At 43.9% G+C, this 72,089-nt stretch overlaps 1 long non-coding RNA gene across 1 annotated transcript; it reads right to left on the bottom strand.

Moving 5' to 3' along the window:
• Window positions 1–45,420: 45,420 nt before the first annotated feature.
• Window positions 45,421–48,861, bottom strand: LOC132342428 (uncharacterized). The gene is made up of 3 exons (XR_009490794.1): window positions 48,080–48,861; window positions 47,669–47,822; window positions 45,421–45,555 (listed from the first exon to the last, which is right to left on the bottom strand). It is a non-coding gene; the product is annotated as an uncharacterized lncRNA (long non-coding RNA).
• Between the last annotated feature and the right edge of the window lie 23,228 nt (window positions 48,862–72,089).

Below are 72,089 nucleotides of genomic sequence, written 5' to 3' on the forward strand. Positions count from 1 at the left end.
AGGTTATCATACTGAGTGGAGTGAGTCAGCCAGAGAAAGACAAATGCCATATGGTATCTCTTACATGTGCAATCTAAAAAAAAAAAAAGGATACAAATGCACCTGTCTACAAAACAAACTCACAGACACAGAAAACAAACTGCTAGTCACCAAAGGTGCAGGGGGAGTGATAAACCAGGAGTTGGGGATTAACAGATACACACCAGTATGCATAAAACAGATAACCAACAAGGAACCACTGAACATCACAGGGAGCTCTATCCAGTATTCTGTAAAACCTTTAAGGGAAAGGAATCTAAAAGCAAAACCGTTGTCGTTTAGTCGCTAAGTCATGTCTGACTCTCTTGGGACCCCCTGGACTGTAGCCAGCCAGGCTTTTCTGACCATGGGATTCTCCAGGCCAGAATACTGGAGTGGGGTGCCATTCCCTTCTCCAGGGGATCTTCCCCACCCAGAGATCGAACCCAGGTCTTCCGCATTGCAGGCAGTTTCTTTACCATTTGAGACCTGGGAAGCTGCCATATATATGCACACATATATGTAACTGAATCGCCTTGCTGTAATTAGCCCTGAAAGTAGCCCAATGCTGTAAATCAACTCTGCTTCCCTTAAAAGAGAAGCCTGGCATGACCCACTGCTCCAGCCCCACTGACCTCTTTGCTGTTCTTTGAACACCCAGGGGGCCGCCCCCTCAGAACTTGGCACCTGCTGCCCCCTCTGCTGGCCACACTGCCTCAGACAGGCCCCTCACTGCACCCCCCGCCCAGCTGGCCCGTCCTCCTCTCCTTGGGGCCCTGCTCCGAGGTCTCCCTCTCAGGGAGGTCTTCCCTGGCTGCCCTATTCATCCTGATGCTCTTCACCCTCATTGGCATTCCAAATCCTCTTCCTTGCTGCAGTACAGGCATTTAATCACTTTCTCTGGGATGATATAGTCAAACTTTTGGGGGGTTGTTGTTTATCCTCTCAAAGAAGCAGAAGTTCCATGAAAGTGGGGATATTATCTGGTTCTTTTTTTTTTTTTTTGTAAATTGAAGTCATGTCATGGCCAAGGCACCATCCGTCCAGGGGAAGCGGGGTCTTATTTCTAAGGGAGCAGCTTTGCACAAGGCTGCCGTCAGCGATAAGGAGGCTTCCTTCCTTCCTTCCCTCCTTCCGCCACCCTTGCTCCGTGACGGGCCACTATCTGTCTAGGTGTTAGACAGGCAGTGGTGACCGAGGGTTTCCACCCTCGTAAATCTTACAGTGTGGTGGGAAAACGAGTAAAGGCCAACACCAGGCGGGAGCTTGTACGTATTATAAATATTAAGTAACAGAGTAATTCACTCAACCCAAAGAGAGAGAGGACAGTGGGCAGAAGAATCCATCTGAAGCTGGGTCTGAAGCGTCAGTTAGTTTGCCGAATGGTCATGGGGATGAAAAGCGGGGAGAAGAAACACGGAGGGGGAGAGGTGTGCGCCGCCAGTGCAAGGCACTTCTGCCTCAGCGCAGAGGAGTTCTCTCCGTCCCCCTCGGCCCCAAAGTGCGGCCACAGACTAAAACCGTTTTCAATAAAGATTCTAAAGCTATATGATTTTCCACATCCAGGGAAAATGTCATTCATGTACCATCAACAAGGTACATTTTCATCTAGAATCTATCGATACATCAACAGACACAAAACGACAAGGCATTATAATTTGCTCATAATCTAAAACCAAGCAGGGGTCCGGCAAAAAAAAAAAAAAAAAAGAGGATGAAATTTCATTTCTAAGCAGGGTCACAGCGACTTCCCTGGCTGTCCCGCAGTTAAGACTCCACGCTTCCAATGCAGGGGTGCAGGTTTGACTGCTGGCTGGAGACGTAAGATCCCACATGCCTTGCAGCCAAAAAACCAAAACATAAAACAGAAGTAGTACTGTAACAAGGTAACAAGTCCAATAAAGACTCAAAAATGGTTCACATTAAAAAAAAATTTTTTTTAAGCAGAGAAACAGCAGAAGGAAAAAACAAATCATTTAAATTGAAAAAAAGAAAAAACAGATCCTTCCCTTCCACTTCTCCCTCAGTCTGAACCCTAACAACCCAGATGATGACTCCAGGCCTTCCTGCTCCCCTGTTGTGTGGGGACTGCTATCCCAAGCAGACCTCCAAGCGTCTTAGCAAAGTGTGGGTGGAGGCTACAGACCGCACTTGCTCATGCATCCCTCCAACACTCATGGGAAACGCTTGCTTAGAGCAGAGCTGGGGTGCAGCCAGCACAAGAGCTCAGCCACGCATCTCTTCCTACCGTGGGCTGGACCTCTCAAAGTCTGAGGTCGCCTGTGGGCCACCAGAGAGGATGAATGCGTGGCTGGTTTTATGAGGGCTGCTGTGAGATAAGAAGTAGGCTGCAGCTCAACTGCCACAAGGTCAAATTCTTGACCACAAGTGAAAACAAAAATCAAGTTAACAGAGTATTGCCAACAACAGCAGAAAGAAAAAAGAGAAAGAGGGCGAATGAGAGGAGCTCTTAGTATTACATACAGGACGCTCTGGACACAGTCATGTTAAGGCACTCTGAATCTGAGTGTGCTTTCTATCCTGCCTTTTTATGATCATCTCAAGTAACTAAGTACATATGGCATGTTTGTAAGTAAAGCAGTCGATGAAGTTGGTTACACCTCTGCATTTATGACCATGCCCCTGAGTATTATTAACTTTTACACTCCCCATAAAATATAATTTATCACTTAAATAATTTGCTTTGTGTCAGGGTTCAGTGTGCTCCAGTGCTTTCCTGCTCATTAAATGAGATATTTTTACTTAATGAGCCAAGGATGTCCTTTGTATTTAACATTTGAATTGATTTCTAACACTTCATTTATATAATAGTTTGGTGTGTAATTCCAAAAAAAAAAAGTGGGTTTCATTTCACTGTGTCAAAGGCCAACAGTTCAGAAAACTATTAAATACATGTGGTGTTTCCAGTGAGGAACGGGCGTATCCTTACTAGCCAGCAAGATAGAGTGTACAAAAATCATGAAATTATGCCATCGTAAAATGATCACTTCTTTACACCAGCAAATCATGGAATTTGAGAGCTGAAAGATGTATGGAGTATTCAGAGCAAAATTCTAAGCTGCTCAGGAAAAAAAAAAGGTAGGATGTGACGGGAAACAAAGCATTAAGTCACAGCCGCTCTGGTTACCTGAGGCCTGGGATTCTTCTCAACAGGTGCAACCACACCGTTTCGACTGAGGACGGTCTGCGTAACAGATGACCAGCCCCATGTACCTTTCTGCCCATTCAACAGACCAGATCTTGAGAACTGAAATACGCTGACTCCTCAACCACTTTCCACTCCTGTAGTTTTCAGAACAAGTGAGGATGCTCATTGTCGCTTTGCCACAAGGCAGGGGAAGAAGAGAAGTTCTCGGATCTGAGGACTACTAACGAAGTGCTACGTAAATCCAAACTACTTACAACCCACAATATGTGAGTTTACAATTCACAACTCACATGTGGACTTTTATGTATCCATCTCTTAATGCAGAGTTCAAGTCTGAGTAACAGCACACAGGGTGTATCATTTATTAAGCATTTATTATTATCCTTTAAATAGATACAGCTGAGCCTACCATTGCAGTACACTGCAGAATTATTAAGGAAAGCAGGACTTAAAGGATTTGAGAATAAAACAGTCCAGTGCCAGGACCTCCCTGGCAGTCCAGTGGTTAAGACTCTGCCTTTCAATGCAAGGAGAGTGGGCTCCATCCCTGGTTAGGGAACTAAGACCCCAAATGTCCCACGGTGTGACAAAACAAAAACAATAAACAACAGAAAAAAAGCAGTCCGGTGCCCGTTTTCCACTTTGCAGCTCGTAGAGACTGGCTGCCTTGCACTTGTTTCACGCAGAACCCTCCCATTTCCCTGGCGGGACAAGCTTGGGAAGTTACGCCCCTCCTGGGCCCCATTCACAGACTCAAAATGCAAATGAGCATTTTTATCTTATTTTATTTTTTTAATTTTTATCTTTTTTATTTTTTTAATTTGTTTTTTAATTTTATTTTATTTTTAAACTTTACAATATTGTATTGGTTTTGCCAAATATTGAAATGAATCCACCACAGGTATACATGTGCTCCCCATCCTGAACCCTCCTCCCTCCTCCCTCCCCATATCATCCTTCTGGGTCGTCCCAGTGCACCAGCCCCAAGCATCCAGTATCGTGCATTGAACCTGGACTGGCGACTCGTTCCATATATGATATTATACGTATTTCAATGCCATTCTCCCAAATCATCCCACCCTCTCCCTCTCCCACAGAGTCCAAAAGACTGTTCTATACATCAGTGTCTCTTTTCTTGCCTCATATACACGGTTATTGTTACCATCTTTCTAAATTCCATATATATGCGTTAGTATACTGTATTGGTGTTTTTCCTTCTGGCTTACTTCACTCTGTATAATAGGCTCCAGTTTCATCCACCTCATTAGAACTGATTCAAATGTATTCTTTTTAACGGCTGAGTAATACTCCATTGTGTATATGTACCACAGCTTTCTTATCCATTCATCTGCTGATGGACATCTAGGTTGCTTCCATGTCCTGGCTATTATAAACAGTGCTGTGATGAACATTGGGGTACACGTGTCTCTTTCAATTCCAAATGAGCATTTTTAAAAACCGTGGGAAAAACCTGATTGTCCCAGAGTTTCTCAAAGTTTTTAGACTACAGAAATTGGGTCCCAAAACACCTCTGAACCTCCCTTGGAACCAGAGTTTCCTCTAAAGATTTTAAATTTAATAACCAGCTGATTCAGTGAGAGTATCTTTTAGAAAAATGTCTTTCCCAGGCCCCACCTCCCAGACACAGGGCAGACACTGTGCACAGCCCCAAGGATCACTGCCTTTCAGATTGTATTTACGTGGATGGCGCCCCCTGGAGTTGCCCCACTTAGGACCTGAGTGCTGTGCCCCCTCACCCCAAATGTGAATTTCCTAAACCGTGGGGTCTATAGCATACAGACGAGATTTGTTCTACATACAATACAAAAATCAATTTATTTAAATACTTCATTAGAGAAAAAAAGTATTAATAGATGCAAAGTTAAATTGAACCCAGAGAAAAGTTAAAATTATGAAATATTTCAAAGAAATGCAAATGTATTGATTTGAAAGACTATAGTTTATATCTTTGAGATTCATGCCCTGGATGATCCAACTTTAATAAATGGAATACTGATTATTTTAATTAGTTCAGTTCAATTCAGTCGCTTAGTCGTATCTAACTCTTTGCAACCCCATGGACCACAGCACACCAGGCCTCCCTGTCCATCACCAACTCCCGGAGTTTACTCAAATTCATATCGATTGAGTTGGTAATGCCATCCAACCATTTCATCCTCTGTCGTCCCTTCTCCTCCTGCCCCCAATCTTTCCCAGCATCAGGGTCTTTTCCAGTGACACAGCTCTTCACATCAGGTGGCCAAAGTATTGGAGTTTCAGCTGCAACATCAGTCCTTCCAGTGAACACTCAGGACTGATCTCCTTTAGGATGGGCTGGTTGGATCTCCTTGCAGTCCAAGGAGCTCTCAAGAGTCTTCTCCAACACCACAGTTGAAAAGCATCAATTCTATGGCACTGAGCTTTCTTTATAGTCCAAATTTCACATCCATACATGACTACTGAAAAACCATAGCCTTGATGAGACAGACCTTTGTTGGCAAAGTAATGTCTCTGCTTTTTTATACGCTGTCTAGGTTGGTCATAACTTTCCTTCCAAGGAGTAGTTGCTGTTGCTTTACTAAGTCGCTTCAGTCATGTCTGACTCTGCACAACCCCATAGGCGGCAGCTCACCAGGCTCTCCCATCCCTGGGATTCTCCAGGCAAGAACACTGAAGTGGGTTGCCATTGCCTTCTCCAATGCATGAAAGTAAAAAGTGAAAGTGAAGTCACTCAGTCATGTCCAACCCTTAGCAACCCCATGGACTGCAGCTGACCAGGCTTCCCCGTCCACAGGATTTTCCAGGCGAGAGTACTGGAGTGGGGTGCCATTGCCTTCTCCGAGGAGTAAGCGTCTTTTAATTTCATGGCTGCAGTCACCATCTGCAGTGATTTGGGAGCCCAGAAAAATAAAGTCAGTCACTCTTTCCACTGTTTCCCCATCTATTTGCCATGAAATGCTGGGACTGGATGCCATGATCTTAGCTTTCTGAATGTTAAGTTTTAAGACAACTTTTTCACTCTCCTCTTTCATTTTCATCAAGAGGCTCTTTAGTTCTTCTTCACTTTCTGCCATAAGGGTGGTGTCATCTGCATATCTGAGGTTATTGATATTTCTCCTGGCAATCTTGATTCCAGCTTGTGCTTCTTCCAGCCCAGCGTTTCTCATGATGTACTCTGCATAGAAGTTAAATAAGCAGGGTGACAATATACAGCCTTGACGTACTCCTTTTCCTATTTGGAACCAGTCTGTTGTCCCATGTCCAGTTCTAACTGTTGCTTCCTGACCTGCATACAGATTTCTCAAGAGGCAGGTCAGGTGGTCTGGTATTCCCATCTCTTTCAAAATTTTTCACAGTTTATTGTGATCCACACAGTCAAAGGCTTTGGTGTACTCAATAAAGCTGAAGAAGATGTTTTCCTGGAACTCTCTTGCTTCTTTGATGATCCAGTGGATGTTGGCAATTTGATCTCTGGTTTCCTCTGCCTTTTCTAAAACCAACTTGAACATCTGGAAGTTCACGGTTCACGTATTGCTGAAGCCTGGCTTGGAGAATTTTGAGCATTACTTTACTAGCATGTGAGATGAGTGCAATTGTGCGGTAGTTTGAGCATTCTTTGGCATTGCCTTTCTTTGGGATTGGAATAAAAACTGACCTTTTCCAGTCCTGTGGCCACTGCTGAGTTTTCCACATTTGCTGGCATATTGAGTACAGCACTTTCACAGCATCATCTTTTAGGATTTGAAATAGCTCAACTGGAATTCCATCACCTCCACTAGCTTTGTTCATAGTGATGCTTCCTAAGGTCCACTTGACTTCACATTCCAGGATGTCTGGATCTAGGTTGGTGATCACACCACTGTGATTATCTGGGTTGTGAAGATCTTTTTTGTACAGTTCTTCTGTGTATTCTTGCCACCTCTTCTTAATATCTTCTGCTTCTGTTAGGTCCATACCATTTTTGTCCTTTATTGAGCCCATCTTTGCATGAAATGTTCCCTTGGTACCTCCAATTTTCTTGAAGAGATCTCTAGTCTTTCCCATTCTATTGTTTTCCTCTATTTCTTTGCACTGATCACCGAGGAAGGCTTTCTTATTTCTCCTTGGTATTCTTTGGAACCCTGCATTCAAATGGGTATATCTTTCCTTTTCTCCTTTGCTTTTCACTTCTCTTCTTTTCACAGCTATTTGTAAAGTCCTCCTCAGACAGCCATTCTGCTTTTTTGCATTTCTTTTTCTTGGGGATGGTCTTGATCCCTGTCTCCTATACAGTGTCCATGGTTCATCAAGCACTCTGTCTATCAGATCTAGTTCCTTAATTTTTAATTAGTACATAATCTGTTTTCAATTAATTTATTATTAACATGATTATTCATTTAAAAAATTACCCCAAGTCCTAATGCCATATTCCAAGTTAACATAGTCCAAAATAATAAAAAAATTTTTAAGTCCTGACATCTTGGGTCAAAATGTACATCAAAGAAAAACAGGGCATTCATTATAAATAACTTCACTTGTTAAAAATTGATACACACAATTTAGCTTCTTTGAATCACTGACAAATCACTTTTTAAATACAAACAAAGACAGTGAATGAGACTTTAAACAGAACTACAGTAATGTAGTTCTGGAAAATGAAGGTTGGCAACGCCTAATTTTTCAGCTCCTAACACATTTGAAATCCAATCCTATCAAGTGACTGTAACTTTTTCCTTTCATTTTTGTGGGTATATAATCTTCAAAGGGTATTCACGTTTTAGTTTTAGGCCTAGAAAATTACACTGAATGGGTGTCACTGGAAAAGCCCTTGCATGTGCGATGCCCTAGCCCACCAAGGACTGCGTTGCTCCTGACTCTCCTTGTCATCCAGCAAAACCAGAACTCCTGGGAGCTCCCTGGTTCAGCGACTGACACCTCACCTTCCAGGGAAGGGGCTCCTGATTCAGTCCCTGGTCAGCCCGCCAAGATCCCACACGCCTCTTGACAGAAAACCAAAACATAAAACAGAAGCAATATTGTAACAAATTCAAGACTTTAAAATATGGTCCACATCAAAAAACAAAAAACCCACACAAAACCAATAGGCCTCTAGGAAGCCTTTCTTGATCAGCGCCTCCTGCTCCATGCTGGTTCAGGCTCAGTCTCTAACACTCAGAAATATCTCATGCATATCTCTTCTATTTTACTTCCTACAATTTGTCATAATTATCCCTTCATTGGTTCACCTGTGGAAGCCCAAAAAATGGTGCCTGAATGAAGGGTTGAACAAAAGGCAAAACTCTTAGAAATAAAGTCACCGTGCAATAGTCTAGGTTTGGGTAAGTTGATCAGAGGAACCCAGTGCTGATGACACTTGATGCAGTAGAATGGAAAGTGTTATTGTTTCTCTGGAGGTTTTGGCTTTCTTTATTTGCTTTTATTTTCAAGTAAGTAAGTGCTATCCTCTTTTTCCCCTCCAGAATGGTTCCTATTAAGTCGTACTTTAAGCGAAGGCATGAGTTTGGTCAAATTCTCAACCTTCTAGAAGAGTATAAAACACTGCCGCCTGCCTTCACAGCCTCTCAGCATTTCACAGACTCTTGCTCCCCCATAATATAAGGAGGGAATCCTGATGTTGGAGAAGGCAATGGCAACCCACTCCAGTACTCTTGCCTGGAAAATCCCATGGGTGGAGGAGCCTGGTGGGCTGCAGTCCATGGGGTCGCTAAGAGTAGAAAACCACTGACTGACTTCACCTTCACTTTTCACTTTCATGCATTGGAGAAGGAAATGGCAACCCACTCCAGTGTTCTTGCCTGGAGAATCCCAGGGACGGGGAGCCTGGTGGGCTGCCGTCTATGGGGTCGCACAGAGTCAGACACGACTGAAGCGACTTAGCAGCAATCCTGATGTACATTCTCTGCATTGTCCTTAAAATTGAGTCCAAATGTAATACTCTTTACTGACTACTGATTTTTTCAACTAGCTCCCAGGAGCTCTCAGCAGCATTATCTACATCTGCTCATGAGGAGATCTGGCATATTCAGTATCTCGAACTGAAAAGGAGAATTATCCACAAACTTGGATAAGTGGGGGGAGTGTAAGCGAGTGAGGCCCTTAGAGAAGAAGGAGGTTAGAAAGCAAAACAAATCACATCATCTTTCTTTGTTCCCACGTTCCTTCCTTCCTAGAGACAACCCCTTTCCAAGCCTCAGTGACGCAGTAGTGGGTGCGGAACCAAGGATTACAAATTCAGCAATGGTATCTTTCCATAAGTCCTTATTTCAATGGATGCAAAAAAAAAAAAAGGATATTCTTAGCCATCATCAATCATCAAAGGCCTCCAATTAAAATTAGAACTTTGATATTGCCAGATATTTCCTCTGGTGTTTCATTAAAAAAAAAAAAAAAAAAACTGAGTCTCTGTGGTATCTCTTATTTATGTATAGAAGATGCAGTTTGCACAGCTCCACAGCTGGGAAAGGGTCAAGGCATTTTATTGAATCAGAGCAAATATCCATTTTAAAGAGTGAGTGAAAGAAGCTTCAACTTGCAGCTGTCAGCAAGTTCTCGCCCTCTATCTGCATCTGGCTTTCAGGTGAGGATGCACTGACGGAGGTGGCTGGGCTGGTCCTTCTAGTTTCCAGGTGAAGGTGCATCATGGACATGGACGAGGCCCGTCCTTGCATGGCATCCTCCACACAACACAACTTTGATGCTGTCGCCTCTAGCACAACAGCTCAACGTAAAAGCACAGTTCTCCAACAAAAGTGAATGTGGCAGAAGGATGTCATTCACAAGGGAAGTGGGAAGGTATCGGTATTACCATGGAAAAGCTAGACAGTGTTGCACAGCCACCTGATCCTGTGCATTTACTTCCCAAACTGCAGTGCTCAACTCTGCAGGAAGAGTGGCTGTGAAATATGCAAGGCTTAGGAAAGTATATAACTCAGGTCTTACAGAACTTCGCAGTCTTTAAAAAAATTATATTGGAATACATATGAGAATTGGACTATAAAGAAGGCTGAGCACCAAAGAATGGATGCTTTCGAACTGTGGTGTTGGGGAAGACTCCTGAAAGACCCTTGAACAGCAAGGAGATCAAACCAGTCAATCCTAAAGGAAATCAGTCCTGAATATTCATTGGAAGGACTGATGCTGAAACTCCAATACTTAGGCCACCTGATGCAAAGAACTGACTCACCGGAAAAGACACTGATGCTGGGAAAGATTGAGGGCAGGAGGAGTAGGGGACAACAGAGGATGAGATGGTTGGATGGCATCACCAACTCAATGGACATGAGGTTGAGCAAACTCAGGGAGATAGTGAAGGACAGGGAAGCCTGGTGTGCTGCAGTGCATGGGGTCGCAAAGAGTAGGACATGACTTAGTGATTGAACAACAACACAGTTACTTTACAATGTTGTGTGAGTTTCTTCTGTATAGCAAAGTGAATCAGCTATGCGTATACATACATCCCCCTTGTTTGGATTTCCTTCCCATTTAGGTCACCACAGAGCACTGAGGAAAGTTCCCTGAGCTGCACAGTAGGTTCTCATCAGTTACCTATTTTATACGTAGTATCAACAGTGTGTATATGCCATTCCCAATCTCCCAATCTTTAGTCTTTCATTCTAAGCATAGTCAAAATTGAAGCAAACAACACCCCAAAAATGAAATTTACAAATCAAATAGATTTTGCCAAACAGATTTGATTTGATTTTTCTTCACAATAGCCTGTCTTGTGATTTCATTAACAAAAGGGATATGTTAGCTCAAATCTGATATTTTGCATCATTAAAACATCCACAAGCAAATTTGTTTAACATAACAGTTGAGTAATCCTGCAAAGACAGCCAGCCCAGGGGAACAGAAAGTGAAAATACAGTCTTAGCAGCATGATTTAAATTAATTAAACAAGCGTTAATACCTTCAAGCACACTATTGCGTCAGTCTTTGGTGGGAAAAAGCTATAATTTATGTGTGCAATCATTTTAATACTTTGTATGAATTAGATATCTACAGAAGCTGTGTTAGCTGATGCTGTAAACAAAGGATACCGCTGAGGACACATGCTATAATAATTAAACTGCCATCATGCTGACACCATCTTTCTTCTAGGATCCTGTAACATCTGTATTGACTGCGATAAGCATTGATTATCTGGAGTGATATAAATATTTGGGGAGTTAATAACAATGAGGAATTCAGAGCATGCTGAGACACCAAAGATAAATCACAGGAAATTCAGATCAAAGTAGGTTTGTGAATAAGCTTGTTTTTACAGTTAATGACTAACTATAAAGTGCATATACACATTTCTTTTCTCCGATGAAAAGCACAAGGAAATGTCATAAAGAAACATCCCGTTCGTTCTGCGTGGCATTTCTGTACATCTGTCGAATTTCCATATGTGGAGAGGAGGACGTCAACCCAGAGCTACTTCAACTACAAAGAGGGAATTGATCCATCCATCAAGTACTTAACATGCACTTTTCAAATCATTAAAAAGTTCTTTGAATTATTAAGACCTTTTTTCAAAAGAGAAAAAAAAAGCCCACAACTTATAAATCTTGCATTTCCTGAGAGGTTAATTTAAGGATGCTGGGGTCAGCAGTTATCCAGTTTCAGCAGAGATTCTGAAATTTCCCTTCAAGTATAGCCCAATAACTAAGTTGTGAGTTTATTTTTTTAAAGAAAATCTCATGCAGCCTCATCAGTTGGACATCTTACACTCAAGGGCACCCTATTTTGAAAAGTGAACCCACCAAACTGGGGACTTTTTCAGTTTATCCAAATTAGTACAGAAGTAACTGGTGGTCTACGACCCACTCCCCACATACACACATGTAAATACACTGAAGCTTTACAGAATAGAAAGTAACTGCAAAATGAATCTAAAACCCCACCACGATCTATCACCTCCCTCTCTCTAGCCTCACCCATGACCACTGAGCTTTTTTTAAAACAATTCACTATCTCCCGACCCGACACCTCATGGAAGCCCCTCTGCATACTGCAGGCTTCCCTCTATGGCCTGCTGTTTAACTGCTCCTGGGTTCACCATAACATATCTCAGTCTTCACATCCTCGTCTTGAGTCAAGTGCATTTCCACGCTCCTAAGACACAGCACCCTGTGCGTATGTGTATGCACTTACCACATTGCAGTGAAATGGCCATTCATCCCAGCCCGCTGTCCACAGGCCTACGAACTCTTTAAAGTCAAGCTTTATTCACTTTCATATTCCCAAGGACAGCACAGAGAATCCACCCAGTGAAGAGGAAAACTAGCCAATGACACATTCATCCTCATGATATCATTTGACTTTGAGAAAGACCATCCAGAGGTGCTGCAAACTCTGAACAGAATTCGTATTTACTCTAAGCAAGTTTCAGGGATCCAGAGTGGAACCAGAATGGCTGGTCCTTGCCCTTTAGAGACAATCTAGATCCTTGTGAGTTCTAAAAGCGAAGTGAGAAGGAGCCACGAGAAAAAGGAACATCCGTCTAGATTTGCACCCTAGAGCAAAGCTGGTAGGTAATCAACACGACAACCAATATTTTCCAAAGATAACATGAGCTAGTACAATGCTTCCCAAGTCTGAGTGCCTACTCCAGAGGCAGGGGGTGGGAGGAGGGAGCAGAGGAGCAGGGAACATGTCCGCAAGAAGACAGATCAGGAATGTTACAGCAGCTGTGTTCAGAGCAGCCAGGAACTGGAGACAGCCCAGTGCTCCTCCAGAGGAGAGCGGCTAAAGATTCTGTGGCATCTTCACGTTATGAAACGCCACTCAGCAATAAAAGCCAACCAACGACTGATACAGCCAACAGCAGAATCAATCTCAAAACACTACGCTGAGCGAAGAAGTCCTACACAAAAGAATACACACTGCGTGATTCAACGTCTATGAAGTTCTAGAACAGACAAAACTAACCAGTGGTGACAAAGAAAAAAAGAACGGTAGTCCCTCTTCTGGAACAGGGAAGGAGACATTTCAACTGAAAGCGAAAGCGCCTCGCGTCTCACACAGACGTAAGTGACACAGGACTGTGTGCTTATATTTGTGTATTTATATTTATATTACGGGTGTATGTCTGTCAAAATATACCAAAGGGTATATTTAACAGTTGTGCATCCACTGAATATAAGTTTAACTTAAAGTCATAAAGAAATAAGTTCTAGTTGGTGATATACTTGCTGAAATGTTTAGGAGTGAAGTGAACTAACGTTCACTTGCTTTGAAATTCATCAACAATAAGATGGGTTGATGAATAGATAAAAGAATGAAAAGATGAATAACAGCAAAATGTTCACCAGACACTCTGGGCCATAGGTATCTGGGTAATCACTATAGTTCTTTTGACTTTGCTGTATTCAAAATTTGTATACTACAATACTGCAGGTAACTTAAATGTTCTGAGTCTTCCATTCCAGAGTTACTGGGGTGGCAATGGGGGATTGAGGTACAAACCCGCCATTTATCTATGTTTTGTTGTTTTCCAAGTGATGTTTTATATGGCCACCAGCTACCAGTTTATAGGGTTTAATATTTAGGACCTACCAAAATTTGGTCCAATGTAATAGTATCTGGGGGGCTTCCCTGGTGGCTCAGCTGGTAAAGAATCTGCATACAATGAGGGAGACCTGGGTTCGATCCCTGGGTTGGGAAGATCCCCTGGAGAACGGAATGGCTACCCACTCCAGTATTCTGGCCTGGAGAATTCCATGGACTGTATAGTGCATGGGGTCGCAAAGAGTCGGACACGACTGAGTGATTTTCACTTCACTTCACTTCAGTAATGTTTTGAGAACCTACACTCCAGCCTCACATTTTTTCCCTCCCATCTGTCATAAATTGGTGCTTAGAATTTTACCAACATAGATTCACTCCACAAAGGTAAAACAAATAGCCAGTGAATCAGCAATTTACCCACAATGGCAAAATGATATCATCATTATCTGGATGTATATTGTCATGGCAAGACCTAGAATGGAAAAATCAGAGGGAAACAGAGCACGTGAAAATACCTGGGACAATCTTGCCTTCTTGTTTCCTGCTCCTGGAAGCTGCTGTCAGTGAGATAACTGAGCGTAGCAATGCACGGGGTTATTGAAGAAAAACTACTTTATCACAAGCGTCGTCATTACTCTGACTGTGAAAGAGAGATCGTCTTTCCTGTTCACCATAATGGTTCCAGGAGAAAATGCAGGATGCTTGGTGAAATTTGAATTTTGCATGAGTAGTGAATATTTTTTAGTATAATTGTATCCCTACTCTTAATGGTACATACTTACATTTAAATTTAAAAAAAGGATTTCCCTGGAATTCAAATTTAAGCGGGCACCTACTTTGTTATGGTTGTTTGTCCCCTTTCACAGCATCTGGCAACCCTGCTCTGAGGGGAGGCACACGTTACAGCCGTGGCCCAGAGTCACCGCTATTCTGATGAGAGATGCCTCTTGACTGGGCAGCCAGAGACACATTTGGAAAAATTTAATTACTGTGTGTGCAGAAGATTTTGATGTCTGATGCAGACGGCATTTCAAGCCACAGATCACTCAAACGAGGCCTCCTGGCTCTCCTGAAGACCACGACTGGATCCTTCAGAGGCCTTACGACCCTCAGCCCACAAGCAGCAGTGGGCTGAGTGCTATTCCATTGCATATATGTGCCACATCTTCCGGAGAAGGCAATGGCCCCCCACTCCAGTACTCTTGCCTGGAAAATCCCATGGACGGAGAAGCCTGGTGGGCTACAGTCCATGGGGTTGCTGAGAGTCCGACACGACTGAGGAACTTCACTTTCACTTTTCACTTTCATGCATTGGAGAAGGAAATGGCAACCCACTCCAGTGTTCTTGCCTGGAGAATCCCAGGGACGGGGGAGCCTGGTGGGCTGCCATCTATGGGGTCGCACAGGGTCGGACACGACTGAAGCGACTTAGCAGCAGCAGCAGCCACATCTTCATTCATTCTTCTGTTGATGGACATTAGGAGAAAAAGTATCGCATATTAATACATATATGTGGCATCTAGAAAAAAATGAGACAGATGAGCGTGTTTGCAGGGCAGGAGTGGACAGGCAGACATGGAGATGGGCGTGTGGACACAGACGGGGAGGGTGGGTGAGCTGGGAGAGCGGCGCTGGCACGCACCCTGCCGTGTGGAAACGGATGGTGGCTGGGAAGCTGCCGCGCCGCACAGGGAACCCAGCCCGGCGCTCCGCGATGACCCGGCGGCGGGCTGGCAGGCTCAGGAGGGAGGGGTACATGTTTGCATGTAGCGGATTCTCTTCGTTGTACAGCAGAAGCTTACACGACACTGTAAAGCAACTATACCCCAGTAAAAGTTTTTTTTAATTTAAGAAATAGCGGTAGCGGGTGCTTCTCTGCAGAGAGGGAAGCAAAGACATGCTCCAGGATAGGGTGATCCAGGCAGATGTCCCGTGGGTAAAACTTGTCACAGAACTGGTGAGGGTGAGGGGCAGCACTCGACTTGAATCAGTCCGTCTGCTTCATGCCTTGCGGAGAAGGATCTTGGTAACTGAGCCCAGCTCCAACTAAACGCCTTTACCCCGACTGCATGCAGGAGCAGGAAGTTGCTTCTTACTTGTCTGAAGTCACAATGAGTTCAAATGACCGTCGATCTTAAATTCCCACCAGAAATCTGGAAGAGGTCACTGGGGCTAACTGGATACTCCATTGTTGTACTTTTAAAATCTGATGTGAAATGATGACCACGTGGATTTAAAAAAAAAAAAAAGAAATTTTTCTAAAACGCTGTTGGAATCTGTTTTGGGAGGAAGGGCTGGGATACAGAGGCAGTTGAAATCTCTGCTGCAGCATTCAACACGAGTGGGGACCCTAACCATTTCACATTACAAATCTGAGGCCAAATTTAGAGCCTCTGGGGTAGGTGTCAGCTTCAGAAATGTCTTCTTTATTCTTGTTTATTCTCATAAATATAGGTCATCGTGAAAGAAGTTTGGAAAGAGTTGAAAGGAATATAGAAGTGACCACGAGATGAAAGCTGACCATCAGAGGGGACACCATCAGATCCTTCCAGGCTCCTCGCCCCTTTAAGTGGTGGGTGAGGGGTGTGTGACGTGTTCCTGCAGCTTTTGAAATCTTGCCTTCACACAAGCTGACTTCACGCCCAGAGAAATAAAAGTGTTTACCCAAATGCAATCTTGTCTTCACATATACATCAACACAAATTTTATTCCCTATGTTCTAGAAACGTTTTCAGTTCCCTTTCCCTGTTTTTAGAATATACTGTGTTGTCTTGGCTATTTAATTTCTCAGCTGCTATTCATTCTGCCAGTGTATGCTCTGACTGCGCGTGAACCTCTATTTCTGTAACCTCTGTGCAGCTTTTCTTTTGCTGGTGGTAACAGTTTGTACTATGCGGAGGCATCAGAATTAATTGTGTCTCCAGTTATTATCTTGTCCTTGTTTTTTTTTTCAGTCTTGAAGCCTCTGAAATGTTTCAAAATAGCTCACGGCCTAAAAAGACATCATCTTCACAATAGCATAAACGAATGCTCGGTAGACCCAACAACGGCTGTTTATTGCACCTTACAAAAGCGACTTTAATTACCTTCAGATTACTGGTTTTACTCAAATAGATTCATTCTCATCTGAGAGCGCCTGTGGACATTTACAAAAAAAAAAAGTCTTTACAATGCAATGCTCTATGAAGAACAATTGTAATATTCTCCCCCTGGCTCATATTTTTTTAAAAAATGAAAGAAGGAAATAGATTTGTATTAAATTAGAAAAAAAAAAAACAACTCTAGGTATTAATGTAACAGAGAGGCTTTATCACTGTATGTCGTGTGAGTTGAAAGCCTGTCACCTTAAAGCTTGATTTTGTCTCAGCAAGTCCTGTTTGTTCCCCAATGGCAACATGATCAGGTTAACTCATATCAGTCTGTTGAGTGTAACCAAGCTTCCACTGTCTACTGACCCACTGACTTAGACATAATACAATATATATGTATTTCTTTTCCCTTGGCATCAGTGGAAAAGATAAGATGTTTGTGTATACCTCCCCCCATGTTACTTGAGTGTAAACTCTACATCACTGCAAAAAAAAAAAAAGCAACTGATGCCAATTTCTTATTTTGTAAATAAAACAATGTGCCTAATGTGTATTGAACAATTGGCATGTCAGATGCTGAACTATGTGCTTCACTGGCCTTATGTCATTTAAACTTTACAAAAAAAAGAATCTCTGTGGAGGTGTGGATCTGAGGTCTTCTCTAGCCACCATGCACTGTACCATGCATTAAAATAACGCTTGGCAGTTGAGGAGTGTGTGTGCCTTCAAAGCGATACTTCTGTGCACACGCTGTGTGGCATCCCTTTGTCAGAGAAGCAATAGAAATGACTGGGACACAAGAAAATGTGGCCTTCAGATGGGAATCACTCCTCATCATGGTCATCCTGCACTGACATTTCTACATTTTAAAAGGTGGCAAGTCAATGGAGATGGAGAATTCTTCACCTCAGTCTACATGATCAGACTGGTTTTGTCTCTAAACACAGCCCACACAGTCCCTTTTCAGAGACTTCATGATAAGACATAAGAAATGCAAGGCTTTCCTATGTAAAAATATAAAATTGCTCAAATGTTTTGACATAAGAGCTTCATCGAAATTAGTTTTCAGATATTCAGAGTCACATCTAAAATGTCCTGTCTGCATTGCCTGCCCTGATAGAGATTTTATTCTCACACTGCTGCTGCTGCTGCTGCCAAGTCACTTCAGTCGTGTCCGACTCTGTGTGACCCCATAGATGGCAGCCCACCAGGCTCCCCTGTCCCTGGTTTTCTCCAGGCAAGAACACTGGAGTGGGTTGCCATTTCCTTCTCCAATGCATGAAAGTGAAAAGTGAAAGTGAAGTCCTCAGTCGTGTCCGACTCTTAGCGACCCCATGGACTGCAGCCCACCACACTCCTCCACCCGTGGGATTTTCCAGGCAAGAGTACTGGAGTGGGGTGCCATTGCCTTCTCTGACTCTCACATTAGGGTTTCTAGTTTCTGATAACAGCTTCATAGTTAGTTTGAGGCAAATCATGGAAACAGATTTTCTTTGTCTTTGACCTCTATGACATTTTAATGTATAAGAAATATATATATTTGGTCATTCTCACATATATGTGATCATGCTGGAAAGACTCTCAAGAGTCCCTGGGACAGCAAGGAGATCAAACCAATCAGTCCTAAAGGACACCAACCCTGAATATTCATTGGGAGGACTGAGGCTGAAGCTGAAACTCCAAAACTTTGGCCACCTGATGCGAAGAGCTGACTCACTGGAAAAGACCCTGATGCTGGGAAAGATTGAGGGCAGGAGAAGAAGGGGATGACAGAGGATGAGATGATTGGATGACATCACCACATGAGTCTGAGCAAGCTCCAGGAGTTGGTGATGGACAGGGAGGCCTGGCGTGCTGCGGTCCACGGGGTCGCAAAACGTCAGACACTACTGAGCGACTGAACAATATCACTGTGGTCTTCGCTCACAGTTCCTGGCTCACACTTTGGAATTTTCTAAGTGACTAAAGCCATAAAGGTGTCTTTTGTTATGTAAACAAGGAGATTTTTGGACACAAGAGAACTGGTTGCCATGGGAACCAACTTTTAGTTCTACCCCTCTGACCCCAGGGAGAGGTGGGGCACTAAAGGTTGAATCAGTTGCCAATGGTGGAATCCTCATGCACTGCTGATGGAATGTAAATTGATACAATCACTGTGAAAAACAGAATGGAGGTACCTTATAAAACTAAAAACAGAACTACCACATTACCCAGCAATCCCACTACTAGGAATATGCCAGGAGAAAACCATAGTGCCAACAGATACATGCACACCAATGTTCACTTGGCATCACTGTTTACCACAGTCAGGACATGGAGGCAACCTAAACGTCCATCAGCAGAGAAATGGACAAAGACAGGGTATACATATACAGTGGACTATTACTCAGCCATGAGAACGAATGAAACCGGGTCATCTTTAGAGACACGGATGGAGCCTGTCATACACAGTGAAGTAAGTCAGAAACAGGAAAAAAAAATATCATGTATTAACGAATATATGTGGAATCTAAAAAAAAATGATACTGATGATCTTATTTGCAAAGCAGAAATAGAGAAACAGAGGTAGAGAACAAACGTGGATACCAAGGGGATAGGGAGGGGTGGGATGAATTGGAAGACTGGAATTGAGACACATATACTGTTGATGCTACGTATACGATAGATAACTAACGGCAACATGCAGGATAGCACAGGGAACTCTAGACACACTGTGATGGCCTCAGTGGGAAGGTCACCAGAAGGGCGGGGATATGTGTATACATATGGCTTGAATTCGTGCTCACTGAACTCGTACTGATATACACATGCATCTGAGCAAACTCAGCGATAGTGGAGGACACAGGAGCCTGGCAGGCCGCAGTCCGTGGGGTCACAAAGAGTCAGACACGACTCCGCAACTGAACAACAACACGGCTGATTTATTTTGCTGTACAGTAGAAATTAACACAACAATTGTAAAGCAACTGTACTCCAGTAAAAATCAATTACAAAGAATCGTCAATGGCCAATTGTTTAACCAATTGGTTAACCACTTTTTCGAAACCTCCAAAAAAAAAAAAACCTCAGAAGGACAAGGTTCAGAAAGCTTCCATTTTTGTGAAGCACATGGAGACTTGGGAGCATTCAGAGAGTGCAGGGAAGCCTCACAGACTTTATTTACCCCTTTCCCTGCACATCTCTTCATCTGGGGGTTCCTGAGTTATATCCTTCTATAATAAACCAGTCATCTACTAAATAAAATGTTTCTCTGAGTTCTGTGAGCCACTCTAGCCAATGGTCCAACCCAAGGAGGGGGCCTGGAAACTTCCAATTTACAGTCAGGGCACAGGTAAGCCCCTGGGCCCATGACTAGCATCTGAGTTGGAGGAGGGGGCATGGAGATGCAATCTTGTAGGACAGAACCCTTAGCCTGTGGAATCTGATGTGATCTCTGGGTACATAGTGTTGGAATTGAGTTAATTTTTTAGACACACTGCCAGTGTCTTAAAACTGCTGGCATTGTGTAGGGAAACACACACACATAACACATTGGGCTTGGTCTCAAGACACCGGAAGGGTATCCCCTCCATTCTTTAGGAGTTCGGCTACTTCTTCCCTACGCTTCTATCTTCCTTAGCACTTCTATCACGACCAGCCATCCTGGACTTTTTTGTCCTATCACTTCACTGGTTGAGAAAACCAGCAAGATTACTAGTCTAAGGCAATGCACCCTTTTAATCACTAAGGCTCTGAATAGGGAGGCATTTGTGGCTAAGAGAGTCTCAGATCAACATAGACTCTACCAACCTCTGATACATTATTCCTGCTGGGATCCGTTTTCTGATAAGTAGCTGGAGTCAGTACCTCCCTCCCTTAAAGTTTTGAAAGAGGGGGAAACCCTTGCGTTTAATATTTCAGATGGAAATCAAAGTCAAGGGAATTTTCAGAAAGTGTAAGTAGTCCTGAGTTGGCCTTCATTCTAAAGTAAGAAACCCACCGAAATGAAAAGCAAAATTAACGAGCCCCATGGCAGTGTTTGCAGCATTAAAGAGGGTGTCAAGAGGACCAGATGTCTCACTAGATGTAGCTCACATTTCCACTGCAAACTTCTAAAAGAGAACTCTTCAAACAGGAGGCCAGGTAATGCCCAGTGGAAGGCACTTTAATTGCACAGTGATTAGATAAAAGCTTTAAGTGTAAAGGACAAAATGTGAATTTAAGTGAGAAAATAAATGATACATTTCAACTATAAAAGAAGAGTTTTCCCATGTATTTTTTTTAAGTCGGTGACAATGAGTAACAAATTGACCAGATACATGGATTCTATGGGATACATTTAAAAGAATAATACAGCAATTTATTTTAGTCTTAAGATTGTCAATTTCAGACCCCACATATTCCGTATATTGCTCCTAAACTGATCTTCTCAAGAGCAAGCCACAGCCGGGCACCATACCTTCTCTTCTTTCCCACCTTCCTTGCACAATTGCCCTTGCCCGCCTGCCCCTTCAAATCTTATTTCAGGGCATTGTCCCCAAGGTGTGAACACTTTGAGGCACCAAAGAGACAACATGAAATGTGTGTGTGCTAAGCCTCTGTTAATCAAGACTTGGGTCTGCTTCTCAGTGGCATGTTTTGCATGATTTCAAGGTAGTGAAAGTTTCACATGGACCTTTGATATTTGATAGCTCAGCATGACAGCTTGAAAGGAGAGGGTGGGATGCACTGAGAGAGTAGCGTGGGCATATACACACTACTATGTGTGAAACAGATCGCTCGCGGAGCTGCTGTAGAGAGCAGAGGGCTCAACTCAGCGCTCTGCGAGGACCTGGATGGGTGCGGTGGAGGGGAAGGAAGGAGGCTCAAGAGGGAGGGGGTACATGTATGCATACAGCTGATTCACTTCCCTGTGCAGCAGAGACTAACACAGCAGTATACAGCAATTACAGCCCAAGTTAAAAAATAAAAATTTCTAAAACACACATTGTATCTTGGAATTCCAGAAAAACATCTACTTCTGCTTCACTGACTATGCTAAAGCCTTTGACTGCAGACGACAACTTACTGTGGAAAATTCTTAAAGAGATGGGAATACCAGACCACCTGCTTCCTGGGAAACCTGTATGCAGGTCAAGAGGCAACAGTTAGAACCAGACACAGAACAATGAACTGGTTCAAAATTGGGAAAGGAGCACGTCAAGGCTGTGTATTGTCACCCTGCTTATTTAACTTACATGCAGAGTACATCATGTGAAATGCCAGGCTGGATAAAGCACAAGCTGGAATCAAGATTGCCAGGAGAAATATCAATAACCTCAGATATGCACATGACATCATCCTAATGGCAAAAAGCTAAAAACTCAAGAGCCTCTTGATGAAGGTCAAAGAGAAGAGTGAAAACCTGGCTTAAAACTCAGCATTCAAAACACTAAGATCATGGTATCTGGTCCTGTCACTTCACGGTAAATAAATGGAAACAGTAACAGGCTTTATTTTCTTGGGCTCCAAAATCACTGCAGATGGCGACTACAGCCATGAAATTAAAAGATGCTTGCTCCTTGGAAGAAAAGCTATGACCAACCTAGACAATGCATTAAAAAGCAGAGACATCACTTTGCCAACAAAGGTCTGTCTGGTCAAAACTATGATTTTCCCAATAGTTATGTATGGGTGTCAGAGTTGGATCATAAGAAAGGCTGAGTGCCAAAGAATTGATGTTTTCAAACTGTGGTGTTGCAGAAGACTGTTGAGAGTCCCTTGGACTACAAGGAAATGAAACCCTCAATCCTAAAGGAAATAAACACTGAATATTCATTGGAAGGACTGATGCTGAAGCTGAAGCTCCAGTACTTTGGCCACCTGATGTGAAGAGTCGACCCATTGGAAAAGACCTTGATGCTGGGAAAGATCGAGGGCAGGAGGAAAAGGGGACGAAAGAGGATGAAATGGTTGGATGGCATCACCGATTCAATGGACATGAGTTTGCTCAAACTCTGGGAGTTGGTGATGGACAGGGAAGCATGTTGTGCTGCAGTCCATGGGGTCGCAAAGAGTCGGACACAACCGAGCGCCCGAACAAGAAAGAACACAGGTCAGAGGTGTCTGAGAGTTTTATTTTCTTGGTCATGTGTTCAAACCCATAAAAGAAACATTTACCTTATTTTTCTAAAAAAACACTGGGTAGCATATTCATTTGTTGCCCACCTTGATCAGATCTCCAGCTCACCCTCAGCCATTTAACTGTTCATATACTTGTTCCTCCAATACACCTATTTAATTTAAATTAACTCAAAAGGTCAACATGTCATGGGTTCAAATGTTACAGCTGCTCAAAAAGAATTTGAGTTTCATAAGCCCTGAACTTCCTAGCAGCCCTAGCCCTCTTCCATTAATTCTCATTCTCTTGAACGTTGTCTCAAAGTCAGCAAATGTGATGTTTACCCATAGACCCGTGAAGTAACTGAAAGAGAAACACAGCCAGATTCATCATCTGAAGAGACACAATTTTGATGAAATTTTCCGTTTGATGTTTAGTAATTATTGAATATCGCATCCTCTGTGTCTCCCTCCTATAAAACTCCTCCATGCTCTCACCACCCAGATCTTTTCCTCCCCCTCATCCCTACTTCTCCCCCAGTTCCCAGGTTGTAACAAAAAATAATTGTTACATTTTATATCTTTTCTTCAAAAGTGGTATTTGTATTGGCATTGAACTTTTTCTCAAGTACTTCCAAGTATTTATCCTAAGTTCTACACTTAAATGCTTCTGCGATTCACTGCCATTTCTTTTATAGTAAGAAGCTTCCATCCTTGAACTCGATTATCCCTTATCCACCTGGTGACAGACACAAGCAATTTTTTTTCAAGGCATAAAAACGAATCATACCGTTTGGAGTGCTTGAACATGAATTATGTGTCTGGGTATAAAATTTGGGAGTCAACATCTTTTTCCCTGAAAACTGCCCTCTGATCTTTCAGATGATAGGAGAGAAACCTTACGGAACCTTGGTTTTTGACAAGTCACCTCTTTTTCTCCTTGCATGCATATAAAGCTCTTTTTCTTTAACTTTTTAATAAGTTATTTGCCAAGATTATCTTAACACACCAGTTTTTCCTAACAAGTTTCTGTCATATTTTTCACTTTTCTTCTGAAATACTTTTGACAATAATCTGGAGACATTATCCTTCATATCTGCTTTCTCTCGCCATTTTCAACCCTTTGCCTCTTACTCTGTGTTATGGGCATTTGCTCTCCACATCAGCAGTTAAGTTTTCAAGACCACACTTTTCTTTTTTCTCACGTGCGCTGCCGTGGCCTGAATGCATAAGTTCATGTGTAGAAACCTAACTCCCAGTGCGCTGGTCCCTTAAGCTGGAGTGTTCCGAAGACAATTAGGTGGGCTTCCTGGTGGCTCAGTGGTAAAGAACCCGCCTGTCAATGCAAGAGCGGCAGGGGGTGTGTTTTCAGTCCCCGGGTCAGGAAGATCCCCTGGAGGAGGGCATGGCAACCCACTCCAGTAATCTTGCCTGGAGAATCCCACAGACAGAGGAGCCTGGCGGGCCATGGTCCTTAGGGTTACAAAGAGTTGGACACGACTGAAGTGACTTGGCATGCAGCACGTGTCAAAGGTTCGGGGAAACTCCAGTTCTGAAGGTGAGCTCTCCTTTGTGGCTCACGTTAAACTGATGAGCTCTAAGACTGCACTCAAGCTGAGAAAGTGTATCCCCTTTAAAAGAGGGTACAGGTAGATGTGTTCTAAATTCCACATGGACGGTAAAGCATCCTGAAATGGGATGTTAAAAATTTAACAGGTAAGGTTATGAGCAACTAGAAAATCCCTACTGGCCTGAAACATGTAAGAAATTCACTCAAGACTCAGAAGACTTAATCTCCTATCTTTCGGTGAGTTTTAATTTTTATCTGCAACAGTGTCATTTCAAAGAAATGATTTTCCTCTGACAGGTCATCACTATGAGCCACCAGAATGAACCTTTTCTTTCTTCCTTTTTCCTCACAGAATTCAAAATCCAGCAGCACAGATAAAAAATAAAATATACGATAACGTCTCAACACCCTCTTCTTGTACAGAGTTGCCTTTACAAACAAGTAATTAATAAGATATTTATTTGTGACCCCTGAGTATTAAGCTGTGCAAAACTCAACTGACAAACAAGTCTCCCACCATCAGAAGCAGGTGGACTTCCATGATACTGTATGATACCCACTCTGTGCTTCATCAATAATGTTCAGCCTTTATAATTCTTGAATCATTCCTTTTTCTGTTATAATTTCTCTCCCAATCCTCCAAGAAACAACGATATAGAAAGCAATACAGAATTCTGAGGTATGAATCATGGAATGAAATTCCTATTCCTGAAACCCCTGTTGCAAAAAAAAAGCAGGTAATGCACGCCCCTTGCTTACACATGTGAAAAAACAAGTGACTCATGGATATATTTTTCGGTTTGAGATGAATGACATTATAATAAATGGAGACAGTATACTAATTTCCATATCCTTGGGATTATTTTGCTGAATAGAAGAATCATTCACTATCTGGTTCTATTCATTAATTTTTTTCTCTTTTCCCCTTTTTATATTCTCTTCTTCTAAAATGATGAAAGGAGCAACTAGTGAAATGGTTGGGGGCAAGGGGAGTCCAGAAGGAAGTTCACCCAGACGTTACAGACATTGCTACTGGATAATAAGGTTATAAGTAATTTTCTTTTATGCTTTTCTTGATTTTTTTCAAATTTGAAACAATAAATGCATCTTACTTCTATAGTCAAAAGAAATTGTTCTAAATCATTTAAATTAATATTACTCCTTCTGCTTCACCGAGCACAATAACACACTTTCCCAGGCAGCAGACATACCGTCAGAACGTCCCTGGTGCTACAGTGGATAGGAACCTGCCTGCCAACGCAGGGGACATGGGTTCCGTCCCTGGTCCAGGAGGATTTCAAGTGCTGGGGTGCGACTGAGCCACAGGCGGCTGCTAATGAGCCCTGAGGGCCCAGGCTCCGCAACGAGAGAGGCCACCGCAGCGACTGCTGAAGCCTGCGTGCCCAGGGCCCAGGCTCCGCAACGAGAGAGGCCACCACAGTGACTGCTGAAGCCTGCGTGCCCAGGGCCCAGGCTCCGCAACGAGAGAGGCCACCGCAGTGACTGCTGAAGCCCGCGTGCCCAGGGCCCAGGCTCCACAATGAGAGAGGCCACCGCAGCGACTGATGAAGCCCGCGTGCCCAGGGCCCAGGCTCCGCAACGAGAGAGGCCACCACAGTGACTGCTGAAGCCCACGTGCCTAGGGCCCAGGCTCCGCAATGAGAGAGGCCACCGCAGCGACTGCTGAAGCCCGCGTGCCCAGGGCCCAGGCTCCGCAATGAGAGAGGCCACCGCAGTGAGAAGCCCTCTCACTGCAGCAAAGAGTAGCCCCCATTAGCCGCAACTAGAGAAAGCCCAAGCACAGCAATGAAGACCCAGCGCAGCCAAAAGTAAATAAGAAATGCTGCCAACCTCCACTGACCATCACCTTCCGGGGCTATCCTGTCCTCAACCATCCCCAGCCCTCAGGTTGGCCTCCGAGGCCCCTGAGTGAGCGCGGGACCCATCTCCTCCACAGAACGACAAGACCCAGGCTCCGTGTGGACATGGAAGGTCAAGAAGAGCCGTGAGTCAGGACAAGGGTTTGGAGCCTTAAGACCACCAGCCAAACTCAGCTAACAAGGCTTTCTGCAGACATGGGATGCCTGCACACAGGTTCTCTCCCACACAGATTTGCCACTTGCCCTGCAGGAACTCTAAATCAATATTCAATTGGCCATGGCTTTTGGTCTTTAATGAGCAAGTACCTCAACTGGAAGTGTTTCCAAGGTGGCTCAGTGGTAAAGAATCTGCTTGCCAATGCAGGAGACCTGGGTTCGATCCTTGGGTCAGGAAGATCCCCTGAAATGGGGAATGTCTATCCACTCCAGTATTCTTGCCTGGGCAATCCCATGGACAGAGGAGCTTCTGTAGACTGGCAGGCTACAGTCCATGGGGTCACGAAACAGTTGGACATGATTTAGTGACTAAATAACAACAACAGTATCTCAACTGGATGGCTGAATGGGCCTTTGTACTTGGAGAAGTCATTATCAGAGGTGCTCTTGTTGGTTCCTAGAAAGACATGTACTTAATTATGGAGGAAATACAGGGTCTACATCGTGCGCGACCCCCAGACTTCAAATGGGAGACATTAGTGAGCAGATTAGAATAAATATCTAAAATTTTTCCACAGTCACTTTAAATCATAGCCAGATAAGAATAAAAATCAACTTGTATACGGTTAAGAGTTGATTAGAACAGTCACTCACACATACACACACACAGAAAGTATGCTCTGGAATTACATCTATATCCACCTAGATCTGTGACACTGGATGTTCAAGAAACAGTGAAATATTTTGAGAGGCTAAATTCTTCACTTTTAAGAAGTAGTTGAACACCTTCAAGAAGCTAGACATTCTTTAATGCGCCACAATATAGCTTTTAAATGACTTGACAGGATAACTACATATAAAAGAAGTATGTAATGAATCTTCTCACACCTAAAACCAGGAAGGAAAAGAAGTATTGTCAGTAGTGGCTAAACCCCTACCATTTAACAGGCAGAGTGCTCTACACCAAATATCTTGTTAAGAATCTCTACTCTAAACACTTACTGACCAGCATTTCTAGTTTCCAGAAAGGAGTTACATCCCAGAGGGTGTTACACTCAGGACTCCCAGGCAGTGAGAGGCAGAGCGAGGACCCAAATCCAGGAGTGCTCCCTCTAGAACCAGTATCCTAAGGTCTGACCACCTCTTCCGGCCAGCAAGGGATTTAGGGTTACAAACGCAAGTGGGATTTTTTTTATTAATCCCATTGTGTTATACATTTTTAAAATATTAATATATGTCTAACATTGATCATAACCAAAGATGTGGAATGACTGGCATAATTATGTCGATATAGACCAGCATGACAGATGGAGGATCCTGGGTCCTTTTCATTTTTACCTTACACAAAGACATCCACAGATGGAACGAGCTCTCGCCACATGCCCGACGAAGGAATTCTTAATGTCCTGGCTTGTGTGAATGCTCTCTGTCATTTGAAAACAGCTTTTATAATTGCCAAAATGTCTGCACTCATTTGTTTCTAAATCACAGAAAGATCGTGAAGGAAGTTAAACAGAAAATTAAGAAAGAGGCAAAGCACAACAGCCTCTATACTGTCGACCTTGATTCAGAACAAATTACTTAGCTGTGAGCTAGCAGGCAGCCTCCCAGCCTCCTCCTAACACAGCCTTCTTTGTTTGGGGCTCTCTGCTCAGTTCTAACAAAGGGAAATCGGTGGGAAGATAATTAGATCTTCTTTGTAAAAAAGACCTAGCCATAGCATCTTTAAAACCACCTGCATCTTTTCAGCAAACGAAATAATACATAAAATATAAATGTTTCACGCTGCTATCAAACATTGATAATAAAGGTTTTAATATTTATTGTTACCTTTGGCCACAGCCCGAGTTCACTCTTGAGCAGGAGAGACATAGAGAGGTGAGGACTGCCTTTGGGTACCAGTGATTGGGACGGTGTCAGTGGTAGAAGGTCCCCGTGGAAAAGGGGGCTTGGCCAGGCACACTTAATCCTCTTAACATTCCTTTCTCTACAGCCCTCTGTAATCAGCTTTCTCTCAAATTCTAATAGCTGCTTCTTCTTTTCTAATATCAGGCTCTGTGCTTCTTCCCAATCAGGGATATTTAAATGATCCTAGGCCCTTCTATAGTTCACAGAAGGGGTTTTCCTGGCTGTGCCCTGGAGATTTCGTTGTCCCAACATTTGGAATGACTCCAGGCAAAGTGCTTCTCTATGAACATCAAAGTGTTTTGAGCAGTTACCCAGATAGCTTATGAATGTGAAGTTCAGGTTTTGCTCTCTGCACCTCTCCTCAGTCTCTGGTAACAGAAGCATGGTCTACGTGGAGGGCCATGGCCATGGATGGATGGAGTTAGGTCCCCGGGCATGCCTTGTGCTGGGGGGCATTCTGGAAGCTTTACTTTGCAAGCATTAAGCTGATGGGGTCTCACAACAACCTTACAAGGAAGGTATACACCAATACGCCCATTTTAGAGACGGTAAAACTGAGGCACAGAGTGCTAGGAAACTGTCTCTGAGGTCACAGGACTCACAAATAGCAGAGCTGGGGCTTGAACTTGGGCAGTCTGCCTGCAGAACCAGGGTCCTCAGGCAGGTCCTGTGTGCTGGTCCTGGCAGACAGCCAGGGGAAAGGCAAGCTTCCCATCTTGTGGGACCTCAGGGTAAAAATCCAGTGCCACCCACTTGCTCCAATTCTTTACCTGTAAGCTCTGCTAGAAGAGCCCCACAGCACAGCTGAGCTGCACCCGCCCTCAGACTCTCTGCCCTAAACTCAAGTCACAGCAGAGAACCCCCAGCAGCAACCCTCATGCTCACGTCCAAGCCGACACATGGACTCCAGTCTTCACTCTCCTCTCCTGCTTCAGGCTGACTTGGCCATTCATGCTCATTTCAAGAATCTTTTACAGTAAACACTTCCCACCCAGCGCCCTCCTCTTCCCGGGGACGCCCGCCTTCCCTGCCTGCCCCAGCTTCTTCCACTCCCTCTGGGGTCCCTGCAGGCAGCATCTTGGGTCTCCACCACCTACTTCCTGTCTCCGGTTAGAACCACCGAGGTCCGTGGTCTAATAATCAGTAAGCAAGGAAGAGACATCTTCTTTGTCTTCCCCACAGCACTTTCCTTTTGTTACTTGGGTCCTCTCTCCTCATTCCCCCATGCTCAATAACAACCAAATGGAAAAGAAAAGAAGGGCATCTTTCCAGACACAAAGCAGGAACCGTATTTCCAACCATACTTTGCACCACAAAATTCACCTTTTTGAAATACTGCCTCAATTTATTTTCAAAAAATATTTTCCTTTAAAGTAATGCTTATTGTTCTCTGACACGGGTGGAATTGCAAAGGGTGATGCAGTGTCATGATAGCTTCTGTTATACCCTGATGGGGCTTGATTTACAGACACTCTCACGGGAGAAAAGACATCTGTCACGGTGACATCGATCGGTATTTTGACTGGGGAGGTTAAGCCATCGAGAGGTGCCGACAGGGGGAACACGTAAGGGACTCCTCCTTCTTTGATAGCTTCCAGTCTCGAGACCCATTCCTGACAGAGACGCGTAAATACGGATTGTAGATTTACAAATGATGATTCACTGACACCCTCTTCCACAGAGTCTCATCAGACAGCCTGCCGGCAGGTGGCTACCCAGCTCAGCCGAGCACCAGGGGCTTTATTTCTGAGCATCCCCCACCCCCTACCCCCCACCTACTGAATCAAAAGATAGGAACTCAGTGACAAATCAGATTATTCAGATCAACTGAAGCAATTGTGTGCATGACAGTCTCAGGGATTCAGGAGTTTCCAGTTTTGTGAGATGTTTTGTCGTCCAATGTCTTGTTTCATTGTCGACAAGATACTAAAATCTTTTTCTTTGTGTGTTGATGGAGGAAGAAGACTCAGTTTCATCCAAAATCACTACATCCGGAAACTGTCAAGTTTAGAGATTATTTAGTACCCCACCTAATGTTGAAAATGAAGAAAGTAAATATCAACGTAAAGAGACTTTCCAAAAACACATATCTCGTTAGCGATTGTTGCTCTTCAGTCCCTCAGTCGTGTCCAACTCTTTCCGGCCCCATGGACTGCAGCACACCAGGTTTCTCTGTCGTTCACCACCTCCTGGAGCTTGCTCAAACTCGTGTCCATCGAGTCAGTGATGCCATCCAACCTTCTCATCCTCTGTCATCCCCTTCTCCTCCCGCCTTTAATCATTCCCAGCATCAGGGTCTTTTCTAATTGAGTCAGCTCTTTGCATCAGGTGGCCAAAGTATTGGAGCTTCAGTTTCAGCATCAGTCCTTCTAATGAATATTCAGGATTGATTTCTTTTAGGATTGACTGGCTTAATGATAAAGCCAATTAATAATTCTGGCAAGCAGCCGCCACAAACGGTATTTTCTCCCAAACGTAAAACAGTACTTAGTATAGGTTCTCTTAAAAAAAAAAAAAATTGTTTTATTTGAGTATAATTGCTTTACACTGTTGTGTTAGTTTCTGCTGCACAACACCACCAATCGGTCATAGGTGTACGTACGTTCCCTGCTGAAGAGCCTCCTTCCCAGCCCCACCTGCCATCCCTTCAGAGCACCAAGCCCAGCTCCGGGACTAGGCAGCAGGTCCCCTCCAGAGACCTACTCTACACGCCATAGTGTGTATGTCAGTGCTCCTTTCTCAGTTCATCCCACCCTCTCCTTCCCCAGCTGCATCCTCAAGTCCTTTCTAGTAGAAGCTCTTCTGATAATTACTGTTGAAGATTTTTAAAAATCCTCCAAAATGAGGATGGATGATATTATCTTTGTATGTGATTCTGAAGTTCCCAATTGACACAATTGTGACAAATACCAATTAGATACACTTTCAGGAGTCAGGTCGACCCAGTGTTTTCCCTGTTCTCCTTTCTCTATTTCTCTTTGAGCCTAGACATTAGTGTGAAAATAAAATAGCCTGAAAATAGTATCCGCTTAATTTCTGAAATCTCCCCCTTCATCTTGACATATTGGGTGGGGGAGGGATTTTAAAGGGACAAAGGAAGGCAGTGAGGGTCAGGGGACTCAGACCCCCACCCTAGTAAGGCAGGACATACCACTCCAGACCTTGTTGTCTCTTCTCTCTGGCCGGGAAGTTCCCCCTGAAACGTGGCCCACTACTCCAGGCCTTTGCCGCCACCAGGACCAGCCATCACGACCTGCCTCCTCCCTCCCTTGGGTTTCTCCAGCCTGGGGACCACCTGTGGAGAGTACTTTGAGGTCCTCGGACGCAGACAAAACAATCGGTGGACGTGCTGACTTTACCACTTTTAAACCAACTGAACAGCATTTTCTAGGCACAAAGCAAGTATTTTAAATTCTCATCCTCTTTTCCCTGTTGGCACCCAGAATCGAGTTGTAGGGTATTGAAAGGAAAAGTGTGGAAGAACAGACTCAATGTGTACTAAACGATCATCCAGATAAACATGGCTGTGCTTCATTCATCTCCCTTGATACGAAGATAACTCCGAGAGACACATCTAAAGTTACTCCGAGATTTTCTCAAAGACGTATCAGGTTACCCGGCTTCCGTGCTGGCCAATCAACACCACATTGGCTGAGTGAGGGACCACCCTCCCCGCTCTGCCCTTGGGGTTTCATCAAAGAGGCCACTCTGAAGTTTCTGGCCTCTGCACCAGTGAGCTGAGACTCATCTATCACTGATCACCATCAACAACTCTTACCCACCCTCCCAGGGAACCTGACCCCACTGCAGCCTGCACTTCTACAGATGCTTGAGTTTCTTGATATACAAAAATACAAATAGCACAAAACACATGAATGAACCCCACAATCTTCCTGTCTTTGATCCACGTTTTAAAAGGATATACTAACAAAACCAAGACACCGTAATATAGACAGTTTTTTTGTTTTAGACAGGATATAACAGCTATTTACTTTTATTTATCTTTTAATTTTTTTTTTTTCATTCTTGAAGGGAACCATTCTGTGTTCTGTAATCCTGCTAAAAATTCAACTGTGTTTAAAGCACTTACATTTTCAGATTTAATATTTGGGGAACAAACTTAAAACAGTCATTGAATTTCCACTGTTTTGATTGTCTTATAAAGTTCCTTCTCTGTAAGAATGTACTTTTAAATATATTTTAAGAAATGTCATTTTTTTAAATGATTAAAAGTATTTCAATATAAAGACATACATTCTAACTCAAAGCTGGATTTTTTTTCTTGAGTTTCAGAGAAATAATCTCCTTATGGATGTGAATTGTCTGTTTTTATTCATTTAAAAAGTTATATATTAATGTATGAAAAAATGCTACTAACATTTTTATTTAAATTTTCTGAAAGTGATCTTTAGATACTTTTTCTCAATATTTTCTTGTTTAGAATATTTTTTAATTTGCAATATAAAGTTTTTCCCCCAGAGTCAAAATATTGACTAAAATATAATTATGGCGCTAGAATACAATTTCTTTAGAATCAATTCCTGGAGGGTTAAGAAATTTCTCTGCCATCCCTGTTCAAGAATAGTGCTCTTCAAAACTTAGAAATACGTCCTGCGTTCAAATCAAAACTTATAAACACGTCCTGCGTTCAAATCAAAACTTATAAATACGTCCTGCATTCAAATCAAAACTTAGAAATATGTCCTGCACACAAATACAACCTTTAAGATAATATGAGGAGTAAAAAGATAGAAGTTACATGAAGCCTCCAGTCTTTCAATCAATATATTGAAGCCATGCGATGCTTACAGATTGCCTTTCACTTCAGGGAGACCCAGAAGAGAGTCCAGATCTATTGTCAGGGAAGTAGACAAAACAAGCAGAGTTCTAGCTGCTGGGCCCCAATTAGAGAATAATGGGGAAACTTATGCAGCTAACAATCTTCTGGGACTACTTGCTTTTAATGGACAGTGACCATTTGGAAACACAATCTTTACAGGTTCTGTACGGAGGTCATTTATTTTTTGAAAGTTTACTTGAGTGTTTATCCGCAGTGTCCAATGATAATGACTCATTCATTCATTTAATCAGCAAATACATTTTTAGCATCTACTATGTTCCAGGTGCAGGATGTATAGATAGAAAAATTACAGCCTCTGGCCTCACCGAGCTTATAGTTCAGAGAGGACACAGACGTGGAAACCAATGATCCTCACATGTCAGATAAAGGTCATGATGTGGGCACACTCCACGTGCAACAGATAAAGGGGGTCAGGACCTAAGAAAGGACTGCCTGGGTGTCGGATCCTCCGCTTAGCATCAGGATTACAAAGATAAAGAGGAAGAGAACAAAAGCCTACTGCTGCGTGACAACTGCCGTGGTAGAGAAATTCAGAGATGCCACATTAACAAAGAGGAGGATGCCTGGGCCAGAGGAGGGCAGATACATTAGGATGCTGCCAAGACGCTCAGATAACACCTTGCTGCTGCTGCTGCTGCTAAGTTGCTTCAGTCGTGTCCGACTCTGTGCGACCCATAGACGGCAGCCCACCAGGCTTCCCGCCCCTGGGATTCTCCAGGCAAGAACACTGGAGTGGGTTGCCATTTCCTTCTCCAATGCGTGAAAGTGAAAAGTGAAAGTGAAGTCACTCAGTCGTGTCTGACTCTAGCGACCCCATGGACTGCAGCCTATCAGGCTTCTCCGTCCATGGGATTTTCTAGGCAAAAGTACCTGCATTTACAGACTTAACACTAGGAGATCAAACTTAAGACATGAGTTGAATTCTCTCTGCTCTAACTCTCTTACAATTTGCTTCTGTGTAAGATACACTGTGCTTAGAGCAGGATGCCGAGAAAAGAGATGGTCTTCTAGCTTGGGAGTGGCCATCTCCACGTCTGGGAAATGATGAGGGCTGTTGCCTGTCTGGAATGCAGGGAGTCTCTGAGGGAAAAGTTCAGACCTGGGAAGGAAGTCAGCGCCAAGTCCCAGCTTTGAACACCGACCTGAGCAATCCAGAGTCCCTCCCACAAACCAGGGGGGCCACTGAAGGCTTGAGGAGGAGGGGAGATGGGATCAAGTTTGCATTTTCAGAAGGACCACCCAGAGCTTGCGAGGCTTGTCCTAGTCAGCTCACAGCCACCCTGAGTCTGATCCCCACACACACAGGCTCAGTCCGGCCCTGTCTTTAGGACCATCCACTCTGCAAGCAGGAGTGACAGTAAGGTGACACGCACAGTCTGGCTGTGGCCCCACACTCACCTGGCACCTCCTCCTCCCCGAAGGCACTCTGCCTTTGCAGTCCCTCCCTCCACTCTGGGAGCACTCGGTCCTCATCCCAATCCCGCAGCTTCTCAGCCTCCAGGCTGGCCTCTTCAGCCTCAAACTCTGCCTCCTTTCTCTGTGAGACGCTGTGTCTCAGACCTGAGCGCCAGCTGAGGCTCCGTCCGATTTTCTTCTCTGCAGGTCCCTGCAGGTCCCTGCCCCCTTCTTCCTGGACCACTGTCCGCCGGCCTGAGCTCACAACTCCTGTCCCCAGCTCCTCCTCCCACCTGTCTCCACTGCCCCATCCATGGACCAGAGGAAAAGCTCTCCCCAGACACCACACACTGAAATGACCCACCAGTCCAGGCCCTCGTGTCCAACTCCACATCTGGCCGAGTCTGAGTCTTTACGTTTTAAACAATTTTTTCTAATCATGATCACATTATATATCCTGGGCTGCTTTTCCAGATGCAAACCCTACAAGGCTGCACTCAAACTACCAGATCTGGGCATCACCAGGACCCAGCTTTGGTTTCCTTTTCTCTCCTTTGGTCACTGACACTGAGAACCCTCTCAAGCCTCTCAGCTAGACGGCTTCATGGCGCCCAGGGGACAGCAGAGTCACTCCCGGACTGGGTGACGCCCTTTGTGGTCACTGTCTCTTTTATCCATGCAAACTTCGTTTCAGAGGCCTCACTAGCGCCATTTCACAAAGAGGCTGCCCAGGCTCAGGAGAGTAAGTAAATTTGCCACCATGAGAAGCAACAAGGTTGCTTGAATCCACAGCCCTTTACCAATATGCTAAATGGCAAAGTCTGTGTCTTTGGGGCCATGAGACCCCAACCAACATGCGCCCTGTATGCTGTGCTTAGTCGCTTCAGTCGTGTCCAACTCCGTGTGACCCCACAGATCGTAGCCCACCAGACTCCTCTGTCCATGGGACTCTCCAGGCAAGAATACTGGAGTGAATTGCCATGCCCTCCACCAGGGAATCTTCCCAACCCAGGGATCAAACCCAGATCTCCTGCCCTGCAGGCAGATTCTTTACCTGGGGACCCCTCTAATCAGCCTGCAGCATCCTGAGTACCTGGAGTGTCAGGGGAAAGGTCAGGGTTGGTCTGAAACCCCTGAAGGAGCCGGGACACAGCCAGGTGAGTGCTTCCTTGAAGCCCTTCTAGACTCATTAGTTTTAAAGGGGGCTGAGACCCAGAAGACACCGGTTTTCCAGAGGTTTTTTCTTTTTTCTTTTTCCTACCTCTATGACTGCGAGTCTCTGATATAAATGATACAACACCCGGGACTCCCCTCCGCTGTCTCACTGTGGAGTCCAGGTCGCATAAATGCCTCACAGTGAGGGCTTTCAGGAATTAAACTATCTTGGATTTAAGACAGACTCTCTTCATGATTAAAGGAAAATGAAATAATGCCACTTGCAGCAACGTGGATGGACCTAGAGATCATCATATTCAGTGAAGTAAGTCAGGCAGAGAGGACAAATATCACATGGTATTGCTACGTGCGTGCGTGCTAAGTTGCTTCAGTCGTGTCCGACTCTTACAAACTACAGCCCGCCAGGCTCCTCTGTCCACGGGTTTCTCTAGGCAAGAACACTGGAATGGGTTGCCATGCCTTCCTCCAGGGGATCGTCCCGACCCAGGGATCGAACCTTCATCTCTTATGTTCCCTGCACTGGCAGGCAGGTTCTTTACCACTAATAGAATCTAAAAAAAAAAAAAAAAAGAAAGACACAAATGAACTTATTTACAAAGCAGAAACAGACTCACAGACACAGAAAACAAACTTATGGTTACCAAAGGGGAAAGGAGGGTGAGGGATAAATTAGGAGTTTGGGATTAACACGTACACAATAGTGTACATAAAACAGATGAGCCCCAGGGCCCTGCTGTATAGCACAGGAAACTGTACTCGGTATTTTATAATAACCTAGAAGGGAAAAGAATCTGAAAAGGAATATATATATATGAATATGTTCGGTACATAACTGAAGCATTGTGCTGTACACCTGAAAGTAACATGATATTGTAAATCAACTACACGTCAATAAAAATTTTTAAAGAAGGAAAAAATCCATTTCAATAAAACAGTTAAGAAATAGAAAAATAAATAAGCACAAAATAAGCAGAAACAATAATAAAAAGACAAACTCTCTTTGTACAATCCTCACCAATGAAGAACCACCAGAAGCAACTTCCAAATGAGGTAGACATTTCCTTTTTTTAGAAAATCTAAGGGGCAGAAGATACATTTGCGATCTCGCTGACTCCACTCTCAGCCGGTGTCGGCCTGTCCTCTTCCTCTTGCTCTAAGGGCCCTGAGAATTTAGGAGGTGTCACACTGCACTGGACAGAGACCCTGGTCTGATAGGTGAAATATCTTCCTGACCAGATGATATATCTGCTCACTTGTATTTATAAAATGCAAGTGACCTTTTGAATGGGAAAGGTGGGAGTCTTTTCATAGATTTTCCCTCCACACCTAGCAGGTATAAAACAAAGGCACATTTGTTCAAGATAAGGGGATAAATGACAATAAAGTCACCAACCAGCAATTTGCTATCGGACAGCAGGTCGCTTTGAGAAAGTCTCCCCTAAGCTGTTGCAGAGACAATGCAGCGGTCTACACACTTAAAATCACACACTCCCTGATTTCCTGCGCCTGGACCTCGAAAAATGCACGTACATAATGACGCATTTCACTCCTGCCTACCGGACTGTAAAGCAAAGGCACAATTTCTAAAGCTGTTATCAAAATTTTAAAGAAAAAATATGCAATACAAGAAAAAAATCTACTCAGACATATCCCTTTCTTAATTAGTAGATTAAGTTGCCATTTATCATCGGTCTACTAGTTTTTAGGCATGATACCAGGTACTTATAGCAGGTACATGTGTTATATTAACCCTACCAATAATTCTGTAGCAGGTTAGTGGGTGTTGTCTTTTCAATAGGTGAGAAAACTGAGAAATCACATGGCTTCCCCAAGGTCACAGAGCTCGTGAGAAACAGGTCAAGAAGTCAAGTCCAAGCCTCCTCCCTTCTAAGAGCTGGGCCCTCTCTACCAAGCACTACGAGCAGCATGAGCCCAGGAGCCTTATTGGCCGGATATTCATCCCGGCTCGGGCATGGTGTGATGTTGGGTCAGTTACTTCATCTCTCTGTTCTCCAGGTTCCTCATCTGTCAAAACAGGGATGACAAGAGCACCCACCACCTAAGAGTGCTGTAGAAATTTAGTGAGTTGACACAGGACCAGTGCTCGGAACCACCATGGACGGCGGGCAGTATCAACATCGCTGTCGGCGTTGCCAGCTTTGGCACGGCCGCACGGTGCCTCCTGTGTCCTTCCCCCACCTCCATCCCGCTTTATGTGCCCCTTCATAGTCATCCTTAGTGAGAGAGAAGCCCAGGCTTGCCTTCTCCATCTGCTAAGTTCACATCTACAGTCACGGCTACGGGGTACACTGCCTGAATTTCCACTGCAGAGACGGTTCTTGGGGAGATCCCTGTGCGGAGATGACCATGTGTTCACCAAACCCATCAGCTTTCCTGTCTAGGGACCTGTTCAGACTACAGCCCCCAACCTCCTTGGTGCTGGCCGTGGCCAGAGGATTCAGCGCCAACCCACTGAACGTTGCTGAAAGGGTGCTGGTCCCTGAAGAAGCTCTCACCTGGGATCCTTGACCTGAGGCTGGCGATCCAACTTCAGAGTTCAACACCCGAAAGGGTCACGAGGTACGAGGACTGTGTTGCCGTGTGAATACATGGAGCAAGACGCACCACCCCGCACCTCAAGCCGACTGCAAACTGCACAAGTGGGCCGGAAGCTTGCAGAGTGTTTACTAAGCCCTGGAAATGTTGGGGGTGCCTGTTACAGATGCTGAGTTGCTTCCCTTAACCAGTGTGCCCCCGGCAGCCATGCCATCCTCTCTCCTCACCACCCATGAGTCCTCAGAGAACTTTGTCACACTCATTCTTCTCGTAGCTTCCGTGACATCACGTTCTTCTGATCCCCCCAGACACTCCTGCACGTTCCTTCTCAGTTTCCTCTGCTGGCTTCACATCCTCCACTTTAAGTTTTCCCTCTAAAATGCTAGATCATAAATATTTTAGACTCTGTGGACCATTGTGGGCAATCTTGCATATGCTCCTTTGTTTTCTTTACAAGACTTTAAAAATGTAAAAACAAACAAACAAAAAAAAAAGCCTTTCTTAGCCACTAGCCATACAGAAAGAGGTCCACACGCTATAATTTGCTGCCCTCTGCTCTGGAGAACTGACAAGACAGAAGCCTTCTCTTTCCAGCAAAGCCTCTCCTGTCTTCGTGCTGTGCACTCTCTCCAGAGAATGTGACCTAATCCCAGGCTTTAAACACCCGTGTGTCAATGTCACTTGGATAAAAGTCTCCAGAGTTGACCTTTTCCTGGCGGTGCTGACCTCCTTGGACAACTACCTATTTATTTGCCTTTCCCTCTTGGTACTCACTAGGTCTCAAACATCCAGGTCAGAAAGAAGACATCTGGTTCTCCTTCAAACACGCTCCCAGCTCTATGGAGACGGCAGCATCCTCAAGCCAGCAATGCAAGGCCAGGCCCAGATTTCCCAGGTCCTCCTCTTCCCTCAGCCCAGAAGCCAATCCATCACTAAGATGCAGGGGCTCTGCACTCAGTGTACAGCTGAACCGCCTCTCCCCTTTGCTCTGCCTGTAACCGTCACCCCAGCTCACGTTTTCATTGCCCTCCCACAAACACATGCAATAACTTCCTTGTCTGTTTCCCTGCGTCCACTTCCCCTTCTCATCATGGAGCTCCCAAAGAGCAACCATAGAGAATTTTTGAACATCGAAATCAGCTCTTGACACTACTGACACCCGAGTGGCTTCCACTTGCTCTGAAAATAAAACCAAGGATATGGAAAACTATCTATGTATATGTATAACTAACTGAATCACTTTATTTACTGTACAGCAGAAACTAACACAACATTGTTAACCAACCACAGGTCAATTAAAAAAAAAAAAAAAACCTCTGGAAAAAAATAAAAATAAAGAAGTCATTACCAAAAATTTTAAAATAAAATAAGACCAAACTGCTCACCCTAGAGGACAGCTTCACCTTCCACTTACCACCTCACCCCACCTTCAGTCAACTGGCCTGACGACTCACACACACCCCTTCCTTTCCTTCTGGGTAATGTTCCCCTGTGTTCATCTCTTGTATTTTCATTTATTTATCTATTTCTCCTCTCTCTTCCCTCCTGCACAGTAGAATGTACCGTTCACAAAGGTAGAGATCTCACCTGTTATATTTACCAACACAACACTTCCAAAATCACTTGGTACATGGGGCATCAATGAATATTTATGGGACAAGAAACAGATACATGGCTAAAGAGAGGAAACAGACTAATGTATTTTAGTGACAGAATTTATTTTGACTCGGTTTTCTGGTACTGATGTGAACTTCAGATAAATGATTGACAGCTACCAATGGTATTTGTCAGCTCAAGCTGTTTCACAGTTGTATCTGCTTGTTCCTTATTTTTCATGAATCCCAAAGTTAGTCAAGATAAGTCAAATATTGTGAATCTAATTTTATGGAGGGGCTTCCCCGGTGGCTCAGATGGTAAAGAATCTGTCTGCAAGGCAGGAGACCTGGGTTCAATCCCTGGGTTGGGACGATCCCCTGGAGAAGGGAATGGTTACCCACTCAGGTACAGTTGCCTGGAGAATGCCATGGATATTCCTGGAAGGCCACAGTCCATAGGGTTGCAAAGAGTCGGACATGACGAGGACGTTGATGTGCAAACAGGTTGGTATCACCGAATCACAGTGAATAGGAAGACAGGAATTTACTCCAAGTCTCTGCTGTTCTAGGTTTACCCAGCAGACAGTGGATCCCACGGGTCTGAGAAAACCACAGCTTATCATTATTCTTCCATTTCTGTGAAGGCCCCAGAAAAGCTGGCTTTTAAAAGCAGTTTGCCAAGGACTTCCCTGGTGGCTCAGACAGTAAAGCATCTGCCTACAATGAAGGTGACCTGGGTTCAATCCCTGGGTCAGGAAGATCTCCTGGAGAAGGAAATATCAACCCACTCCAGTCTTCTTGCCTGGAGAATCCCATGGACAGAGGAATCTGGTAGGCTACAGTCCATGGGGTCTCAGAGTCAGACACGACTGAGCGACTTCACTTTTCTTTTTGCCATTTAAAACACTGAGTGACGAAGTTTGGTTCTGTACTCTGAAGGAAGAACCTAGGAGAAAGTACAACTACAAAAAATAATGGTATAGAAGAGATCACAATGCTGAAAATATGAGTGATATAAACAAGAGTGCAAGAAAGGCTGTGAAGTCCTCTCCTGCTGGAGAGAGTTTACCTGGGGGTTGTTCACTAGAGCATTGTGCTGTTCTGGGTCCTGGGAGCTGTGGAAATCTTCAAGAGGACTCTTGGGAGAACAGAGCAATCATTAAAACTCTGGCTGGCAGATTAAAGGCTAAAGGAATTGATACCAATTTCCCCTGAAGAAGAGGCATTAGAAGGGGTGCCACCTGATCCAGATGCCTTCTGCTGCCGCTAACGAGAACTGAATTATAAACTAGAGAGATTTCAGCCAGATGGGAGACAAAGCAGAATTAATGAATCTCTGCCTAGGTTCTTCATTCCCTGGAATACATCATCACCAGGGGATATCTCATCACCAGGGGAATCTCATCACCAGGGGAATCTCATCACCTGGGGAATCTCATCACCAGGGGATATCTCATCACCAGGGGAATCTCATCACCAGGGGATATCTCATCACCTGGGGAATCTCATCACCAGGGGATATCTCATCACCAGAGGGTATCTCATCACCAGGGGAATCTCATCACCTGGAGAATCTCATCACCAGGGGAATCTCATCACCTGGGGAATCTCATCACCAGGGGAATCTCATCACCTGGGGAATCTCATCACCAGGGGAATCTCATCACCAGGGGATGCACCCAGACCTGGGCCACCATGTGATGATGTGGGAGCTTTTCTGGAGCATCCCTGGCTTCCAAGTCTATCTATAACTGGGCTCTTTCTCCTCCACACTGTAAAATAAACGCTTAGACACTTCATTCATCATGGACTGGAGGAGAGTCTAATATCTTTTTCTTTTTTTGGATGTGAACTTTTTTTTTTAAGTCTTCATTGAATTTGTTACAATATTGCTTCTGTTTTATGTTTTGTTTTTTTTGGCCACAAGGCATGGAGGATCTTAGTTCCCATCCAGGGACTGAGCATGCATCCCTTGCACTGGAAGGCAAAGCCTTAACCACTGGACCACCAGGCAAATCACTTCGTGGTTTAAGGCTTAGTGCCTTTAACCATTGTTGTAGCTGTAGTTTTTTCACTAAGTCCTGTCCAGTTCTTTGAGACACCATGGACTAGAGCCCACCAGGCTCCACTGTCCATGGGATTTCCCAGGCAAGAGTACTGGAGTGAGTTGCTACTTCCTTCTCCACGGGATCTTCCTGACCCAAGAATACAACCTGGGTCTCCTGCATTAGCAAGCAGATTCTTTACCACTGAGCCAGCAGATAAGCCCTATTTTTAAGCATTGCTCTTCTCAAATTTTGCCTTTTCATACTGTTCATGGGGTTCTCAAGGCGAGAATACTGAAGTGGCTTGCCATTCCCTTCTCCAGCATTTGAATTTCTGCTAAAGAAATGAGATTATGTCATTTGCTGTTCAGTCGCTAAGTTGTGTTCCACTCTTTGTGACCCCATGGACTGCAGCATGCCAGGCTTCCCTGTACTTCACTGTCTCCTATGGTTTGCTCAAATTCAGGTCCATTGAGTTGGTGATGTTATCCGACCATCTCATCTTCTGTTGCCCATTTCTCCTGCCCTCAATATTTCCCAGCATCAGGGTCTTTTCCAATGAGTCTGCTCTTTGCATCAGGTGGCCAAAGTATTGGAGCTCCAGCATCAGTCTTTCCAATTCAGAGTTGAATTCCTTTAGGATTGACTAGCTTGATCTCCTTGCTGTCCAAGGTACTCTCAAGAGTCTTCTCCAGAACCACAATTTAAAAGCATCAATTCTTCCGTGTTCAGCCTCCAGAAATCAGCCAAGCAGTTGAGAGAATACATGAACGGAATTTTAGAAGTTCTGCTCTAAGTACAGGCAAGCACTTAGAACCAGGATCATGGGGAATGGGGGTAGGGACTGGGAGAGGCAGGGATTTGCAGTTCCATAAAAGACCAGGTGATCCATTTCCTTGCTAAAGTAAATTCAGCTCTTGAGCATGAGTGTTAAACAATATTTACTAAACAAACTGTGTGCCACGGATTGTGCCAACTGATACATGAAATAAAACAATAAAAAGGCACAGCCTGTTTCCCACAAGGAAACAGCTGAACAGGAAGAAAAGGCGCGTGTTCGGATAGCTTTGATGCACAGCAGAGTTTGCAGAGCATTCCTAAAATGAGGGTAAAATGGCAAATATGGGAAGGAAGATAAATTCCCATTGGGGATGTTCTAATTCATCAAAAAATCTGCTAAATATAGAATTGTGTGTACAGGCATAGATCACACTTTTTCAAAGAATTCAGTTCAGTCGCTCAGTCATGTCCAACTCTTTGTGACCCCATGGACTGCAGCATGCCAGGCTTCCCTGTCCACCACCAACTCCCAGAGCTTGCTCAAACTCATGTCCATTGAGTCAGTGATGCCATCCAGCCATCTCATCCTCTGTCATCCCCTTCTCCTCCTGCCTTCAATCTTTCCCTGCATCAGGGTCTTTTTCAATGAATCAGCTCCTCTCATCAGGTGGCCAAAGTAATGGAGCTTCAGCTTCAGCATCAGTCCTCCCAATGAATATTCAGAACTGATTTCCTTTAGGATTGACTTGTTGGGTTTCCTTGCAGTCCAAGGGACTCTCAAGAGTCTTCTCTAACACCACAGTTCAAAAGCATCAATTCTTCAGCACTCAGCTTTCTTTATAGTTCAACTCTCACATCCATACATGAATACTGGAAAAACCATAGCTTTGACTAGAATGACCTTTGGCAGCAAAGTAATGTCTCTGCTTTTTAATATGCTGTCTAGGTTGGTCACAGTTTTTCTTCCAAGGAGCAAGCGCATTTTAATTTCATGCCTTCAGTCACCACCTGCAGTCATTTTGGCAACTAAGGAAATAAGGTCTCTCACTGTCTCCATTATTTCCCCCTCTATTTGCCATGAAGTGATGGGACCAGATGCCATGATCTTAGTCTTTTGAATGTTAAGTTTCAAGCCAGCTTTTTCAGTCTCCTCTTTCACCTTCATCAAGAGACTCTGTAGTTTCTCTTCGTTTTCTGCCATGAGGGTGGTGTCGCCTGCATATCTGAGGTTAGTGATATTTCTCCCACAATCTTGACTCCAGCTTGTTGTTCATCCAGTCAGGCATTTCTCATGATTACTCTGCACAGAAGATAAATAAGCAGGGTGACAATATACAGCCTTGACGTATTCCTTTCCCAATTTGGAACCAGAATTAAATTCAAAGAATTAAATCATGATAAAATATACACTAAAGTAAATAAATCATGATAATTGTTTTGCTCTGAAAATTCAGAAATGACTTAAGAATTTTATAGAAATTTGGGATCTTTAACTATCAAATGTCATTGAACTTTAGATGTAAGATGTGTTGTTTCATGAGATATTTTGGTTAATACATTTCTAACTATTCAACTGTTATTTTGAGGAACATGTACCCAACCTATAGGATGCAGGAAACTAACTTCTTTTTTTTCATTTTTCCTATATGTTTAATGACTCCTTCAGATACTTACACTAGAACCTGAAATGGCATTCAGAAATTCCTGACTTTGGACTAGATGGAAAATGTACCCAAAAAAAGCAAGGATTGGGTGGACTTTGAAAGATGGGAAGTTCAGAGACGAGGCCATTGTCATTAGACGTCTGTACCAATAAAGGGCGAAAAGCAGAAACATTCTTGTAGTCACTGAGGTTTTCTCCATCACCAGCATATAGTCCACACGCATTCTGGAGAGGAGTGGTGGGCCTCTGACCCGGGCAGAGCTGGGCACACAAGCTCTGATCAGTGTGAGAAGAGACCCGGTGATGGTGCTAACTGGGGCACGCCATCAGCCTGCCTAGAATCCTAAAGGTTTCTCTCGTTCTCAGGGTGAAATCAAACCACCCTCTTGAAATGCTGCAGAGGTGTTTAACTGTCCTCCCAAGGTCTGCTCCCTATCTAAAATAACCAGAGCCTGAACCAACCCAAAAATTGTTTCTACAACCTAAATGTCCATCAACAGAGAAATGGATATAGAAAATATGCTACATAGTACAATGGAATACTACTCAACCATTAAAAAGAATGAAATAATGCCATTTGCAGTAACATGGACGCAACTGCTGCTGCTGCCGCTAAGTCGCTTCAGTCGTGCCCGACTCTGTGCGACCCCATAGACGGCAGCCCAGCAGGCTCCTCTGCCCATGGGATTCTCCAGGTAAGAATTTTGGAGTGGGTTGCCATTTCCTTCTCCTGGATGCAACTAGAGATTATCATACTAGGTGCAGTAAGTCAGAGAAACAGAAACATCATGTGACACTCCCTATTTGTGGAATCTAAAAAGAAATGATACAAATGAACTTATTTACAAAACAGAAAGAGACTTACAGACTTAGAGATTGAATTTATGATTGCCAGGGGTAAGAAGGCGGCGGGGGAGAGATACAGAGTTTGGCATGGACAGGTACACACTGCAGTATTTAAAATGGATAACCAGCACGGACCTGCTGTATGGCACAGGGAGCTTGCTCAAGACTGTGTGGCAGCCCGGATGGGAGGTGAGTCTGGGGGAGAGTGGACACATGCGCACACAGGGCCGAGTGCTTCTGCTCTCCACGTATAACTGTCACAGCACGGTCCATCGGCTATATTCCAATACAAAATAACAAGTTTTAAAATAAAATAAGGCAAAAGGAAAAAAATGAAAACTGGTTTCCGTCCCTTAACACTTCCCTTTGTATGTCTGTTTAGAACCATGTCTCCCAAAAGTGCACGGCAAGGGCGCAAGCTGAAAGAAGCGGACGTGTCAGATCCTGGGAAGTAAAACCATGAATAAGAGTACCTTCAGGGGGCTTCCCGGTGGCTCAGCGGTAAAGAATTCACCTGCCAATGCAGGAGAAACAGGTTCAACCCTGACCCAGGAAGACCCCACATGCCGCGAAGCAGTTCAGCCCGTGCGCTGCAAGCACAGAGCCCGTGCACCGTGCGAACAGCAGGTTCTCACACCCAAGAGGCTCAGACTGCGGGAGAACAAGCGAACCAAACAAAACCCATGCAGGAAAAGACAGGAAAGCCCAGGAAATCGTTAAAAAGACATGGTGAAAGATGGTGAAAGATGAGGTATGTTAACAACCTAAAACATCCAATTCTTCTATTTTAAAAAAATGTAACTTTCAGATTAGGTTTCAAAAAGCTAACCTCAACTATATTTGGCCTGATTAAAATAAGGGACTGAGGGACCCACGCAAGGTGGGGGCCTGGGTCTGGGGTGAGCGCCTCGTCACCCCTGAGTCAGGACCTAGCTGAGGGACTAGGTCAGCACCATCCAGCAATCACCGGCTGGTGCGGAGGAAGGGATGGAGGAGGCGATGCTAGCCCCGTGACGCAGGCAGGTGAGTGGAGAGAAGGGCCAGATGAAAGCCCCCAGCGCCAGCAGGCGTCTCAGGCTGGGAACAGCACAGACATCACTGCACGTGTTACAGCAGCGTTTCCAGTCAAGAAGATGCAGAAGAAAGTCCCTGCAGTTGGGAGACTCAGCATTTTAGACAGAGGGTTGTTTTTCTAAATGTCCCCCAGAACACTTCATCAGAAGGTCAGCATTACAAAGGGGAAGTCTAAGGCAGTGAGGGTCCAGCCAGCATTCTGGAAGTTGGTTGTCCCCTGCTCAGCCTCATACATGAGGTTACAGTATATGGAGCTTCTCGCATCTGTTTTCTACTTTATTGCTCAGTCACTCAGTCATGTCCGACCCTTTGCAACCCCATGGAGGTTTTTTACCTACACTATCTTAAAACTTCAGCTATATAGGCAGAGCAGAGCCTCATGCGGGCAAATCTGGCTGGGCACTGGGGCCACCCACCCGAGTCAGGGAGACCCCCACTCAGTGGCACCCCATGTGTGGCATCAGCAGTGCGACACACTCACTGCAGCCCACAGGCAGGGGCACAGACCTCGTTTATCACACTCAGCCTTTCTCAGTCAGAGGAGCCTGATCCAAGTGTTCTCCTACGTAACTGGAACCAAGTTCCGATACACAGCTGTCTCTGAAAGCACTCGATATTTTCTAACGCTTTGGGGAATTTTTGACTAAAGAACTATATATACTTTTATATACGGTGACTCAGATGGTAAAGCATCTGTCGGCAATGCAGGAGACTCAATTCAATCCCTGAGTTGGGAAGATCTCCTGGAGAAGGGCATGAAACCCACTCCAGTACTCTTGCCTGGAGAATCCCACGGACAGAGGAGCCTGGCGGGCTACACTGCAGTCTATGGGGTGGCAAAGAGACACGACTGAGCGACTGGGCACGCACACACTACACCCTTATGGGTCTGAGGTCCCTGACGCTGCAGGTCCGTATGTCCCTGACACTGTGCAGGTCTGTGTGGCCCCTGACACTGTAGGTCCCTCTGGGCCCTGACACTGTAGGTCCCTCTGGTCCCTGACACTGTACAGCTCCATGCGGTCCCTGGGAAGTGTGACTGTACAGCCTTCTCTTCTCTAGAACAGGGTTTCTTGGTCTCAGTGTCACTGACATTCAGGGCAGGATGACTCTGCTGGGGGCTGTCCTGTACAGGGTAGGACATTAAGCAACATCCCTGGCCTCACCCAGTGGATGCCAGCACCAACACCCTCCCCTCGCTGTGACCACTGAAAAGGTCCAGAGCCACGATCAGAAGTCCCGCAGGGGCAGAGCACTTCCGGTGAAAGCCCTAGTCAATGTACTATGATGGTGAGGTGCCTGTCGTTCAACTCACCGGGATCTGCATGTCCAGAGGAGGAGGTTCTCAGGTAAAGGTCTTTATTGGATAAATAATGCCAGGCCCAGTGCTGAGTTCTGGGGATACGAAGGTAAATACAACAGGCTCCTCGGAAGATCGCGTGATGGAGACGCAGAAACAGTAAGGATGCCTGCGGGAAAAAATGCTTCAGCCTTAGCAAACACAGGATACTCTGACAGCAAAACAAAGAATACAATCCCAGCAGGACAAAAAGGAGTCAGAGAGAAAAAGTGACATTTGAATCCTGAAGGATAGGTAGACTCCTCTAAGCGAGAGAATGGGGAGAGGCATTCCAAGAGGAGTTCATGCAGAAAAGAGTGCATTGGGGGCGGGGCCCGCAGTGGGCCGGGGTTGGGGGGCTTCCATCGCAAGCGTGCAGGCACTGACCTCACTTCATTTTTCCTTAAACCATGAACTGATACCGTCCAACAGCGATACAGCACTAACGGCCCAGGATCTACATCGAGACGTGTTTGGTTTTGCTTGCGGATGACTCCTGTCTCTCTGGGCAACAGCATCCCGCTTACAGGAAACCGGCATCCAAAGCGAAGTGCCTTGCGAACAAAGCGGCGCTCACTGCACCTGATCGGAGAGCAGGGCTTGTCTTAAAGCTACTGCGGCTCCCACGTGCTGCCTGAGCACTTGGCACCCCACTCCAATACTCATGCCTGGAAAATCCATGGACGGAGGAGCCTGGTAAGCTACAGTCCATGGGGTCTCGAAAAATCTGACAGGACTGAGCGACTTCACTTTCACTTTTCACTTTCATGCATTGGAGAAGGAAATGGCAACCCACTCCAGTGTTCTTGCCTGGAGAATCCCAGGGACGGGGGAGCCTGGTGGGCTGCCTTCTATGGGGTCGCACAGAGTCCGACAGGCCTGAAGCGACTTAGCAGCAGGGGCCGTTAAAAGGGCTTCCCTTCCAGTAGGTACCACAGGAGTGGTGGGGCGTCCCACTGCCTTAGGAGGTAACCCCTCAGTTAGACTAATTGGATTTTTTCCCAAAGAATTCCAGGTTATTGATTTGAGAATTGAAACTAGTATTGATGTACAGTAGCCAGTTCTACTTGAAGAATTAACTATAGAAATTTTTAAAGTAAGCAAAATAAGAAATCTACAATTTTTACTGCTATAAGGTTTCACTTTTTAAAAATTCACTGCTAACCCCCTTAGAAATCTGGGCTTCCTAAACAGATGAAATTATACATAATTTTGCCAAATGCCTTAAAATGTAAATTGATTGTCTTGTTATAATGAAATATTTTTGTTTATCCTTGAGCCTACAGTGTTTTTATATAACATTTGTTTATTTAATGGTTTACCATTAAAATCACTCATTGATGCATGAAGTCATTTGAAAATATACAAATGCTTCTCAAAGATATTGAAATAAGAACTAGATCGACTGAGTCCTGCCTGGTGACAGTTACTGCGCTGGTGTTTCATGTGCCATATCTCATTTATTTCTCACAACCCCGGGTGAAAGTTATTATAATTATTTCCATCTTACAAATGAGCACCTAGAGAGTTTAACTTGCCCAAGAACCCACAGCTAAAATGGATGACTTAGAACAGACCTACCCAGGCTCTTTCCCTGTCTTTCCTAAAGAGTAGAGACCTCCAGCTCAATACTTCACTCCATGTCTTTTCCATCTCCCACGGCCCCACACTGGTCTCTCTCGTCCTCAGGACTAGACCTCCATCCACGTTCCTCCAAGCTCTCAGCCTTCATATCGCCTTTGCTCTTCTCACCAAAGGTCCTGGCTGCCCCGTAGGAGTGTTGGGGCTCAAAGCAGGAGGTCACCCTTCTCCCCAACCTGATGGTGGTGGGTTAGTCCACATCCAACTCTACTTCTGGGTCTGATGGGTTTACCCTTTTATAATAGTTGGCCACAAATGTCAGTAATCACTTGATGCTAGAACATGGCTACCTCAGAATCTCTTCTTATCTCATACTTTTTAAATATGACCTTGCAAAGCCATTTTCTGGTACTTGTCTCACTCTGCCTGACAACTCCCCTTAGGGTGAGCATCTCTAGGTCCATCCATGTTGCTGCGTATGGAATTATTTTGTTCATTTTATTTACTGAGTAATAATCCATTGCACATATGTACCATGTCTTTATGCATCTCTCTGTTGATGGACACTTAGATTGCTTTCATGTCTTGCCTGTCATAAATAGTGCTGCTGTGAACATTGGGGAGCAACTTTCTGAATTAGTATTTTCAGGTTTTTTGGATATATACCCAAGAATAGCTGGGCCATATGGTAGCTCTGTTTTTAGTTTTTCTAGAAACCTCTTTTTCTTCATTTTTCATATGTAGTCCCTTGGCAGTCCACATAAACTCCACCTCTAAAGTGCATCACACACCTATTCGCTCTTTTCATCTCTGCAACCCGTGCCCTGATCCAGACTATCACAGTGTTTACTGGATCATGACAGCAGCTTTCTAATCGTTCTCCTAGCTCCCTCCATTCAGGACTGCAAGAGAAGGGTTTTAGGTATTGTAAAGAGTCGGACATGACTGAGTGACTGAACTGAACTGAACTGAACTGAAGAAAGCGAGAGTAGACATTTCAACCAGTTTCAAGGGTCCAAGGAAACCTCCTGAAGGAGACTGAATGATAGATAGGATAAGAATACAGCAGCAGCACTGAGAGAAAGGCGAGCATGATAAAGCAATACACATAAAAAGAACAGAAATGCCTCAGCAGTCCAGTGTTTAGGGCTCTGTGCTTCCACTGCATGGGGAACAGGTTCAACCCCTGGTTGGGGAACAAAGATCCCATACACAGCACCACGCAGCGAAAGAAAAATAAATAATAAATAGAATAAACAGTCACCCTTTGGTGGCACTGGGGACCACGATACTGTGTCCCCAATACCTGTAGAAAGAGTTTGACTTGTATATTTGGCTGTTCTTAAAATAATGGCTTTGTGTTAACTTGCTCATATGTGAGCTATTCAATCTTAAATGACCAATGTTCAACTCCCAGTCAATCTATAAGAAAAATTTTGTTTAGCTCAATTATTTTGTAGACAAGTTCTTGTTCATAAAACATAGTGATTACTACTCTTGCTGTTAAGCGATATCCTTGTTGATAAGAAAGAAGAGGTAATCTTACAAGTTTAATGTTTGATTTGAGACAATGGTGGATATATCAATGAAGTCTATTTTAACCAAAAAAAAAGAAAGTATGCTTTCTAGGTAACAGATTTTTCAAGTTGTTTTGTATATGACAAATTTATAATTGGTTATTCTGGGGGGGGCGGGTAATTAAAAAATAAATGCTACAAAATAAAGTAGGTTCACTTACAGTTCAGATTTTAAAACTGATCCTTATAAATAAGGTAGAAATAATATTCTTTCTTCGTCCTCAGCACCAAAGACAATTCCCTATTGGCCTAGATTTTGGAAAGTGAGACAAGCTGGGAGTTCCCTGGGGGTCCAGTGGCTAAGACTCCATGACCCCCATGTAGGAGGCCCTGGTCAGGGAACTAGATCCCGCATGCTGCAACTAAGAGTCCACACGCCACGCCGAAAGAGCCACGTCCTGCAGCTCGGACCCAGCAAACAAGCAAATGTTAAGAAGACATGCTGTCCAGGGAAAGGCACTGCTTTAATCACCTTCCTGTAAGACTCACAGATAAAAACCAAGAAAGGGAACATTCCTTCATCCTAAAACTCAAGGAAAAGTCTTGATTTTTCTCTACTGAGTACTCAGCGCCCTCCTTGCTCAGGTGCTTTAAGGAGGAGGGAAGTTTATGGGGGGTGGTGCTGCTATCAGGAGATTGAGCAGGGATGCTGAAGGTGGGGGCTGGGGGTTGCAGAGGCCAGAGTAAATACCTGTTATACACGCACAGCCATGCTCACACATCGTTTACAAATATGAAGCTATCTAGAAAGCCAAGTATGTCCTGGGATACGGATAACCACACGAAGCCAGATAGCAAGGACATTCAGATGAATAATAAGTGAGCAGTTGAGAAGGCGGTTTGTGTCTACGCAGCTAAAGAGTGACTCCTCTGAGTTTCTCTTGGGAAGAAATCCATAAGCCAGGTAATAGTGCATGACCTTGGGCTCCAAACAGTGTTGCAGGGATTAGACAAGGAGAGAAAGGGATGTATTTCAAGCTCCTGAAAGAAAAAGATACATAAATATATTGGCAGAGAACTGACTATATTGGTCAAGCAAAACTGAACCACTTTCAGCAAGTTTTGAAGGGAAATTCCCAACTGAGCGTTTTCAGGCCAAAGTCTGTTTGTCCTGAATGATACGGGCTTCTGTGGCTTGTGAGGGCTGTATTGGACTGCTCACAGAAGGGTCCCACTTCCTACTTCTCGGCCTGGAGTCTGAGCAGTAACACCGAGGGTCCGCGTGGCCGCGCTCCTGGGGGCGGGGTGGGGCGGAGGCTCGTGGCCTGTGGGGACCGCGTCGGGCTGGGGAGGGTGAACCTCGCCTCAGCGACACCGCCAGTGTTCCTGCTGGAAACAGCAGCACTGCGAAAGCCTAGCTTCGGTGTCAGCACACTAATAATTCAATCATAAACTTGCCAACGCACCTGCTGCTAAGTCCCTTCAGTCGTGTCTGACTCTGTGCGACCCCATAGACGGCAGCCCACCAGGCTCCCCCGTCCCTGGGATTCTCCAGGCAAGAACGCTGGGGTGGGTTGCCATTTCCTTCTCTGATGCATGAAAGTGAAAAGTGAAAGTGAAGTCGCTCAGTCGTGCCGACTCTTCCTAGACTCAGAAAATGACTTAGTAATTTTCACAGGTTTACGGACATGTAAACACATATTCTTTTCAGAAATAAAGTTTAGTGACGCCTTGATTCCTTACATACAAAACCAAAAGAAGTCTATTTTATTCTCTAGATTTCAACTTTTCTTTTTACTTCCGAGAATTCTGCATTCCATTTTCTGATTACAGTTGGTAAAGTTTTGCGCTTTTTCCGAGCACATGGTCTGGCTTGAAAAGAGATTGAGACAAAAATAACCAATTTTTTAATCATGAACTAGTTTCATCATTTACATCTAGGGTTCCTAGTTTCTTTGATTTTATATCATGCTTCCCAGAAGATTTTTCCATTAATATTAACAGCTTGATGAATCTCATTACTCCGATGTATGCCTTTTCAATGTATTTAAGGCTGTGTCAATATTAAAATTATCTGTCCCTTGTGAGCAACTTCAATAATGTTTAGATGCAAAGTAGCTTTACACGTTACCTAGCAGGCAAAAATCCGTGTTACTACTAATAATGCCGTCCTCCCCAACAGAATTAACTAATAATTAATAAGCATTACACTGAAGGGTTCAGAGCCAATCTAATGCCGTCCTCCCCAACAGAATTAACTAATAATTAATAAGCATTACACTGAAGGGTTCGGAGCCAATCTAAACACCACAATAAAAATGCCACAAGCTGTACTGCTGTTTCTGACTCAGTTCAGTTCAGTCACTCAGTTGTGTCCAACACTTCGTGTTAGTTGACCTCAAATGCACGTGCTCTTTTTTTAAAAAAAGTATGTGGGAGAATGTGGTGGGGGTCAAAACATGAATTGCAATGTTTAAAACCAGTGCCTAGACATCTAGAGGAAGCAGGGAACAAAATTAAGTGAATGTTTGTCCTAAAATTTCTGTTTAAGGAGGCTTGCATTTCTAGGAAGATGGAGTAGACATATTTCCCTGTTCCTCCCACTACGTTCAACTACGAGCCCTGGACATTATCTATAAAGCAAGCAGACAACAGAGTGTTGGAGAAAAGAGGCCGGCAAAGCATGGAGGGAGCTCAGGACTAAAGCAGCAGCTCGGTGGGAGGCCCAGGATGGCTCTTTTCGTCGTATGGCTCAGATTTGCCAAATAAGCCAGCCACCTGGAAACTCCAATGCAGAGCCCACCAAGCCTGCCCCCCGCCCATAAAAAGAAAGACAATTCTGCTCTTTCTAGCCAAAGGACCAGTGCAGGGTAAAACTAGCAAGACCAAAACAAACAAGCAAATAAACTTTCAGACAATAACCACTCTAAAAAAAATAAATAAATAACCACTCTATTCTCATCAAACCCACCAGAAAAACTGGTTCCATGCCTAACTGCACCACCAAAGGCCAAGTGGGTGGGGAGTGAGGGAGGGGTAAGGGGGAGGTGGGGAGTGGGAGGTACAGTAGGGTATAAGGTAGTCTAAGGGTTCCTATACACCATGCGGGATACAGCCAACAACTTTGTAATAACTGTAGATGGAACACAAATTAGGAGGTTGGAAATGATATATACACACTCATATATATATATATTAGGACTGATGCTGAAAATGAAGCTAATATATATATATTATTATATATAATAAATATAATTATTTATTATATATAATTATATATAATATGTATATAATAAATATATATATATTGGGACTGATGCTGAAAATGAAGCTCTAATACTTTGGCCACCTGATGTGGAGAGCCGACTCACTGGAAAAAACCCTGATCCTGGGAAAGATTGAGAGCAAGAGGAGAAAGGGATGACAGAGGATGAGATGGTTGGAGGGCATCACCAACTCAATGGACATGGGTTTGGGTGAACTCCGGGAGTTGGTGATGGACAGGGAGGCCTGGTGTGCTGCAGTTCATGGGGTCGCAAAGAGTTGGACACGACTGAGTGAACTGAACTGAACTGAACTGAACTGGAACAAGATAGAAAGTGCAGAGATGAACCCATGCACCTATGGGGACCTTATTTTTGACAAAGGAGACAAGAATATACAATGGGGAAAAGAGAGCCTCTTCAATACATTGGCGCTGGGAAAACTGGACAGTCACATGTAAAAGAATGAAATTAGAACACTTCCTAACACCACACACAAAGACAAACTCAAAATGGATTAAAGACCTACATGTAAGACCAGATACTATAAAATTCTTAGAGGAAAACATAGGCAAAACACTCAATGACATAAATCAAAGCAAGATCCTCTATGACCCACCTCCTAGAGCAATGGAAATAAAACCAAAAGTAAACAAGTGGGACCTGATTAAACTTAAAAGCTTTTGCACAGCAAAGGAAACTATAAGCAAGGTGAAAAGACAACCCTCAGAATGGGAGAAAAAAATAGCAAATAAAACAACTGACAAAAGATTAATTTCCCAAATATACAAGCAGTTCATACAACTCAAAACCAGAAAAACAAACAACCCAATCAAAAAGTGGGAAAAAGACCTAAACTGACATTTCTCCAAAGACAACATACAGATGGCTAACAACACATGAAGAGATGCTCAACATCGCTCGTTATTCAGTTAAGTTCAGTCGCTCAGTCGTGTCTGACTCTTTGTGACCCCATGAATCGAAGCACGCCAGGCCTCCCTGTCCATCACCAACTTCTGGAGTTCACTCAGACTCACGTCCATCGACTCAGTGATGCCATCCAGCCATCTCATCGTCTGTCGTCCCCTCCTCCTCCTGCCCCCAATCCCTCCCAGCATCAGAGTCTTTTCCAATGAGTCAACTCTTCGCATGAGGTGGCCAAAGTACTGGAGTTTCAGCTTTAGCATCAGTCCTTCCAAAGAAATCCCAGAGCTGATCTCCTTTAGAATGGACTGGTTGGATCTCCTTGCAGTCCAAGGGACTCTCAAGAGTCTTCTCCAACACCACAGTTCAAAAGCATCAATTCTTCGGCACTTAACCTTCTTCACAGTCCAACTCTCACATCCACACATGACCACTAGATAAACCATAGCCTTAACTAGACGGACCTTTGTTGGCAAAGTATTGTCTCTGCTTCTGAATATGCTATCTAGGTTGGTCATAACTTTCCTTCCAAGGAGTAAGCGTCTTTTAATTTCATGGCTGCAGTCACCATCTGCAGTGATTTTGGAGCCCAAAAAATAAAGTCTGACATTGTTTCCACTGTTTCCCCATCTATTTCCCATAAAGTGATGGGACCAGATGCCATGATCTTCATTTTCTAAATGTTGAGCTTTAAGCCAACTTTTTCACTCTCCTCTTTCACTTTTATCAACAGGCTTTTTAGTTCCTCTTCACTTTCTGCCATAAGGGTGGTGTCATCTGCATATCTGAGGTTATTGATATTTCTCCCGGCAATCTTGATTCCAGCTTGTGCTTCCTCCAGTCCAGCGTTTCTCATGATGTACTCTGCATAGAAGTTAAATAAGCAGGGTGACAATATACAGCCTTGACGTACTCCTTTTCCTATTTGGAACCAGTCTGTTGTTCCATGTCCAGTTCTGTTGCTTCCTAACCTGCATATAGGTTTCTCAAGAGGCAGGTCAGGTGGTCTGGTATTCCCATCTCCTCCAGAATTTTCCACAGTTTATTGTAATCCACACAGGCAAAGGCTTTGGCATAGTCAATAAAGCATAAATAGATGTTTTTCTGGAACTCTCTTGCTTTTTCCATGATCCAGCAGATGTTGGCAATTTGATCTCTGGTTCCTCTGCCTTTTCTAAAACCAGCTTGATCATTAGGAAGTTCACGGTTCATGTACTGCAGAAGCCTGGCTTGGAGAATTTTGAGCATTACTTTACTAGCGTGTGAGATGAGTGCAATTGTGCGGTAGTTTGAGCATTCTTTGGCATTGCCTTTCTTTGGGATTGGAATGAAAACTGACCTTTTCCAGTCCTGTGGCCACTGCTGAGTTTTCCAAATTTGCTGGCATATTGAGTATAGCACTTTCACAGCATCATCTTTTAGGATTTGAAATAGCTCACCTGGAATTCCATCACCTCCACTAGCTTTGTTCATAGTGATGCTTCCTAAGGTCCACTTGACTTCACATTCCAGAATGTCTGGCTCTAGGTTGGTGATCACACCATTGTGATTATCTGGGTCATGAAGATCTTTTTTGTACAGTTCTTCTGTGTATTCTTGCCACCTCTTCTTAATATCTTCTGCTTCTGTTAAGTCCATACCATTTCTGTCCTTTATCGAGCCCATCTTTGCATGAAATGTTCCTTTGGTATCTGTAATTTTCTTGAAGAGATCTCTAGTCTTTTCCATTCTGTTGTTTTCCTCTATTTCTTTGCATTGATTGCTGAGGAATGCTTTCTTATCTCTTCTTGCTATTCTTTGGAACTCTGCATTCAGATGCTGATATCTTTCCTTTTCTCCTTTGCTTTTCGCTTCTCTTCTTTTCACAGCTATTTGTAAGGCCTCCCCAGACAGCCATTTTGCTTTTTTGCATTTCTTTTCCATGGGGATGGTCTTGATCCCTGTCTCCTGTACAATGTCACGAACCTCATTCCATAGTTCATCAGGCATTCTATCTATCAGATCTAGGCCCTTAAATCTATTTCTCACTTCCACTGTATAATCATAAGGGATTTAATTTAGGTCATACCTGAATGGTCTAGTGGTTTTCCCTACTTTCTTCAATTTAAGTCTAAATTTGGCAATAAGGAGTTCATGGTCTGAGCCACAGTCAGCTCCTGGTCTTCTGCTGACTGTATAGAGCTTCTCCATCTTTGGCTGCAAAGAATATAATCAATCTGATTTTGGTGTTGACCATCTGGTGATGTCCATGTGTAGAGTCTTGTGTTGTTGGAAGAGGGTGTTTGCTATGACCAGTGTGTTCTCTTGGCAAAACTCTATTAGCCTTTGCCCTGCTTCATTCTGTATTCCAAGGCCAAATTTGCCTGTTACTCCAGGTGTTTCTTGACTTCCTACTTTTGCATTCCAGTCCCCTATAATGAAAAGGACATCTTTTTAGGGTGTTAGTTCTAAAAGGTCTTGTAGGTCTTCATAGAACCGTTCAGCTTCTTCAGCATTACTGGTTGGGGCATAGACTTGGATTACTGTGATATTGAATGGTTTGCCTTGGAAACAGAGATCATTCTGTTGTTTTTGAGATTGCATCCTAGTACTGCATTTAGGACTCTTTTGTTGACCATGATGGCTACTCCATTTCTTCTAAGGGATTCCTGCCCACAGTAGTAGATATAATGATCATCTGAGTTAAATTCACCCATTCCAGTCCATTTCAGTTCGCTGATTCCTAGAATGTCGACATTCACTCTTGCCATCTCCTGTTTGACCACTTCCAATTTGCCTTGATTCATGGACCTGACATTCCAGGTTCCTATGCAATATTGCTCTTTACAGCATCAGAGCTTGCTTCTATCACCAGTTACATCCACAACTGAGTATTGTTTTTGCTTTGGCTCCATCCCTTCATTCTTTCTGGAGTTATTTCTCCACTGATCTCCAGTAGCATATTGGGCACCTACTGACCTGGGGAGTTCCTCTTTCAGTATCCTATCATTTTGCCTTTTCATATTGTTCATGGGGTTCTCAAGGCAAAAATACTGAAGTAGTTTGCCATTCCCTTCTCCAGTGGACCACATACTGTCAGACCTCTCCACCATGACCTGCCTGTCTTGGGTGGCCCCACAGGGCATGGCTTAGTTTCATTGAGTTAGACAAGGCTGTGGTCCTAGTGTGATTAGATTGATGCTCATTATTAGAGAAATGTAAATCAAAACTACAATGAGATATCACCTCACACCAGTCAGAATGGCCATCATCAAAAAGTCTACAAACAATAAATGCTGGAGAGGGTGTGGAGAAAAGGGAATGCTCTTGCACTGTTAGTGGGAATTTAAATTGATACGGCCACTATGGAAGATGGTATGGAGATTCCTTAAAAAACTAGGAATAAAACCACTATATGACCCAAAAATTCTACTCCTAGGCATATACCCTGAGGAAACCAAAATTGAAAAAGACACATGTATCCCATTGTTCATTGCAGCACTAGGTACAATAACTAGAACATGGAAGAAACCTAGATGTCCATCGACAGATGAATGGATAAAGAAGTTGTGGTACATATACACAATGGAATATTACTCAGCTACAAAAAGGAATGCATTTGAGTCTGTTCTAATGAGGTGGATGAACCTAGAGCCTATTATACAGACTGAAGTAAGTCAGAAAGAGAAAGATAAATATCGTATTCTAACACATATATATGGAATCTAGAAAAATGGTACTGAAGAATTTATTTACAGGGCAACAGTGGAGAAACAGACAGAGAATAGACTTATGGACATGGGGAGGGGGAGAGGGTGAGATGTATGGAGAGAGTAACATGGAAACTTACATTACCATATGTAAAATAGATAGCCAACGGGAATTTGCTGTAAGGGTCAGGAAACTTAAAGAGGGGTTCTGTATCAACCTAGAGGGGTGGGATGGGGAGGCAGATGGGAGGGAGGTTCAAAAGGGAGGGGACATATGTATACCTATGGCTGCTTCATGTTAAGTTTGACAGAAAACAACAAAATTCTGTAAAGCAATTATCCTTCAATTAAAAAATAAATTTTAAAAAAGGGCCTACAGCATAGCACAGGGAACTATATACTCAATACTCCATAATAACCCATATGTAAAAGCAATCTGGAAAAGAATAGATGTATGAATATAAACAACTAAATCACTTTGCTGTGCATCTGAAATAAACACACTATCACAAACCAACTATACTCCAATATAAAATAAAAATTTTAAAATAATCATTATCCAAAAAAAGAAATATGTTATTATCTGGGGCCTCTAACATGTAAACAAGGAATAAGTGACAGAATGGGCTTTGTTGATCTTCATTTTTAAATTCTTTACATTATTAGCACCATTTTTAGAGTAATCATTTACTGACCACAAATTTTGTTTTAAAACATTCTTCCTTTCTCATACATATTTTACTTCATATTTTCTTGAACTCTGGATGTTTGGGGCAACGAGAATGTTCCAGGAATATCCTTCTGTTCTCTTCCTTCCAAACAACCAAATAAATACAAGAATAATTGTGCAATACGTTAGCAGAGGAAATAAATCTTCGCCAGCCATGACCCGCCGTCTTGCCCCTCTGTGACTGCTTTCTCAGCAAACACATGTTCTGCTCTTTTATTTTAGGTAGTAGTAAACACCAGAAGTGCACGTCAGTCAACAATGTACTTGAGGTGAGAAGAAAGTGTGTCTGAAATCCTTTTATCCACATGGAAATTGTAAAATAATCTGCATTAATCATCTGGTGTACTCCAAATGAACTACGTGTCCAGAGAGACCGTTCAAAGCATTTATTGTCATTGAACATATGGCTTGTTTTCCATATCGCACTGATCATTTCAACACACACATAAATACGAGAGTAAGGGGAAGTTTATTCTACCAGATTTTAAAACAGATGTCAATTATACTGAAGTGTTCCATAAGGGGCACTAACTTTGTTATTGACTTTGTAATGGAGACAGCCAACTACTGTGATTAGCCATTGATCCCCACGGCATGGAGGTTTGTAGTCAAATAAAGAGAACTTGAATTCCATTCATGAGATACATCATCTCAGTACCCCAGTACTACTCTGCACCTGTTCAAAGTGCCATGTGCTGTAAAAAGTTAAATGTGAGTCTTAATCATAAATCTGTCACTGCGACAAATTTTATTTTCTTCGGTTCCAATATCACTGCGGACAGTGACTGCAGCCATGAAATTAAAAGACACTTGCTCTTTGGAAGAAAAGCTATGACGAACCCAGACAGTGTATTAAAAACCAGAGGCATCGTTTTGCCAACAAAGGGCCATCTAGTCAAGGCTATGGATTTTCTAGTAGTCAGGTACACCTATCAGACTGGACCCTACAGAAGGCCGAGCATTATAACTGATGCTTTTGAACTGTGGTGCTGGAGAAGACTCTTGAGAGTCCCTTGGACTGCAAGGAGATCCAACCAGTCAATCCTAAAGGAAATCAACCCTGAATATTCATTGGAAGGACTGATGCTGAAGGTGAAGTTCCAATACTTTGGCCACCTGATGCGAAGAGCTGATTCATTGGGAAAGACCCTGATACTGGGAAAGACTGAAGGCGGGAGGAGAAGGGGGAGACAGAGGATAAGATGGTTGGATGGCATCACTGACTCAATGGAATGAGTTTGAGCATGCTCTGGGAGACAGTGAAGGACGGGGGCCTGCCGTGAGGCACTCAGTGGATTGCAAAAAGCACGACCTAGAGACTGAATAACAGCAACAAACAGAAATGGCAATTCTGGCAAATGAGTTACCAAGACCACCATCAAAAAGGGGCCAGAGCCAAATCGGGCGACCAAGGAAAAGAAAATATTTAAAAATGTTTACTGTCTCTCTAGTGTCTCAGATGATTTTAAAAAAGAAATCCTTGTTTTCAAGAGACACAGTATTTCTTTTTGAAACTGAAGCACAGTTGATTTACAATAACGTGTTAGCTTCTGGCGAACAGCACAGCGATTCAGTCATACATATATATACAGAAGCAAGACCTGAACTACATCTAATCATGGGATGGGGAGAGAGGGAATGAGACTTCGTTTCCCCCGGGGAATAAAGCCAGACCCTGATGGTCCAAGAACAAGCCTACCACTGAACAACCTCGTCCCCTCCATTTCCAGCCTCCAGTCATGTTTGTTCCTGCAGTTCCTCAAAGACGTCAGCCCCTTCCCATCATTGGCCCCCCTGGTCTTTTATTTCTCCATAAAAGGCAGTATCACCCTGTCGCTGCTCAAGCCAAAGCCCCAGGGGGCATCTGTAAGTCTCTTGCTCCTCTTGTCCACGCTCCGCCTCAGCTCTGTCCCCAGAGCTGGTGAGCCCATCCCCTTGGTCTCTATGAACCAGCGTCCTGGGTCCTCCTCTCTCCCTGCGTTCACTCTTGCTGCTCTTCTCTATTCGCAGCAGTCGGGGCAGCTCCGGGAAGAGTGACGTCTGGGAGGAATGGGGATGGTGCATACGTAGCCTGTAACCCTGGTGAGCAGAGGGGAGACTTGTCTCAGTCCTGAGCCCCACTTTGCCTACAGAGCAGACAACCGACTTTATCTCCTCCTGATACTGAGGCTGATGAAATGGTTTTTCAGGCAAACTCTAGCCTCAGTGTCTCCATCTCTACCCACTGCAGCTTGCTCGTCTGTCAGGGCCCTCTGCCCCGCCTCTCCTTCCCTGGGCCTGTGGACGTCATTTGGTCCCTAATGACTTGGGCTGCGTCTCTGAGTCCGTGACCATGATTTCCCAGCAAAACGCCTGGCATCTGCTCTGCAAATAATTTTGAGTGAATGAAAGAAGGAGTAAATGCAGAAAAGTAGCACTGCTGTGAGAGATGCATTCCCCCATAGGGTACTAAGCATCAGTAGGAAACTCAGTGGGACCTAGCCTCTTGCTTCCTGAAAGCAAGAAAGAATACAAGTATTATACAAAGAATACAAGAAAGCAATTTTCCTTAGGAAAAGGAAAAATCCTGTTTCCTCACTCCATCCCAGTTTCTTTTCTTTGGGTTGGTCCTGTCCACAGAGCTTTTGAGTTAAGTTGCTCCTGCCACTGCAAGCTCCTTCCAACAAGCCGGTAGCTCTGAGCACACCTGCCGCTTCTTCACATGATGTTCTTACTCAGCGAGGACGGGGATCTGTCTTTTAGCACGACGGGCCCTTTTGCATCATAATGCAGCATTATAAATTTTCCCCAAGTGTGTCATGAGCGCCCTATAGGCCATTTTGTACAGATTTTTTTTTTTTTAATGACCCTCAAAAAAAAAAAGGTCCTGTGCAGGAGGATTAAAAATCCCTCCGGGAACTTCCTTCCTTTAACAGATTTTCCAGAAGGAATGTGCTTGGGCTCATGATCTGACTTCCTGCCCCGGTTAGAAGCGTCATGGTGTGAGACACGTCTACCCTATTTTTCATCATATAAATGATGTTTACCTAAAATGAATGCCTGTGTTGGCTGAAAAGCAAAGTAAGCAGTGAATCTGGCTAGATGGTCACATCTCAGGCGTGTCCACACAGAGAGGCATTTTCTGAGTTTCACTCGCGGAAACTGTCTTGAGTCTGTCACTCACAAGCTGTGTGAAGCGGCTAAGAGGTGTTGAGGCAGAAGAAACTGGGGAGAATCCTAACAATATAGATGCTGTGTTTCCTTCACAGGCAGGGGGTGTCGACTGCAGTTCCCCTTACTGCTCCCCCAAACCAGCGAGTGACCACCAATACCTTCCATGTGGACAGACGCACATGTTTCCCGAGTCAATACCTGGCCACAGCTAAGAGATTCATGTTGCCTCAAGGTTGGGATAAGATTTGCCCCTTTGTTTTTTAGGTAATTTACTTTTATTTATCTGTTTAATTGGAGCTCCGTTGCCTTACAACGCTGCGCTAGTTTCTGCTGTACAACATGGATCAGCTACCTGTATACATATGCGCCCTCCCTATGGGCCTCCCTCCCATAGAAAACAGGGACAGCCACTGGGGGTTGATCGGTGTCCTTCAGAAGGATATATTCAAATCCTCCTAGTAGCCCTAAATGTGACCTTATTGGAAACAGGGTCTTTGCAACACGCAGTAGGTTCTTCCCTAGCGGTCCAGTAGTGAAGAATCCACCTTCCCGTGCAGGGGACACAGGTTTGACCCCTAGTCGGGGAACCAAGATTCCTGTCTGCCACAACTAAGGCCCGTTACAGCCAAAAGTGATTAAATGCTAATTGTAAAACACTGGTGTCTTTATGAGAGGAAGGACACGCAGAAAGAGAGGCCACCGACGGCCAGCAACTACCAGAGGGGGCCTCAGAGGAAGCGCAGGGCTGCCGGCGCCCTGCTTTCAAACTTCCAGCCTCAAGAACTCGAGAGTAAACGGTGGTGTTTTAAACCACCCGGGGTCCCCTGGTGACTCAAAGTATCCGCCTGCCAATGCAGGAGACCCAGGTTCAGTCCCTGAAGATTTCCCCAGAGGAGTAAACGGCAGCCCTCTCCAGTATTCTTGACTGGGAAATCCCATGGCCACAGGAGTCTGGTGGGCTACAATCCCACGAGGTCGCACAGAGTTGGGCATGGCTTAGCCACGAAAGCACCACGCACCACAGACCGCCCAGCTGGTGGTGACTGGCTGTAGCAGCCCTGGGAAACGAACATGACACGCTGGCGGGAGTTTCCTCTCCCGCATCAAGTGATAAGCACTGCTAGAAGTGCATCTCTTGCGGGGTCTCTGTAACACTCTAACAGAGTGACAACCTAATTCTCCTGCCGTCAGCGTCTCTGGAGAGAAATGCTCCTCTGATTCCACCAGTTTTACATGCACTTGTTTATGTGTGTGTGTGTGTGTGTGTGCAATTTTACTATTCATTTTTATTCTTTCTTGTTTATTTCTTATTTATTTTTTAGGACTGCTTTGCTGTGGACTATTTTTAAAGTCTTCATTGAATTTGTTACAATATTACTTCTGTTTTATGTTTTGGTTTTTTGGCCATGAGGCATATGGGATCCTAACTCCCCAACCCGGGATGGAACCCACACCCCCTGCATTGGAAGGTGAAGCCTTAACCACTGGACCACCAGGGAGGTCTCTATTTTTATTTTATTGTTTATTACTTATTTATCATTACTAATTTTATTATTTTAAAATCACAATATGCAGTTTTATCACGTGTGCAAATCTGTGTCATCACGACCAGAATCAACATCTAGACCAGCAAATGCTCCCTTGTTTCATCCCTTTATCCCTTAACAAGCCCTTCCTTGCTCCCCTCCCCTAAAATCTGGCAACTGCTAATCTGTTCTCCATCATTATAATTCTGTTGTCTTAATCAGTTCAGTTCAGTCACTCAGTCGTGTCCGACTCTTCATGACCCCATGGGTTGCAGCACACCAGGCCTCCCTGTCCATCACTAACTTACACAGCTTGCTCAAACTCATGTCCATTGACTCGGTGATGCCATCCAACCATCTCATCCTCTGTCATCCCCTTCTCCTCCTGCCCTCAATCTTTCCCAGCATCAGGGTCTTTTCAAATGAGTCAGCTCTTCGCATCAGGTGGCCAAGGTATTGGAGTTTCAGTTTCAGCATCAGTCTTTCCAATGAATATTCAGGACTGATTCCCTTTAGGATTGATGTTGTCTTAATACTGTTACTTAAACAGAATCATACGAAACGTCATGTTTTTCTACTCAGAAAAACTCCCTTGAGACCCATCCAGCCCTCAGTGGCTCATTCCCTTTGGTTGCCGAGGACTGTTCCATGGTCTCAATGTGCTGTCACGGTTGATCTAACAAGTTATCTGCTGAAGGACTTTGGGGTTATTTTCAGTTTGGGGCTGCTGTAAGTAAAGCTGCTATGAATATTCACATGCAGATTTTTACGTAAAGATGAGCCTTCAGTTCTCTGGATTGATGCCCAAGAGTGTAAATGCTGGGTACGTGCATGTTTACCATTCCCCGGGGCAGAGGCGCCATGGGTACTTCAACCAGCCGGGTGCGAGCCACCCGGTTTCTCGGCCCGGCAGCGCTTGGGGCGGTCACTGCACTTAGTCCTTCTGTGGGTTGTGTCCCATCTTGCTATAACTCTAACACGCATTTCCCTAAGGACTAAGGTGCTGAACACCTTTCCATGTGCTTATCCGCCACTTGTATACCCTCTTTGGTGAAATGTCTGTGCATATCTTTTTTTTTTTTAATAGGAGGATAATTTAGTTGCTTTACAGTGTTGTGGTGGTCTGATTGGACTGTTTGAGAGTTTTTGTTTTACTTTTTTGTTTTACTGTTGAGTTTTGAGAGTTCTTTACATAGTCTAGATACAAGGCACTTGTCAGATATGTGATTTGCAAGTATTTTTCTCCCAATCTGTAGGTTATCTTTTCATCTTCTTCACCGGGTCTTTTCAGGGCAGAAGTGTTTCATGTTGATGAGGTCTAATTTCTCAATTTTTTCTTGTATAAACTGTTCTTTGGTTGTCAAGTCTATAAATTCTTTGCCTAGCTCTAGGCTCCAAAACTTTTCTCCTATGTTTTTCCTGAAAGTTTGATAGATTTACATTTCCTATTTTGCATGATACATTTTGAGTTAATTGGTGGGGGGCGGGGCTTAGTTTGCGGTTCCTTCATCTGCCCACGGATGTTCTATTGCTCCAGTACCATTTGTTGAAAAGTCTATTCTTCTTCTATTGCATTGGTTTTGTATTATTGTCAAAAACCACTTGACATATTTGTGGAATAAGAGTTACTCAATGGGATTTTTTAATGAGAAATACTGCGATTTACGGAGAAGGCAATGGCACCCCACTCCAGTACTCTTGCCTGGAAAATCCCATGGATGGAGGAGCCTGGTAGGCTGCACTCCATGAGGTCGCTAGGAGTCGGACACGACTGAGCGACTTCACTTTGACTTTTCACTTTCATGCATCGGAGAAGGAGATGGCAACCCACTCCAGTGTTCTTGCCTGGAGAATCCCAGGGACGGGGGAGCCTGGTGGGCTGCCATCAGTGGGGTCTCACAGAGTCGGACACGACTGAAGCAACTTAGCAGCAGCAGCAACTGCAATTTACATGAATGTTATTCTACAATAAAAAATTCCTTCACTTTTCTCCTTAAAAGAAAATCATGTTTTTTGCATACCAATGCAAACTCAACTCATTTAAGCTGTCATTCAGCTCTTAGACCCAGACAGAGCAGGCAAGTTTACTGAGCATTCAGCAAACATTTACTCACAAGCTACCTTAACCCACACATTGTGCTGAGTGCTGGGGATGGAGCAATGAGAAAAAAAACCGTCCATTTCTTTGAGGATTTTATAGTCTAGAAGAGGATATCCACAAACATGTAGATGACAAATGTGTTCTATAATGGCAAACAGTGTAAGTGTTATACAGAAATATAAATCAGGACACAGAGAGGTTGAGAAATGGGTCTCTAAAACAGGGTGATGAGGGAATTCCTTGGTAGTCCAGTGGTTATGAGTCTGTGTTCCCACTGCCTAGGACCTGGGTTCAATCCCTAGTCACGGAACTAAAATCCTATAAGCCATGCAATGCTGCCGAAATGAAAAGAGAGTTTTCCCTGAGGACACAAGACATAATGTAGTGATGAACTGAGTCATGCAAGCAGAGAGGGACCCAAAAGAGAAAAAGTCTCTGAGGTAGGAGCAGGCTCAATAGACTTAGAAACAGGAAACTGGCATTTAGGGTCTGAGGAGGGTGATCTAAGGCAAAGGATTGGCAACAGGAAAGCACGGCCTTAGACATCCCACACTGAGCCTAAATACCCCAATCTCTTGAGACATCCTGAAACAGTCCAAGAAACAGCAGTAGAAAGAACCCCGTCACTCTGCTTGGCTCTACTGGCTTTATCAAAACTTGTAGTATGGTTTGCAGACCATCATTCAATCACCTGGTAAAACTTCTGTGTCCCTACTGTGGACAGTGGGTTGCCATAAGTCCCTGGAATTCAAAGCAAAATAGAACACGGTCCCTACACCTGATGAGTTATCAGAACAGTGGGGCTGGGGGGACATTCAATAGCACCATGATGCCTACATGTGATAAGTAAATATTCATGAACAGAGACTTCCACTGGTAGTCCAGTGGTTAAGAATCTGCCTTCCCATGCAGGTGACAAGGGTTCAATCCTTGGTCAGGGAACTAAGACTCCACACGCCACAGGGCAACTGAGCCCACACTCTGCAACTAGACAAAGTCCACGCACCATGATGAAGACCCAGCATGGCCAAAATAAAAAACAAACAAGTAATGAATGAAATATTTGTGAATATAGAACAGGAATGTTGTGAGAACACAGAAAAGGAAGTCTTAGGGTTTGCAAAGTTAGACTAGGGCATCAGTAAGTGAAGAATATTTGAATTGGATCTTGAAGGATGGGTAAGATAGTTAGAAAACAAAGAATGCTTTAGGAGAGGAGCAGGAATGGCAAAGGAGTGTGATGTCAGGCATGTCCTTATCTTGGTCACTTAGCAGAGTATATTACTCATCTTCCACTCATGGAAACATGGCTCTGATGACTAGAATTATCTGTTTTCCTGGATATGGTTCAACAGAAAAGAATGCCAAGCTCTTTAAAAATTCTGACAACATTATGACTCTGGGGGATACTATCTCAAAACTTACTTCATGTACCTAAAATGTTCTAAACCTAGACATAAGCCTAACTATTCTGCTTAATATCACCCAATCTCTCTTATCAGGCAAATCCGCCCAATAAATTTGCCTCCACTAGCCTTTCTCCATGTGACTTCTGCCCTGGGTCTAGTATTAGAAGGAACATCCATCCCTTCATTGCTGAGACTGGACACATCTCATGATTTCAAGTCTGAATGTCCTGTCTGACCACTCCAATTAAGTAAACTGCTTTTTATCATCATCATTTGCAGCATTCCAAGAAAAGGAAAGTTATGACCAACCTAGACAGCATATTCAAAAGCAGAGACATTACTTTGACAACAAAGGTCCATCTAGTCAAGGCTATGGTTTTTCCAGTGGTCATGTATGGATGTGAGAGTTGGACTGTGAAGAAAGCTGAGTGCTGAAGAATTGATGCTTTTGAACTGTGATGTTGGAGAAGACTCTTGAGAGTCCCTTGGACTGCAAGGAGATCCAACCAGTCCATTCTAAAGGAGATTAGTCCTGTGTGTTCTTTGGAAGGAATGATGCTAAAGCTGAAACTCCAGTACTTTGGCCACCTCATGCGAAGAGTTGACTCATTGGAAAAGACTCTGATGCTGGGAGGGATTGGGGGCAGGAGGAGAAGGGGACAACAGAGGATGAGATGGCTGGATGGCATCATTGACTCGATGGACGTGGGTTTGGGTGAACTCCGGGAGATGGTGATGGACAGGGAGGCCTGGCGTGCTGTGATTCATGGGGTCACAAAGAGTTGGACATGTCTGAGCAACTGAACTGAACTGAACTGAAGAATTGTATTAAGCACTGAGCTGAAACAAATTCCACCCCTTGGACCTCTATTAAAGGAACTGACAATATTACTGGGGAAACAGGTGCCAAAATCACGAACTATCTGGGAAACAATTTCGGCCCCTTAAACAGAACTGGCCACAAACGCTCACAGAGTAGGTTGTCTCCTTCATAGGATTCCTGCCACACACAGGCTGAGGATGCACTAACTAAACTTTAGTGAGAGATTTGCTTCTCTACATTTTCCGTATATCCATGAAATGCAAATATCTAGAAAAGAGTAGAATTTCTGAGTAATGTCCTAAAATAAAGGTGTCATGTGGGTTCAGGAGAAAGGTTTGATTTTCAAGCATCAGTTTGTTCTGGGAGAGATGAGCCTGAACAGACCACAGTCATTTGGGGTGGTGTGTGTTGCTAGGACAAGACAGGTATCAGAAGGAAGAGATGGGCGAAGACCAGATTCAAAGCCTGCCTTTCTCACACTTTTACATTATTTCATGATAAAATTTGTAGATATTTTTAAAAGTAGAATGAATTTACCCTTTGGGCAGATAACCAAAGTTATTTATACATGAGCAGTAAATGCAGCTATTATCAATCAGAACTTAAAATATTTTATTACATAGAAAACTATTCATTTGTAGGAAAACGTAAGTAGGCTAGAAATTCACAAGTAGACTAGAAAACCTTATGCAGAACAATGGCAACCCAAAGGAAGAGAGAGAGAGAAGGGGAAAAGTATCACAGTGTTACTGATGTGATCAGTCAATGAGGTGTGCTTCTCACACTGAGCTTTTTAAAGTTGTTCTTCACTCCAGCATTAAAAGAAATAACAAAACTTATTTAAATGGGAAAAAAAAACTCTGATTTGAATCCTTCTTCGAGCCGCATGGATTTTGGAGATCAGCCTTCCCATCCAGGCAGCAGTGCCTGCTGAGCGGTCCCCGTCGCTCAGGCTGCTTCACCCCAAGCGGGAGCTGCTGCCCCAGCCCCGCCTCAGGTGCCCGCAGCGCTGAGCTGGAGCTGGGGGCTTGCTCTGCGGACTCACTGTCTTTCCTGGAATGTACACTGTGGTCGAGATGAGAAGGGATTTTCAGACTCATGGTCTAAAATGACATGATGAAACACTCGGAGGGGGAGGATGAGGTGGACGGGATGTTCCCAAGCCCTCAGAACAGACGTTCCAAAAATGAATTTCTTTTTCCTTGAATCTATTGTTTATTTTTCTAAGTATGATGTGAATCAGAGGACAGGGGGCTCTCTCAATCACAAGATTTTAAAAATCCAGAAAGCTGATGAAATTTATTGTACTGCAACCCTTTAAATATTTTAAAATATCTAATGAAAAAGAGGCACTGTGCCTACATTTTTTAATGGAAGTACAGGTGCTCTACAACGTCATGTTAGTTCAGGTGTTCAGCAAGGAGATTCAGTTGTACATATGTGTGTGTGTACATCCTTTGTCAGGTTCTTTTCCCTTATAGGTTATTACAAGATACTGAGTAGAGTTCCCTGCGTTGCACGGTAGGACTCTGTTGTTTGCCTGTTTTATATATAGTGTGTCTGTTAATCCCAACTTCTAATTTAGCCCTCCCCCGCCTTCCCCTGTGGAAACCATAGGTGTGTTTTCCATGACTGGGCATCTATTTCTTATATATATATATATATATATATATACACACACACTATATATATACACACACACATATACATGCATATAAATACATTCATACATGTATACACACTACTCACAAATATATATGTACACACACATATACATACATGCATACGTATATACACATAAATACATATTTACACACATACACCTACACACATAAAAACACATACACATATACATATATACACATTTATATACATATGAACTTAACATGTGCACATTACCAATCTTCCATCTACGTTTTCATCCTGACACTGCCATCACCTGAGTTCCTGCTTCACCTGGTCCTGGCTCCCACATCACCTAGCTGGAGTGCTCCAGGCACGTGCAGAGTTGTGGCAACACTGAGAAGGTCCTGAGAGTAGCCAGAGGCCACAGAGACGTCCAAGGGGTCCAACCAGGAAACTCGGGCCTCAGCATGATTCAGTTCTCTGTGCTCAAAGTGACAACTGTAAGTCGCAGCGTTCTGAGTATGGAGATAAAGAGGGCGGTGGGGCCAGCCATGGTTATCATCTGTTCTGATAGTCATAGTTAGAGCCTGCTCCAGACACAAGGCCGACACAGATGTAGCAATGTTGGGCATGAAAAACACTGCAGATGGGAGTCAGCGTGTTCTCCCACCCCCAGCCAGAGCTGGAGGAGCTCTACAACGACCCCACAGAGGACAACTGACCGAGAAACCAAAACGTCCTGGAAAAGATCAACACACTCACCTTTAAAGAGAACATTTTGAGCAATTTCACATACATTGAAGACACGGTAATTGTCCAGCATTACAATCCTGTGTCTTTTACGCTTTGTTTCCAAACATGCAATATTGCAACACCTTTATTCTTCAAATCAAGAGAAGTAACACTAATGTAAATCACGTGTTCTCTGAATTTCTAATACATGCGTGCTGTCTCACTTGGCATTAGCGTCTCCTTCAGAAACTGGAATATTTTTTTTGGTAAATTAATTTATTTATTTTAATTGGAGGCTAATTACTTTACAATATTGTAGTGGTTTTTACATTCATATGAATCAGCCATGGGTGTACAAAGAGCCAGGAATGATGTACATGTTTTCCCCAACTTCTCCCACCTCCACCTCACCATCTCCCCCAGCACATCCACTGGTTTCTTAGTGGGGCCAACTTTGGCCTAATTATCTGAGCTTTGTGACTGCTGGGGACAAGAAAAATGGTGTGAATCAAGGGGCCATGAAATGAGTTTCGAAAGAATCCATAACGAGCCTAATTTTCTTGAATGTAAACAAGAAAGAAGTCCCCAACCTGACCTACAGTCTTCAAAAACATTTCTCGTTGTTTCTATTTTTTTTTTTTTTTTTTTGAGCAGTTTTCCTCTTTAAACTCCAAAGCTTCCTATTTTCAAAATACAGAAGGACATTCCATGTCCTCGGCTTGTCTCTTCTTTTGTAAGACTTGTCCAGGTTATTATCCTGTTTCTTAAGGTCAGAAGTGAGAAAAGGGGTGCTCTTATGTGCGTCTGTTTGGTTTTCATTTTTATTTTTTTACTTTCTAGTATCGGTTGAGAAACAACACTGTGATAAAGAGGACAAAGAGGGGCCCTACACCTGACCGCAATAAAAAATCTTGGTTTCAAACATCCACAACTGGCTGACCCATTTCTTTCCTACAGGCCAGCAGCTGCATGAGTCACTCTGCATGTTTTGCCTGCCTTAGCAATGAGAGGGTTGATGTAAATAGGAAGTGATGAGGAAAATCAATTTGGGGAAACACATTTTTTCAAGGCTGTAACAGGAAGAGATAGGAAGCCCAGGAAGATACTTGATAGACATTCAACTCTGTAGAAAGGAGGAAGTAGCATGTTGAAGCACTCGGCTAGTTATTTTGAGTTGTTGAACGGAAACGGGATACAACAGAGAGAGAAGGGAGATAGGATGCGTTTTGTCGCATAGCAACGTGGAGGATGGAGCTCCTGCTCAGAGTGGAGGCCATCTGTCTGCATGAAAGACGAGGGAAAACACTTGTGTAAAACAAAAAA

Source organism: Bos taurus, chromosome 16 (assembly GCF_002263795.3).
Source record: "Bos taurus isolate L1 Dominette 01449 registration number 42190680 breed Hereford chromosome 16, ARS-UCD2.0, whole genome shotgun sequence".
NCBI lineage: Eukaryota > Metazoa > Chordata > Mammalia > Artiodactyla > Bovidae > Bos > Bos taurus.